General features: G+C 62.2%; 10 protein-coding genes across 16 annotated transcripts; 5 read left to right on the forward strand and 5 right to left on the reverse strand.

The window, feature by feature from the left end:
- Window positions 1-12,823: 12,823 nt before the first annotated feature.
- LOC306816550 (ferritin, higher subunit-like) lies at window positions 12,824-14,106 on the reverse strand. The gene is made up of 4 exons (XM_079332982.1): window positions 13,871-14,106; window positions 13,527-13,673; window positions 13,333-13,458; window positions 12,824-13,143 (listed from the first exon to the last, which is right to left on the reverse strand). Exons 1-4 carry the CDS (start codon window positions 13,970-13,972, stop codon window positions 12,967-12,969), a joined length of 552 nt encoding a protein of 183 aa, XP_079189108.1. The 5' UTR covers window positions 13,973-14,106; the 3' UTR covers window positions 12,824-12,966.
- A 1,582-nt stretch (window positions 14,107-15,688) lies between these two features.
- BAX (BCL2 associated X, apoptosis regulator) lies at window positions 15,689-17,758 on the reverse strand. Its single transcript, XM_079332981.1, has 6 exons — window positions 17,569-17,758; window positions 17,340-17,388; window positions 16,672-16,833; window positions 16,460-16,595; window positions 16,284-16,388; window positions 15,689-16,029 (listed from the first exon to the last, which is right to left on the reverse strand). The coding sequence occupies exons 1-6, from the start codon at window positions 17,699-17,701 to the stop codon at window positions 15,928-15,930; spliced, it is 687 nt and encodes a 228-aa protein (XP_079189107.1). The 5' UTR covers window positions 17,702-17,758; the 3' UTR covers window positions 15,689-15,927.
- A 115-nt stretch (window positions 17,759-17,873) lies between these two features.
- On the forward strand, window positions 17,874-20,037 carry CD37 (CD37 molecule). 4 transcript variants are annotated; one of them, XM_079332978.1, is made up of 8 exons: window positions 17,874-18,217; window positions 18,426-18,498; window positions 18,586-18,695; window positions 18,941-19,015; window positions 19,113-19,217; window positions 19,294-19,482; window positions 19,557-19,640; window positions 19,892-20,037. In XM_079332978.1, the coding sequence occupies exons 1-8, from the start codon at window positions 18,152-18,154 to the stop codon at window positions 19,967-19,969; spliced, it is 780 nt and encodes a 259-aa protein (XP_079189104.1). In that variant the 5' UTR covers window positions 17,874-18,151; the 3' UTR covers window positions 19,970-20,037. The 4 variants fall into 4 exon arrangements, with proteins under 4 accessions (XP_079189104.1, XP_079189106.1, XP_079189105.1 ...); XM_079332977.1 differs by having other exon boundaries at window positions 17,879-18,217; window positions 18,586-18,710; XM_079332980.1 differs by lacking the exon at window positions 18,941-19,015.
- Window positions 20,038-20,195: 158 nt separating this feature from the next.
- On the forward strand, window positions 20,196-22,500 carry KASH5 (KASH domain containing 5). 4 transcript variants are annotated; one of them, XM_079332985.1, is made up of 13 exons: window positions 20,196-20,335; window positions 20,411-20,485; window positions 20,602-20,782; window positions 20,862-20,914; window positions 20,995-21,061; window positions 21,139-21,282; window positions 21,360-21,477; window positions 21,559-21,609; window positions 21,684-21,761; window positions 21,860-21,916; window positions 22,001-22,060; window positions 22,183-22,247; window positions 22,333-22,500. In XM_079332985.1, exons 1-13 carry the CDS (start codon window positions 20,323-20,325, stop codon window positions 22,409-22,411), a joined length of 1,041 nt encoding a protein of 346 aa, XP_079189111.1. In that variant the 5' UTR covers window positions 20,196-20,322; the 3' UTR covers window positions 22,412-22,500. The 4 variants fall into 4 exon arrangements, with proteins under 4 accessions (XP_079189111.1, XP_079189109.1, XP_079189112.1 ...); XM_079332983.1 differs by having other exon boundaries at window positions 20,196-20,485; XM_079332986.1 differs by having other exon boundaries at window positions 20,196-20,485; window positions 21,363-21,477.
- Window positions 22,501-22,833: 333 nt separating this feature from the next.
- Window positions 22,834-25,211, reverse strand: FLT3LG (fms related receptor tyrosine kinase 3 ligand). The gene is made up of 8 exons (XM_079332987.1): window positions 24,893-25,211; window positions 24,697-24,798; window positions 24,380-24,433; window positions 24,133-24,276; window positions 23,645-23,777; window positions 23,394-23,557; window positions 23,076-23,148; window positions 22,834-22,982 (listed from the first exon to the last, which is right to left on the reverse strand). The coding sequence occupies exons 1-7, from the start codon at window positions 24,920-24,922 to the stop codon at window positions 23,107-23,109; spliced, it is 669 nt and encodes a 222-aa protein (XP_079189113.1). The 5' UTR covers window positions 24,923-25,211; the 3' UTR covers window positions 22,834-22,982; window positions 23,076-23,106.
- A 196-nt stretch (window positions 25,212-25,407) lies between these two features.
- On the reverse strand, window positions 25,408-31,105 carry ALDH16A1 (aldehyde dehydrogenase 16 family member A1; the record flags this gene model as incomplete). Its single annotated transcript, XM_079332972.1, has 16 exons — window positions 30,948-31,105; window positions 30,550-30,652; window positions 30,157-30,283; window positions 29,794-29,975; window positions 29,637-29,714; window positions 28,922-29,109; window positions 28,691-28,846; window positions 28,037-28,228; window positions 27,666-27,761; window positions 27,457-27,593; window positions 27,281-27,374; window positions 27,047-27,108; window positions 26,715-26,795; window positions 26,184-26,601; window positions 25,749-25,871; window positions 25,408-25,569 (listed from the first exon to the last, which is right to left on the reverse strand). Exons 1-16 carry the CDS (start codon window positions 31,041-31,043, stop codon window positions 25,408-25,410), a joined length of 2,295 nt encoding a protein of 764 aa, XP_079189098.1. The 5' UTR covers window positions 31,044-31,105.
- A 566-nt stretch (window positions 31,106-31,671) lies between these two features.
- PIH1D1 (PIH1 domain containing 1) lies at window positions 31,672-33,870 on the forward strand. The gene is made up of 10 exons (XM_079332988.1): window positions 31,672-31,676; window positions 31,723-31,807; window positions 31,879-31,942; window positions 32,023-32,211; window positions 32,294-32,355; window positions 32,763-32,847; window positions 32,930-33,023; window positions 33,315-33,405; window positions 33,545-33,721; window positions 33,802-33,870. The coding sequence occupies exons 2-10, from the start codon at window positions 31,727-31,729 to the stop codon at window positions 33,832-33,834; spliced, it is 876 nt and encodes a 291-aa protein (XP_079189114.1). The 5' UTR covers window positions 31,672-31,676; window positions 31,723-31,726; the 3' UTR covers window positions 33,835-33,870.
- Window positions 33,871-34,796: 926 nt separating this feature from the next.
- Window positions 34,797-41,694, forward strand: SLC17A7 (solute carrier family 17 member 7; the record flags this gene model as incomplete). The annotated part of the gene is made up of 12 exons (XM_079332975.1): window positions 34,797-34,858; window positions 35,638-35,860; window positions 36,335-36,453; window positions 37,190-37,304; window positions 37,645-37,732; window positions 38,100-38,186; window positions 38,662-38,801; window positions 39,349-39,495; window positions 39,702-39,834; window positions 40,436-40,546; window positions 40,627-40,754; window positions 41,393-41,694. The coding sequence occupies 12 exons, from the start codon at window positions 34,797-34,799 to the stop codon at window positions 41,678-41,680; spliced, it is 1,641 nt and encodes a 546-aa protein (XP_079189101.1). The 3' UTR covers window positions 41,681-41,694.
- Window positions 41,695-41,952: 258 nt separating this feature from the next.
- Window positions 41,953-45,537, forward strand: RPL13A (ribosomal protein L13a). The gene is made up of 8 exons (XM_079332989.1): window positions 41,953-42,044; window positions 42,257-42,329; window positions 42,601-42,666; window positions 43,068-43,169; window positions 43,656-43,741; window positions 44,238-44,297; window positions 44,729-44,851; window positions 45,419-45,537. Exons 1-8 carry the CDS (start codon window positions 42,030-42,032, stop codon window positions 45,503-45,505), a joined length of 612 nt encoding a protein of 203 aa, XP_079189115.1. The 5' UTR covers window positions 41,953-42,029; the 3' UTR covers window positions 45,506-45,537.
- Window positions 45,538-45,950: 413 nt separating this feature from the next.
- Window positions 45,951-50,780, reverse strand: DHDH (dihydrodiol dehydrogenase; the record flags this gene model as incomplete). The annotated part of the gene is made up of 7 exons (XM_079332976.1): window positions 45,951-46,138; window positions 46,548-46,698; window positions 47,504-47,628; window positions 47,994-48,243; window positions 48,839-49,002; window positions 49,629-49,740; window positions 50,547-50,780. The coding sequence occupies 7 exons, from the start codon at window positions 50,778-50,780 to the stop codon at window positions 45,951-45,953; spliced, it is 1,224 nt and encodes a 407-aa protein (XP_079189102.1).
- Between the last annotated feature and the right edge of the window lie 1,496 nt (window positions 50,781-52,276).

Genomic DNA, 52,276 nt, shown 5'->3' on the forward strand with positions numbered 1-52,276 from the left:
TCTCCCCTCAATTAAATTTCTTTTGTCCCCATAGCCCCCCTTTTTTTCCTGGGGGCACCAGGGAGGGATAGCCAAGAGAAAGCTGACTAGGGAAAAGAGACAAGTTCCCACTACAAAGCACACTGGCTCACCTGTTCAGCAGTTGCTTTGTCGCACAGAAGTGTCCCTCAGCACCTCGCTGAAGCAGTGCTCCACATCCCAGCATTTCCCAGATCCTGTGAGGTGCTCTCACCTCCGTTCCACGAGGTACCCCCGGGAACCCACCATAAACTGCTCTCCCCCAGCAGCTCCATACCGAAGAGAGCAGTAAAACCCTCCCCCTAAAACAGCCCCCAGCAGGACCTGCTCATCCTTCACTCTCATTGTGAACACCTGGGACTGCTCACCCTAAGTGCTCACACCTGGGGCTGCCCTGTTCTCTCATCACCTTAAGTGCTCACACTGGAGGAGAGGCCACACTCACCGGGGAGGGGCCACGCCCCCAGGAGAGGAGATCCCTTCCACCCCCAAGGAAGGTGGCCCCGCCCACCAGGGAATAGCCCCTTGCCTCAGGAAATGAGACCACGCCTACAAAGATGGCCATGCCTACGGAAGAACAGCCCTTGCCTTCCAGGAAAGTAGGCTGCAACCCACCAGGGAGGGGACATGTCCCATAGTCTGGGGGGCGGGGCTTCACCCCCAGGGGCAGGGCCTCCTCTGCTGGAGGTGGGGCCTCTGGCTCTTGGGGCGGGGCCTCTTTTCCTGGGAGCGGGGGGGGGTGGGGTCACTGAGAGACATAGAGAATTAGAAAAAGAAACACAGAGACAGAAAGAGTTAGGGTGAGAGAGAGAAAGCAAAATACTTAGGGGTTAAAGGAAAATAGTAATACACAGTTAGAGAAACAGAGAAGAAACAGACTTACAGGGAAAGAGTGGTAGAGGGAAATAAGGATATAGTGATAGACTTAGAGAACCAGAGAGACGCAGAGAGCTCAAAATAGAAAAGCAAAGCCAGAAATAGACTGAAAAGTAAAGTGAGAAGCAAAGCAAGAAAGACAGTGAAGAAAATGAATAAATCATACCAAATAAAGACAGGAGCCAGGGGAAGAGGGGGGAGAAGGACTGGGGTATCTTTATTATATTCAATTTTATTGAATGAATTTTTTTTTTTAATTTACACTTCATCAAACACAGCCAAACAATGTATACAATGGCAAGTACAGATACAAATTGAATTGTGACTGTGTGCCAGGGCAGGGCAGCTCTGGGTGTAAGCACATACAAGGCACATACAAGGCATGGCAAAGCAATCACCTTACAAGGCTTGGCAAAGTAAGCCCATATAATGAACCAGGGTTCATTCCCTCCTCTGGCTGATGGAACCTAAACCCAGGTGTTGTGGGATTCAAGGAGCAAAGCCCAGCTTTGCCACCTGCTGTTCCACTCTGTCCCATGTTTGCAAAGCAGGAATATTCCTGGCTTCCATATTACATCTCAAAGCAGCAGCCCTGGGAGTACTGCTCAGACTCCAACCTGACTAGTCAGCCTCACATTCCTCCAAGGGCAGAAAAAACCACAGACTGGTAGAAAATGGGTATTTTAGACCAAACAGGACCCATTTCAGAGGTCAAATATTCCATGCTGTGTTCCTGAGCATTCCCAAGGCTTTTTGACAGGGAAGTAAAACTCCACACGGGAAGGACCACTTCCCATGTAACAACTTCTTCAGTAAAACTTCCCACATAAAAGCCCAGGTGTCTGTAGCATCCTTGGTAACACATTCCACATACAGTATCAGGTCCCTTGGTACATGGGCCACAGCAGAACCTTCAGCATTAAGAGCCATTTCCCTTGGAACAACATCCTCAGTAAAACGTCCCAGATGAAGGACCAGGTCCTGTGTGGCACCAACCTCTGTGCAGCAGTAAGCTTTATCTGGAACTCACAGAATCAACGCCCGCAGCAGCCCCGGAATTTTAACACAGGATTTTGTGGAACCAAGGAATGGAGGAGCTGTCCTGTCCCAGTTCTGCCTCCTCTGCCAGCAGCAGGGGTGATGCAGCTCTCAGCCATGAGATCACTTCAGTTCAACCTCCCAAAGGGAGGGAACACTTACTATGAATCCCAAAGTTCCAGTGCATCATCTGTCTGCTATCTCAGAACTTCAGTTGGTCTTTGTGGGAAAAAAAAATCTGTGTTGGGTCCAAGAACTGACTCTAATCCCTGTTACCTGAACTGTCCATCTGCAGGATCAATGTTCAAAATAAACATTGGGTCCTTAAGGGCAGAGTCTGTCACCCTCTGTAAAACCCAAGGGAAGAACAAGGCTCAAAAGGCAGCCCCTGATGCCTCTAGCCCCTGCTGCTGGAAACACTGCCCAGGATTTTGTACAGACAGGACAGAGCCTTTGCACAGCTCTGTCCCGTGGGACCGAGGGTGGCAAACCTGAGAGACTGACAGAAATAGAACAAATGATTGATTCAAATGGACACTGGTGAGCCCCTCCCCAGAACTGTACCCTGCCCAGCTCAGGAGCTGGAACTGCTGTTGCAGGGCACAGCATCTGAAGGAACACTGCAGCCGTGGCATTAAAGCCAGCAAAAACAAGGACTAAAGAGAAAAAGATCCTTACCTGGTCCAATGTCCCAATCTCTGGCTCATCCTCACAGGGGGACATTGCTCCAGGAAGGAATCTCCACACAGCCCGTGAGACCGAGGCTAGGACGCTGCCCTGCCAGCAGAAGACAAGGGTTAGTGAAGCTTTTGGGACATACTCTGTCCTCAGAGTGGTTTGACAAAACACCCATCAATAATAAGGACAGCTTGCACCCAGGCTTGCAATAGACTTTCGTACGTTATTTCTTCAAAGTCTGTGCTTTAAAATATTTTGATATTGAAAGTGTTTAATCAAGATTTACCATGAGCTCTGCACCCTGCCATGCACCAAGCCCAAAGGAATAATTGGATATCCTCACACTCATCCAGCCTGAGGCAGCTCCCATGTAGGGAGAGTAGTTACAAAAGTATCCCAATTAAAATTTCATTTACTTCTAAATATCCTCACTGAAATTATTTTTATTATTGTTTACTGTATAATGTGTGCTTTATTAATGTATTAGTTATCATCAATAAAGTATAAAAATATATTATGCTAAAATATAGTTTGCACAGATACCTTTGCAAATTCTGAAAGAAGCTGGCCATTAGGTAATGCTGAACAATCAGCATCCATCTGGATAAAAACCCCAGGAGCAGAGCTGAAACTGGTTTTCATTGGCAGCTGTACCTTCCTGCAAGTTGTGTTATCGTACCTACGTAGCACACACAGAGATTTCACCCTGCTTATAAACCTTCATGTACTCCCCCCTGCCCCCCACTTGTGCTGCTGCAAAGATGGAAACTGCTAATGGAAGGTTTCAGAAATACAAACCAGCACCATCTGTATTTTTCACCAGGTATGAATGCAGGATGAGCATAACTTCATCACATATGACAGGTGCTAAAATTCCAGATGCTCCTTCAGCTTTCTGACTAATCTAAGATGCTCCTTGAGCTAGAAACCAACAATTTATGCTAGAAAAGGAAACCAGGTTCAGAAGAAATTATTTTCTTCTATTTTGCCCTAATGATAAACAGGAAGGTTACTGAAACACAGTAATGCACATCATGCTAAAACACTTTGCTCCTATTTTCCATCTCTTACTAGCTTAGCAAAAAGGGTGTCCACAAATAGAGCAAGATTGCTTAAAATGAAAAGGACAAAGAACTCAGATATTTTAAATGAAGAGGCTAAAACAAAAATTTACATGGTTCATGCAGAATGTTTTACGTGGAATAATTCTGTTCCATTACTTCAACTTCTTTGCACTTTGAGAGGACAAGGACTAACAGAATTTGGAATGTGGGAATCACCATGTAATTATTCAATTTTATTGAAATAAAACTGATTTTTTTCTCCAGTACTAGAGAATCTCAGCTGCTTATCAATGACAATCAATTCATACCAATAGTAAATATTTTTTTTACCTCTGAGAAGGTTACAAACCTTCACAATAGCTTCCCCACAGCTGGATCTCTGCAAACACTTTTGGAAAACATTTGTGTAGATTCAAAGTCCCAGAACACTGCCTGGATTCCTTCTCTACCACGCAGGAGAGGGTCCAGGCTGGGGCACCCCTGAGGTCCTGGGGCAAAAAGGAAAGTCCCAATCCTAGAAAAAATTCCCCTAAATGAATGCACCAAGAAAAGCCCAACCACAACTAAAAAACTTCCTGCCCCTAACCAAATAAAACAAAAAAAGAAACCTTTAAATACAGAAAACTTATACCTATTTCAATATTTAATTTCTGGTCCTATCCATATTTGACATTATATATACTACATATATTACTCAATAAATTTTATGGAATTTACATTATAACATATACTACACTTTTATTATTTATTATGTACATGTTTACATTACTAGATTTTTTTCTATTTTATGTATATATATCTTTACATATATTTGTATGTTTATATTTTTAATATTATTTATTGAAAAGCTCTGCCTCTAACCTAATAGAAACAGAAAAAACCCATTATTTTTAACTATATTTAAATGTATTTTTCTATTTATATATATCATACTCTTTGATATATATAAAGATTTGATTAAGTTGATACTTTATATATATTAAGTATATTATACACTATAACATATATTATTTATATTATATCCTACATATATACTTCTATTTGTTTATATTTTAATTTATATATATTTACACGTACATATATTCATAAGTGCAGATATATTTTTAGTTTTATGTTTGTATATATTGCATATTTGTGCATTTATATTTTTGTTTATATAAACTACATTTATATTATTGATTAAAAATCCTGCCTCTAACCAAATAAGACCAATAATAAATTTATTTAAGGTTTAGTTAGGTATTTTTTATATTTACATTTTTTCTGTCTTCTACACCCAGCCCACTCCGTCCCCCCCTCAGCTTTTTTACCTCCCAAAGAAGGCACAGAACGGCTGCAGCTGCCCCGGGCAGGAGCACGGGGTTTTATTCGAACCCTTCCCACGGTCCATCCCCCCAAAAAGGGACTGTGCTTACACTGGGAAGGGGGGCAGCCCACAGTTCCCCAGCCCCGCAGACACAGGCGGCGAGAGGCAGAGCGAGGGAGTGACAGCAGAGAGGACAAAGGAAGAAATCCCTCCCGCAGCTCTCACCTTGCTGGCTGAGAAAGCAGCTGCCTCCTCCTGCCGGCTGATCCCGGCTGCGGGCAGGGCGATGGCTCGGCAGCTCTGCAGAGTGTTCGTTCTTCCTCGATGTATTTGTGTTTCTCTCCATGTCCCCGGGGCCAGAGGGGAGCGGGCAGAGAGCGCGGAGCGGAGCCGGGACGGCTCGGGAAGGGCCCTTCCTGCAGAGGAGCCCCGCAGAGAAAGCCGCTCCCGCAGCTGCCTGCCGGTGCCCGCGGGGCTCCGGCGTGCCCGCGGTGCCGCTGAGCGCACGGCCCGTGTCCGCACGCCTGGCACTGCCGCGGAAAACGGCGCCGGGTGGGGGGGATCGGCACCGGGGCGCAGGCAGGAAGCCAAATAACCGAGCAGGGACCTCCATTTCCCACCCTTTCTGCTGCCACCTTTGGAAGGTCAGCGAAGAACGACCGAGGAGCCATCATGGGAGTGGCATGAAGCAACTTCCGCCCTTCCTCGCCGCCATCTTTGTGGTGGCCGATGCCACTTCCTGTCAGTCGCCATCTTTGTTGTGGCCGAAATTACTTCCGGTCGGCCGCCGTCTTTTTTGTGGCTCCCTTCAGGGCCCTAGCCCCTCACAAATGCATCATTCTTGTCACCTGCCTGATCCCGACGCGACTCTGACACCGGCCGACCGACCCTGCGCTCTCGGCGCGGTGTTCCGGCGCCATTCCGACGCTAGAAAGCGTTAGGGTCGTGATTCCGGTTGAATATGGCGGCATTCGGGCCCCGTACGTATTTTCCGTACAATATGGCGGCGCTCCTGCTCTTTACGTATTTCCGGTTTTAAATGGCGACGCCCATGAGCGTCACGTGCTTCCGGTTCAAAATGGCGGCGCCCACCATCGTCACGTGCTTCCGGTTCAAAAATGGCGGCGCCCATGCCCGCCACGTGGTTCCGGTTTAAAATGGCTGCGCCCATGATCGCCACGTATTTCCGGTTCAAAATGGCGTCGCCCATGATCGTCACGTGCTTCCGGTTCAAAATGGCGGCGCCCATGATTGCCACGTGCTTCCGGTTCAAAATGGCTGTGCCCATGCCCGCCACATGGTTCCGGTTTAAAATGGCTGTGCCCATGATCGCCACGTGTTTCCGGTTCAAAATGGCTGCGCCCATGCTTGCCACGTGCTTTCGGCTTAAAAAGACGGCGTTCATGCTCGCAACGTGCTTTCGGTTTAAAATGGCGGTACCCGTGCCGCCACGTGCTTTTGGTCAAATATGGCGGCTCCAACGCGGCCACTTGGTTCAGGACAAGTATGGCTGCGACTAAATAATCACGTGTTGCCGGAGATTATGGCGGCGGCCATTCGGCCTTGTGATTGGGGTCATTTCGTGCGGCGCCAATGAACGTGGTCGGGCCGACGGGGTGATGCGGGACGACGGCCTCACTCGATGACATGGAGGGCAGGCCGACCCCGTGACGCGCGGGAACGGTGACGGTGCCGGGCGGGCCGACCCTATAACCCGGGGGGCGGCGGGCCGTGCCGCGGGGGGCGGGCAGTCGCTGTGAGGCGAGGGGGCGGGGGCCGTTGCTGTGGCGCGGGGGGCGGGGCCGTTGCTGTGGCGCGGGGGGCGGGGCCGTTGCTGTGGCGCGGGGGGCGGGCAGTCGCAGTGAGGCGAGGGGCGGTGCCGTTGCTGTGGCGCGAGGGGCGGGGCCGTTGCTATGGGGCGGGGGGGCGGGCAGTCGCTGTGAGGCGAGGGGCGGGCCCGTTGCTGTGGCGCGGGGGGGCAGTCTGTCGCCGTGTCGCCGTGTCGTCGTGTCGCCGTGACCCGATGCCGTAGTGCCGTGGGCGGAGCCCGGGCCGCTGAGGTGGGTTCCCCAGTGGGACCGGGGTTCCATTCGGGTGCTGTCGGTGCCGGCCGGGGATCCCGTGCCGAGCGGTGCCGCCGCTCCCTCGGCGGGCGGAGCGCGGGGCTCGGGGACCGGGCGGCATCGGGACGCGCGCCGGGGCCGAGCGCGGCGGTGCCGCTGCCGCTCCGGGGTCCCGCCGGGGCTCTGGACTCGCTCCCGCCGCGGCGCGGGGACCCGGGGCCGTGTGCCCGCCGTGCGCGGGAGGGCGGCGGCCGCAATTGCCCCGCGCTGACCGGAACCGGCCGGGGCGCGGGGACCACCCGTGCCGGCCCCAGCACCTCCAAACCCGCCGCTCCCGGCGCTGCAGGGGAATTTGGTTCCAGCGTGGACAGAGAATTCTGTACACCTGTAAGTAATTTCTGATGTGATTGTGCCACTTTAACAGTATTTGAAATGCCTCTCCATGCCCTGGCAGCAGCATTTTTGAACTAAAATGGAAATTCAGCCCTTCTGCCGGGGTCTCTGCACAGAATCATGGAATCCCAGAATGGTTTGGGTGAGAGGGCTCCTTTAAGCTCCTCCAGTTCCACTCCCTGCCGTGAGCAGGGACACCTTTCAGTAGCTCGGGGTGCTCCAAGCCCCAGTGTCCAACCTGGATTTGGACACTTCCAGGATTCCAGAAGCAGCCGCAGCCTCTCCTTGCTGGACAGCAGCATTGAAAGGCAGAGGGAAGGTTCAGCTGTGATGCTTGTGTTGCATTTAACATTGTACTGTGTAACAAAGGTGCCTTTCATCTTTTTTTCTTTTTTTTTTATAAATTAAAAGGTTGCCTTGTATTCTTAGAGTGTTGCATTCTACCTCTGTTGTTTTTCCTGGTAGTCTGGATCCTCTGCTTAGTTTTTTTTCTTCATTTATTAGATGCCCTGTGTGTGGTGGATGTCCTGATTTAGGGCAGTGATGACTTTCATGAAGAAATCTTTAAATGAAGACATGATTATCCAAACATTTCCTTTCCTTGCTGTTGTCCATGCTGCATTAGAAGCTACTGCTTCAGTCTAAAGATGGAACAGGTACAAGTTTTTTGGTATTGTGTAATTCCTACCAGTGGAGTGAAAGGGGGATCATTTTTACCCATTTTTAATATTTTTTTACCATTTTTTTCCTTGAGCTGTTTTATTGTCTTCCCTGCAAGCAGAAGGGGGTGCCGATCCATGGTGTTTCCTCCTCAAGAGAGGCACTGAAGCTCTGTAGGTGCTTCTGCCCTTGTCCCCTGACCCTAAAGAGAAGAGACACTGTCCCTGCATGGACCGCCTGGCTCCTGTCACAGTGTTTTTAGGACAGTGAGGTGATCAGGAGAGGAAGGTGGTTTCCGTGGCTGTGGGCAGCTCTTCCCGAGATCAGGGAGAGAGGACTGTGCTGTTAAGTAGGAAATGGATGCATTTTCCAGAGAAAGCTTCTTCAGGAATGAAGCTCTGGTGGCAAATATTGCACAGTTCTACCAGCTCCTTGAGGAAAGTCACAGGGGAGTCACAGGGGCACCAGTTGAGCTTGGAGCAGGATTTGCCAAACCCCACAGAACCTCACTAAGTTCTCTGTGGGTATTTGGTGCTCAAGTAGCACCTGGGATGACTGAAAGAAAATTCTGTTTAACTTGTACGTGTTAACTGGGTTGTGCCCCCCAGTACAAATCAGTTCTTCTCTGGTGCTTGGCAGGGGGCTTTTCCCATTAAAATACAGGCATGCCTGGCACAGCACAGTGAGGATGGGTTATTTACTTCAGCAGGAACTAATGTGTGGAGGATTTTTCAGGTTCCTCAGTGGTCAGGAACTCTTGTCTAACACTTCTTGATCTTACTCAGTACTTTTCTGAATGATGCTCTGTGGGCTGCTGCCAAGGCCCAAGGTAAGGAGGGTTGCCCCAGTGTCTGCTCATGTCAATAGCTAAATTTGTTTTTGCTTTTCTAGGAGCACACATAGTGGAGTACCTTGTTGCTGTTTTCACTGAGCTCCTGCACTCTCAGAGAGAATCCTTTGCTCTCTGCTTGATGTTCCAGCTCTATGATAAAGATCTCGTGTCCCTGGAAACTGCTAAGTATCCTCAGCTCTACCAGTTTAACCAGTACTATAAACTCTGGATACCCAAGCAATCTCAGGAACCTGTGGTATGGAATACCTGAAGCCACTGAATTCCTATAAAACCCTCACAATTTATACAGGTCACATTTCCATCAGAAGGAGCATTTCTGTCGAGCTAATTCTATATTTCTTGTTGATCATGTTAGACACAGATTTGCTGCAGGGTTTTCTCTGATGACACAAGAGGTCTCTGTGGTGTTTGGGAGGTGGCTCAGGGCTCAGGGGTGGGTCATACACAGGCTCCTCACCGGGCACAGCAGAGCCTGCTGCATACAGTGGCCTCAGTTCAGAGTGCCTGGAGTTGCCCCTGGCTGGGTTGGGGATCACAGGCCCCCTTGGCTGGGTTTGGTGTTTTTCTCTAAGGCCAGCAGTGAACACTACAGATTCCCTGGCGGCACTGCTGGATGGCTCTGTTCTAGCAGGACTGCACACTTGTGCTCCTGGAGCTTCACTCTGGGTTCAGCCCACAGCTCATCTCAAAACATGGATAGCTGAGGAGATTTTTGTTTCATATTCATCATTGTTTTTCTCTTATGCTTTTTTTCCACTTTAAACAGTTTACAAATCACGAGGAGGTAAACGAGGAACCTGCTGTGCCCCTGGATTCTGTATTTACCACTTTGCTAAAGAGAGCCTATGAGAGAGGAAGCAATACCCTACTGGAAGGTGGTGTTCAGACAAAATTGGCTTCCTGGCTCCCACCTGGCCAGCTTTTGTTAGGAGTAAAGTACGTGCTGTTATACCTGAAATCCACAGTGGAGAACTTCAGCAGTGTAAGAGCAATACTGTAATAATATTGTGGCTATGTTTGGTTTATTTTCATGCAGAAGGTAGAAATTACTTAGCTGTTAAAATTTAGGTTCCAGTTTTGCAGCTCTTTTTTCTGTACTTGTCTCTGAGGCTGCACAGCACTGTACAAAACTGCATGTAATTTGTAAACAAATGTCAGTTCTTATTATTGAGGAGCTTTGGATTTACTTTGCATGGGTCACCTTGCTGATCAGTGTGAGTGCAAATAAACTCCAGATTTTAATCCAGGTCCTGGATCTCCCTAAGAAACCTTTGCAGAGAGTAAAATTCACTGGCCTGTGTACCTCCAAATGTCACAATATAAATAAAATTCTGTCACTATTTATTTGGCAACCTGAGACTTCTCCTAGAATCAGGTTTCTACATAGGGAAAAGTGGTTCCTTCCCCCAGAAGAGGTGGTAATCTAAGTAGTTCTTAATTAACTCCTATTCCTGTTGTATAATTACCCCTCTGATCCCATCATCCTCTTTTCTACACTTCCAAGATGTCTTTATTTTCATAGCTTGGTAAAACTTTGGGTCCTCAGCTTGCTGACCTCTGTGTGGACCTGCTGAGCATCCTGTTGTGCCAGGGCAACCAAATAAAGCTGGAGCAGCAGCAGGAACAGGAAGAGCGTCAGGCTGATGGGGTCTCTTTGTGGATGAGGAGCCTCTGATGGCAGAAGTGTCTTCAAATGACAAGGTACCAAATCTCTGCACACAGCGGTACCTGTTAGCAAACTTGGATTTGGCTGATTCTCTAGGGAATAGTTTGGCTGATCAGAGAGCTGTTGTTAAGCTCTTGGTGGAGAATTTAGGAATGTAGAGCGTGAGGTTGCTAAACTACTGTCTGGAGATGTGACCCAGCTGCATCACCCACACTCCCACCCTGAGCTGGAACATGTCAGGAGAAGTCCCAAATGAGATCACCTCTGCAGAAAAAAATGTATTCCCTCAGCCCTGTGTAAAGCCTTATTGAAAATTATGTACCTGAGGAGGGTATTTTTCCTTCTTTCATCTGTTCTGTGAATGTGTGGAGATTAGAGTGTGTAGATGAATGCCAGAATACTGAGTTTTCCTCTGCAGACGAGCTCAGAAATGTCCAGAGTGTTCAGTATAACAGCATAAATCCCCCAGCATAAATGTTGGGAAAATGATATTTATGTGCTTGTAATTCATCAATATTTTTTATCCTCTGGCAGCGAGTAGACAATTTCATGTTCGGTAATTGTAACTAAGAAACTGTGGAAAATAGGCAGATGACTGAGTTTATATTTTACCCTGCACCGTGATTATCCATTCAGTGATACTGTTACCTCTGTTTGTTGCAGACCCTGGAGGATACACTCACATTCGCCCAGAGCTGAGGAGGGACATTTTGGGGGGAAAAAGGGCAAAAAAAACCGGCCAAAACAAAAAAGGCCAAAAACAAAGAAAAAAAAGTAAAAACAAAGCAACCACACAAACCCAAAAACACCAGCAAAAACCCCAACCCCCCCCAAAAACCAAAACCTCCCAAAAACCCAACCTATCCAAACCCCCCAAAATACCCAAAAAATCCCCCCAAAAACAACTCCCCACAAAAACCCTCATAAAAAACCCAAAAAAATTCTCAAAATAAAAAAACCTAAAAAAATCCCAAAAAACTTTTCAAAATCTCTAAAAAAAACTGCTTTAAAAACTCTCCAATGCACCCCAAAACCCTTTAAGACCACAAAAAACCCAAAGTAAAAAACACCCAAAAGCCCCAAAATTACACTGCATAACCCCCCCAAAACCCATCAAAATCCCAAAAAAAATCCAAAAAAACCCAAAAATCAAAGAATTAAAAGTTCCTCCAAGCCCGCCCCAAAAATATTTTTTTGTGGGGATTTTTCTTGGTTTTGGGATCGGTTGGGGGTTTTTGGGAGGCTTTGGTTTTTGGGGAGGTTCAGAGTTTTTGCGGGTGTTTTTGGATTTATGTGGTTTCTCTGTTTTTCTCTTCTTGTTTTCGGACTTTTTTTTTTGTTGTTTTGGCGGGCTTTTTTCCACTGTTCCCCTCCCAAAATTTCCCTCCCCATATCTGTTTTTTCAAGTGTTGCTACAAGGAGATGCCGGATCGGGCTCGGGCGCCAGCAGGGACACAGCTCCCAGTTGTCCCAGTGCGGGTACTGGACACGCAGCAGAAGCGGCTCTGTCACTGCTTTGACCCTTTATTGCCACCATGGAGAGCCCGGGAGGGTCCCCGGCGTTTCCCAGGGAGGGTGGGGTGGGAGGTGGGGGGTCCCAGGGGAACCCCTCTGGGAGCTGGAAGTTCCAAATGGATTCTGGGAGGGGGACCAAGCGTCACATAGGGAGGGGTCCCCAGCGGGTCTGGGGTGGGGACCCAGGGACTTCCCGGGGTGACCTGGAGCCCACTGGCTGGCCCCAGGGAGCCCTTGGGTTCCTGGGGATTATTCAGGGGGTCCCAGAGGGTTCAAGGTGGGTCCCAGGGGTCAGGGAGGATTCCCAGTGAATACTTTGGGGGCAAAGGGGGAGTCCGTCAGGGGCTGGTGGGGGGAGGTGCGGCCTCTCCCCCGGTGACGGAGCCGGTGCAGGAGCGGGACAGGCGCGGTCACTGCGGGGACACGGCCGCTGACCTTAAACCGCGCCCCTTCCCCGCCCCATGCCCATTCTCAGCAAACCACGCCCCTTGCATCCAAACCCCGCCCATGCCTTAAACCACACTCTTTTGTGTAAACCACGCCCACTTCACCCAAACCACGCCTGTGTCTTCAGTGGTCAGTGAGGGGTCACTCGGGGTGGTCACTGGGAGGTCACTTGCGGGTCACTTGCCCAGAGTGGACTCCTGCCTGCTGAAACCTGAAGGGCGCAGCATTTACCCGAGCCCGACTCTCAGACAGACCCTTTATTGGGATCATGCTGGGACAGCCCAGCAGGCAGAGCCCCCTTGCGCGGGGCGGGGGGGTTACGAGGGTCTGGGGGCCACGACGACTGGGACGACGAGGGTCCCGCCGCTACTGCTGAGGGGGGGGGCGGCTCAGCTGCGCTCCTCCAGGCTCAGACGGTCGAACAGGTACTCGCCAAGGCCGGCCGAGGCCCCCCCGGGACCAGCAGCCCCCCCGGAGAGGCGCCGCAGGTTGGTGGCGTGATCCCCCAGCGCCTTGATGGCCTTCACCTGCTCATCCAGGTAGTGGGACTCCAGGAAGTCACAGAGCTGTGGGACAAAGGGAGATCAGGCAGGACTGAGGGTCGGGGGGAGGTGAGGGACCCCCAGGAGATTCCAAGGAGCCTGGGACAGGGAGCCCCGTGGTGGTGCCAGGGCACAGGGAAAGGCAGAATTTGGGAGCGTGCTGAGGGCTCAGAGCCCTGAGGGCCGGGGGGCGGACGTCAGAGCGACACTCACGTGCGGGTCCCCGTTCTGGGCAGCCAGCCCGTGCAGGTCCAGCAGCGCCTGGTTCACCGAGCGCTCCAGCTGCAGCGCCGCTTCCACCGCCTCCAGCGCCGAGCCCCAGGTGTCCCGCTCCGGCTTCTGCGGGGCACGAATCGTCAGTCACCCCCCGAGACCAGCCGCCCCCCCGAACCCGCCCCGCCGCGCACCTTGATGTCCTGCAGCAGGACGCGGCCCCCGCGGCGCGTCTGGAAGCGCAGCAGCCCCTGGGCGTGCTCCCGCTCCTCCCGCGACTGCTCCAGGAAAAACCGCGCCAGCCGCGGCAGCGCCACGTCGTCCCTCTCGAAGTAAAAGCCCTGCGGGAGGGAGGAGAGGTCAGGGGGAGGCACCCAGGACCCCCCCCTCCCACACCAAATTCCTGGGATTCCACCCTCCCGAGCGGCACCGCCCCCACCGGCAACGGGTGGGGACGGGAGCGGGTTTTGGGATGCGGGAAAGGCGGGGGGAATATCCCCCCAACCCCGGGGGGGGGGGGGGTCCCGAGCCCACCCACCATGGAGAGGTAGACGTAGGAGGCGTGGAGCTCCATGTTGGCCATGCGGTTGACGGCGGCTTCGCAGTCGCGGTGGTAGTTCTGGCGAATCTGGGAGTCCATAGCGGGACGGACGGACGGATAGACGGACAGATGGATGGACGGATAGACGGCCGGGATGGACAAAGGGCCGAGAGCAGCCGGTTCCGTTCAAGCACTGTTGAAGCGAGAACGCGGCTGTGGTCGCTGGAAGCCCGGCAGGGGCTTTTATAGCCCGGCCCCGCGGGGCGGGGAAAAGGGGCGACCCCCCTCTGTCCCCTCCGCAGGGCGCGGTGGCCTCGGCCTTTGTCCCTGGTTGTCACACGGCCCCGCAGTCAGCATGACGGGGCAGATCTCGGGGGGTGGGAGTCCGACCCCACCTTTGTGTCCCCCCCCACGAGGGGGCCCCCGAGTAGCGGGGGGCGCTGCTGGGGGAGACCCCCGCTTCGCCGCTGGGTTGGGGGGCACGGGAAGCCTGGCGGCGGTTGGGGGGGAGCTGGGGGGTGTTTTTTGAGTGTCCCGCCGGGTTCTGAGGTGCCGATGGCCCGTTAATCGGAGTTTAATGGGTTATGGGGTGCGGAAGGAGCTGACTCAGCGCCGTCACCGTAAAAGAGGAACTTGGCCCCGGGGAAGCGCTGACTCCGCGTTTCCGCCGCTCCGGGACTGGGAAGACTGGGTGGAACTGGGAGCCCCTCATCCCCTGGGGGGATCCGGTTCGGCTGGAGCTCAGACGAGATTCGGGGGGAGCAGCGGCCCCGGACCCCAGTGGAGATCACCCCAAAAACCCCCCCTGGCGCTGGGTCGAGCGGTCCCATGCAGGCGAGTCCGGATGTGCGACCCCCGCCCCAACACCCCCCCCGCGGCTGTTTAGTGAACCCCGCGATCGGGACCCCCCCACATACGTTTTCAAGCCCCACTGACCCCAAACACCCCCAGTCACTTGGGGGCGGGGGGGGCGAAAGGGGAGCACAGCCCCTCCCCACTTTTCCCCCCTTAACCAGGACCCCCAATCCCCGAGATGTGGGACAAAAGAAAGGAGGAGGGGCCCTGATCCCCCCAGAAGCGGCCGCCTCCAGCCACGTGGAAAAGCGAAAGCGAAAGCGGGGCTGCCCTGCAACCCCCCAATTCCTGTGGTGTCCCCACCCTTTCCCCGTGCGCACCCCGAGACCCCCGAGGGCTGCCCGAGGTTTCTGGGGGGGCCACGCCCATGAAGCATCACGTTTGTCTTTTATTTCCATCGAAATTCCCGAGATACAAAAACCAAGGTACAAAAAAAGAGAAGAAAAAACCACTACGGAGAAAAGCTGGTGGGGGGGGAAGGAAGGGCCCACCCATTTTTTTGGGAGGGCGGGCTCCCCGTGACGTCACCCCCGAGAGCACCATGGGGGTTGGGGGGAGGGGGTCACGTCCTCCCCCCCAGGAACACGGGGGACCTCCAAAACCGGGGGGTTGAGGGGGTGTGAACGGGGGGTGTGGCCCCCCCCACCCTGAGAGCCTCCACCCCGGGAGGGGGGTATTGCACCTGGGGGGGCCCTTTCTGGGGGGTGGGGACCCCCAATAAATACTCACCCTACAGCCATGGCTGTAACCCTCCCCCCCACCCCCCCCACCTCATTTTTGGGGAGGGGGGGTCACAGAGACACCCCACCCACCTCCATGTCGGGGGAAGGAACCACAGGACCCTCCCCCCCACTCAAAGCACCACAAGTCCTGGGGTCAAACCGAAGCCAAGCACCGGGACCGGGGGGCACGGGAGGGGAAAGGGGGGTGTCCCCACCCCGATCAGCCCCAACCCGCCCCCCAAATCCCAGCTGTGGGCTCCAGATACTTATGGGAAGAGCTGGAGGGGGCCTTGGGAAGGGAGGGGAGGGTCCCCCCAGCTCAAATGCCACCCCAAATTCCAGGTGAGCGAGTCCTGTTGCTAAAAACCCCCCCGGCCCTGGAAGGCACTGGGGGTCAGCACCATCCCTGCCGGCAGGGCCAGCCCGGGGAGGGGGCCCGGGGGCACGGGCACACAGAATGTGGCCCCTCCCGAGGCTCTAGGACATCTTCCAGATGGTCAGCGAGGCCGTGAGCACACCAGCGGCGAAGATGGTGATGGTCTGCCAGGTGGGGGTCCCAAAGTGGGACAGGAGCCCTTCCTGGGGGAGGGGACACAGCAGGGGGAGGTCACCGCCTCACAGGGGGCTCCCAAACCTCCCCCGGAGCATCCAGACTCAGGGGAGTTGGGACACAGGGGAGGGTAGGCAGGATTTGGGGTAAAAGGGGGTGTTGGGGAGGGGAAACTCCCAAAAAGGGGCTTGGCCCCCTGAGGAACTGGATTTGGGGTACAAGGGGGTCTTGGGGAGGGGTCAGGGGCTCGGCCCCCCAAAGAATGGGGGGTCTGGGGTCTCACCCATCCGCCCTGAGCCTGGATCCAGGCCAGCACGTGCTCCTGGAGATATTCCATGGTCCAGCGCAGGATGGTCTGCACCAGCTCGGGCACCTTGGTGCAGAGAGCCTGCAGGGGCAGGGAGGGCTCAGAGGGGGCTCGGGGGGGGCTGGGGGGGGCCCGGGGAGCTCCACACCCACCTTCAGCACCAGCTTGCAGGCAAAGTAGAACAGGGCGACCACACGGCCCCAGTTGAAGGTGCCGTCGGCGAACATCTCCTTGGCCACACGGAAGAACAGCTTTTTGGGGGCGTCACAGCCCACCTGCTCGATCATCCTGGGGCGGGGCAGGGTGGGGACGGTCAGGGCGGGCCCGGGGGCGCCGCGGGCTCCCCCCGAGCAGCGGCCCCCACCTCTGCAGCTCCATGTTGCTGTCCAGCTCGTCGCCGATGCGGCGCAGGCACTCGCTGAGGCGCTTGGTGTCGGGGCTGCTGGGCTGGGGCTCGCCCAGCTCGGCCACGCTCAGCGCCACGGCCTGCGGGTCCCCGCAGCGCTCCACCCGGTCCCGCACGAACCTGCGAGCCGCCGACCCAGCCCGAGTCCTCCCCTGTCCCCCCCGTCCCTCTCGAGTCCCCCCTGATGTCACACCCGCACCCCATGGACCCCCCCCCTGTACCCTGTGTCCCCCTGAGATCCTTACAAGTCCCCCCACGTCTCTCAATTCCCCTTTGCACCCCGTGTCCCCCCAGTTCTACGTCCTCTCAAGCCCCCCACCCAAGTTTTGAGTCCCCCCAGATCCCCCACAAGTCCCCCATGTACCCCCAAGTTCAGGATCCTCTCAAGTCCCCCCATGTCCCCTCTGCACCCCAGTTCCCCCCCGCACCCTGTGTCCCGCCTTGTCCCCCTGCAGACTGCCAGGTCCCCCAAATCCTCAGTCCCTGGGTTCCCCCATCTTTCTCTCCTGTCCCCGAGTCCTGTCCCAGCCCCAAGCTGTCCCCGCACCCTGTGACTCACAAGTCGCCCCTTGTCCCTTCCCAGCCCCGCCCGTTCTCCCGGCGGTCCCCGCCTCCCCCCTACTCACGCCCGCAGCAAGATCGCCCCTGTCTGCATGATCTGGTCCGAGGAGGCACCTGCGGAGAGCGGGATGCTTACCGGGGAGAGCCGGCCACCGACCGGCCAAAGAACGGCCACAGACCGGCCAAAGAACGGCCACTGACGGGCCATAGACCGAACACTGACCGATCGCCGCCGCCCTCTCCTGCCCGTACAGGTCGCGCCCCTCCGCGGGTCCCGCCAAGCCCTCCACTCACCACCGCCTCCCGGGGGCGGGGCGGGCTCGCCGGAGCCGCCACCAACCCCGGCCCCGGGATCGCCGTCGCTGCCCCCTCCGCCGCCGCCGCCGCTGCCCCCGCCCCGCTGGGCCGAAGCCGCCGCCGCCGCCATCGCGCCCGAACCACGTGGTCCCGCCCGGAGTCACGTGAGACCGGCGGCGGAGGCGGCGCGGCGCGCCCTGGTCACGTGATGGAACCGAGCGGTCTGTGGGAGAGGCCGCGCTCATCGCCACGCCCCGCGCGCGCCGGCCCCGCCCCTCCCCCGTCACTCATTCCTCGGTCACACCCCTGCCCGGCCAGACCCCGCCCCGCAGTCCCCCGGCGGTGACCCCGCAATCCCGGGGTCACACCGGGGGTCACACCGGGGGTCACCGCCCCCCCTGGCCATGAGAGTCCCGGGGCGACGCCCCCGCTGCGTTTCCACCGCCCCCGGCGCCTCCCGCGGGGCCCCGGACGGGGCGGGAGGAGCGGCAGCAGGTGCGCGGGGGGAACCGGGGGCCCGGGGGGCGGTTCGGACTTGGGGTGCGCTCTGAGGCCGTGTGTGTGTGAGCCCCGCGCAGACATGAGCCCCAAAAGCTGCCTCGGCTGCACCAAGTGCTTCCTCTTCCTCCTCAACCTCTTCTTCTTCGTGAGTGGGACTGTGGGAAGGATTTGGGGGGCAGTGGGGAGAGGGGGGAGGTAAAACTTGGGAGGGCGGGGAGGAAGCGGACATCCAGCTTGGGGGGGACTCGGGGAGATGGGGGAACCTGGGGCTGAGGGGGTGCAACAATCTCCCAGTGTGTACGGGCACCGGGAGCCCCCCATTTCCTGACCTGGGCTCCCCCCGGTCCCCGCAGTTCCTGGGCATCCTCCTCCTCGCCTTCAGCTTTTGGCTCCTCTTCGACCGGCAGAGCTTCGCCGCCGTGCTGGGTAAGGGACCCCCAAAGCCTGGGGTACCCCGAGACGGGCTGCACCCCGAGCTGAGAGGCTCCCTGACCCCCCCACCGTGTCCCCCAGGGTCACCGCTGGTCAGCCTGAGGCTCTGGTCTTACGGCTTTTCTGGGGTCGGCATCGTCACCATGCTCCTGGGATTCCTAGGGTGCCTGGGGGCCCTCAAGGAGGTCAAGGTCATGCTGGGGCTGGTGAGATGGGGAGCTGGGGGGGTCGGGAGGGGTCGCGGAACTGGGAGGGGGCTGGGGTGGCTGTGCTGCAACTTCCTGGGGCAACCGCGGGGCCACGTGGTGCCACCACATCCTGTGCCCGGGGAGCAGCAGCGGGGAGCGGGGGCACCCGCCTGAGCTGCCCCCAGTGCCCGGGAGGGGCTGAGGGGGGAGGTCGGGCTGACCCCCACCTTCTCTGTTTATCCCGAAAGTATTTTGGGCTCCTGCTGCTGGTCTTCGCTGCCCAGATCACAGTGGCCATCATCGTCTACACGCAGCGAGCCACTGTGAGTGCAGGGGCAAGCCCTGGGCTGAGGGGGAGGCCCCGGGGTCGGGGAGGACCCTGGGGTCGTGGGGCAATACTGTGCTGATCCCCCTCCCCAGCTGGCTACAAAGGTGGCCACCTACGCAGAGGAGCTGATCCGGGGGTACCCAGCCCAGGGACCACCTGGGGATCCCCACGAGAGCTGGGATGCTGTCCAGCAGCAGGTGAGACCCCCCCCAAAAGAACCCCAGAGCTACCCCATGGCCACCACACTGATCCCCCGCCTCCCTCCCCCCACAGCTCGGCTGCTGTGGCTGGAAAAGACCCCAGGACTGGGACCAGCACGATGACACCACCACAGATGGGGACAGTGGGGACAGGACCATCGCCTGCTCCTGCCTCAGGGCACCCAACAGCACCCACAAGAACCCATGGATGCTCCCCCACGGCCGCTGCCCCATGGGTGCCTCCGAGGACATCTTCCCCAGGGTGAGGCACGGGAGAATCAGGGGGTCCTGGAGCTCTAGGAGGGGCTCCAAAGTGACCCCCGTTTGTCACCCCAGGGCTGCAAGGAGAGCGTCCAGACCTGGCTGGCTGGAAACCTGGTCACCATCGTGGGGGTTTGCATAGGCATCGGCCTGGGCGAGGTAGGGGGGATGCTCTGGGGCTGGGGGTCTGAGCTGCGGGTCCTGGGGGTGATGGAAAGACTGTGGGACCATACGTTGGGTGGGCAGCAGCCGGGGGGAGGCAGGGAGGGTTCAGGGTATGGTCCGTGGGGAGCCGAGGCGTTGGTGATGCAGGGTGGCCAGAAGGGTCCGTGGTGGGCGTTCGGGGTGGCAGGGAGGCGACCAGGGATCCGGGAGAGGCCGGGAAGGCTGATCCTGCTCTCTGCTCCCAGCTCTGCCTGCTGATGCTGTCGATGTTCCTGGTACGGAACCTGGACTCCCACTACGAGAAGCTGCTGCGGGGGCTCTGAGGGGGCCAGGGGGCTGTGGGGGGAAGCGCGGAGGGCTTTGTCCTTCAATAAAAGCCGTTGGGAAGAAGCGGAACCGAGACCGGACCGGGAGGGTACCGGGAGCCACGCCCCTTTTCCCGTAGCCACGCCCCCTCCCCGCTGGGCGGGAACTACTCGCGCCAGGCCCCGCCCCTCCCCTCGCCGTGAGGCGATTTCCCCCCCCTCTCCCCCCCCACCGGTTCCCCCTCAGTCCCACGACGGTGCCGGGACCCCTCAGAAACCCCCGACCCCCGGCTCTGCCCGGGGGCAACGCCGGGACCGGAGCACCCCTGAACACGAGGGCTGCAGAGGGTCCCTGCGCCCCGGGCGCTGTCATGCCCCTGCCAGGTGCGGGGACCATGAGGGAGCGGGGCGGGGGAATGAGGCGCCGGGCCCCTCCATAACCCATGTCACTCCCCTCAGCCCCTGACGAGAGCGGCTGCTCGGACGAGTTTGCCCTGGACTGCACTTTCGCTGCCTGCGACCCCGAGCGAACAGGTAGCCAAACGCCCTGGGGTCGTGGTGGCCACAGCCAAATTCTGGGGGCCTTTATGGCCCACAGGCCAAACCCCCGGGATGGTGACCACCGTCCCCGGCCCCTCGGCCCGGCGCAGGGCTGGTGCAGCCGCAGCGAGTGGTCGAGTACGTGGCAGCGATGACGGGGCACAGCGGGCAGGACGGGCGGCTGCGGGCGCTGCGGCGGGCGCTGGACCCCGCGGCCGCGGGCACGGCGCTGGACTGGGCCCGGTTCCGCGCGGCCATGGGCGCCTGGATTGCTGCGTGCCGGCAGGACGGGTCAGTGCCGGCACACGGGGCGAAACCTGGGCCCGGCTGCGGCGGTCAGGGGTGCTGACCCACGGCTCCGTGCACGCAGGGCCACGGAGGAGCAGGACGTGGCGATCGGTGACACCGGAGCGGTGCTGACGGGTGGGTGTTGGCACAGGACAAGGCAGTCAGGGTGGCCCCAATGGGGACACAAGCACAGCCCGCTGTGTCCCGTCCCACAGAGGACGACAGGCACGCGTCCCCAGCGGCCGCCCAGCGCCAGGGTGACAGCACGGACGACACCACCCCGTAAGTGCCACTGCGGGGACACCCCGCCAGCCCCAGCCGTGCTCCCGGGAGCAGCCTGGGACTGTGGGACTCCCCAGCAGCGCCGAGGCCGCGGGACTGCGGAGCCGTGCCCGGCAACTGGCGGCCCAGAACAGCAAACTGCAGCGGGATGCGGAGCAGGCTGAGGAGCTCAACGCCCTCCTGGCCGAGGAGATTGCGCAGCTTCAGGCACAGCTGCGAAGGTGCTGCCGAGGGGCTCCCTGGCACGGGGGCTGGGCCAGCATCCCGGCAATGCTGAAACGCTGTTTGCCCCTGGCAGCAGCCGGCAGGCGCTGGAGCAGGCCAGGGTGGCCACCGAAGAGCTGGACGACATGAAGGCCGTGGTGAAGGGGCTGGAGGAGGAGAACACTGAACTCCGGCGGCAGGCACGGCAAGCGGTGAGAGGCTAAGCAGAGGTGCCAGGCGGTGGCACATCTGGTGGCACTTCTGGTGTCCCCTCACGGCCATGCCCTCCCCAGGAGAAGGAGCAGCACAGCCTGTGCTCGCAGGCCGAGGGTCTGCAGGAGGAGGTGAGCCCAGCGCTGGGGGCTGCCCCAGTGGGGCAGTGCCTTGGGGAGGCCCAGCCCTGTTTCACCCCCGGCAGAACCAGCGGCTCCTCGCCGAGGGCCAGGGACTGCGGGAGCATATCCAGGCGCAGGCAGCCCGGATGGCCAGCCTGGAGGTGAGCGGTGCCACGGTGGCCATGGTGGCCAGGGCGGGCGGTGCTGGGGGCCCGTCACACCGTGACCAGGGAGTCCCTGTCCCCATCCCTCTGCCCAGGCCCAGCTCTGCCGTGGCACTGCCCTGCTCTCTGCCCGGGACACAGCCCTAACCCAGGTGAGCGCTGCCCAGTGATGCTGCCACCACCTTGGCTGTCACCAAGGCCACCCCCAGCTCTCACGTGCAGGCTCTGTCCCACAGGCAGGGCAGCGGGCGCAGGAGCTGACAGCAGCACTGGAGGAGTACGAGCGGGTGGTGCAGGTACAACCTCGGTGTGAGCCCGGACAGCGGCCACAGAGCTCCTGGGCCACAGCAAAACCCACGGTAGCCACCCTCTATGCGGGGGTCAAGGCCAAAGGGTGACAAACCCTTTGTCTCTGCAGGAATTGCGTCTGGAGACGACGCGGCTGCGACAGCAGCTGGGCCAGCTGCGGGACGCCTGGGCCATGTACGGGGGACACGAGCACGGGGGACATCCCCAGGCTGCTCCAGGCTCTTCAGCTCAGCATCCCCCCCCTCCTCCCATCCCACAGGCGCCCGTGGTGCCCGCGTGGCCAGCTGGCCATCCAGGACACGGCGGCGGCGAGCCGGGTAAGGGAGGGGCAGGGCTGACCCTGCAGGGGCCCTCAGCCACTCACCCAGGGGTTCTACCCAGGAGCCCAGGGACATGGAGGAGGAGGAAGAGAAGGAGGAGGAGGAGCAGGAGGAGGAGGAGGACACGGGGACAGCGCTATTCGGAGGAGGCCCGGCAGGGAGCAGTGAGGAGGTGGCCGAGGCGGTGGCCCCACAGGCACCGCTGTCACCGTGGGCGCCACTGTCACCGTGGGTGCCGGTGTCGCCCGGGGCTGTGGCGCTGCTGGTGCTGCTGGCCCTGCTCTACCTCCTGCCCCGCCAGTGGCCCCAGCCCCAGCTTCGCTACCAGAGCCCCCCACCCCTGTGAGACCCCCTCAGTAAAGACCAGTTGGGCGCTGCTGTGCCCACCCCCAAACGCTCGTCCCAGTTTCTCCCGAGCAGGGCCAGGGTTGGGGTCAGAGTCAGGGTGTCAACATCAGCTTTATGGGCACTGCAGGGGGCCAGGCCCCCTCATCTCTCTGTGGCTCCGGGAGATCCCAGTGTAGCCCTCTGGGGGCTTCCAGCAGGGAACTGGGGGGGTCCCCGTCTCTCACCAGTGGCTCAGGCTAGCCTGGACAGGGACAGAGAGTGAGGACCTGGCAATGCAGGGCTCTCCCCTCAGGTTATCCCCAGTGATCCCAGTATCCAGCAGCCCTCCCAGTACCTGTGTCTGCTCCCAGGTGTCACTCAGCCATTCAGGTCCCATCGTGCTCCAGTGTCGGGGGTCCCTGTGAGGGCTGGGGGGGGGCCTGAGGGGAGTGACCTCCCAGTGCTCCCCAGTGCTCCTAGTGTTCTCACTCCTCCCAGTGACCCCGAGACAGCCACCAGTGCTCCCAGTGACCCCAAGACTCCCAGCACCCACACTGTTCCCAGTGTCCCCAACACACGCAGTACCCCCCGTGCCCCCACCACCCCCGGGGTCCCTGGTAACGCCATCCCCTCCAGTGTCCCCAGTGCCCTCCAGTGCCCCGAGCGTCCCCACCTGGGCACAGGGTCTCCTCCACAGCACCCAGGCCGCCGCCGCCAGGCCCAGGGCCCCCCCAACTCCCCCCAGCAGTACCAGCCCGTGCCCGGCAGGGCTGGGGGGTCCCTGCCTGGCCCTCAGGGTCCCCTCGTGCTGCATGGCCGGACTGGTCAGCGCCGCGCCTGGGGGGACACGGGGGTCAGCAGCTGCCCTGGGGGGGGGTGACAGGGGGCTCTTGGGGGTCCCGGGGGGGGTACCTGGGGGGGTACCTGGCTGGCAGCGCAAGCGGGCGCAGCCAGGGAAGTGGGGGGGTCTCCCTCGCAGCCCCCCCAGGTGCTGCGCCAGAGTCTCCAGCAGCTGCGACACATTCACCATCTCCAGCCGGACACAGCCCTGGGGGTCCTGGGGGGATGTCACAGGAGCCCCCCCAGGGGACCCCAGACCCCTTCTGAACCACCCTGGGAAAGCCCAGAAATGCCCCAGAAATCCTGCACCACCCCTAAGACCCCCCAGAGTTACCCTGGACACCCCAGGCAGCCCGCAGACCCCTGCAGGATCCCCAAAGCTCCCAAAGAGCCCCCAGAGTAACCCTGACACTTCAGGGTACCCCCAGACCCCTGCAGGGTCCCCAGAGGCGCCAGACTCACCTTGGCCTCCCAGGACCGCCCTGTAACTGCCCACCTGGAGCCTCCCAACTCCTCCCTCCCCCTTCCAGGACCCCCACCCCCTCGGAAGCACCCCAGGGACCCCCACCCACCTGGATGTGACAGTCGGCCACAAAGTGGAGCTGGGCCAGGAGGGTCCTGAGCAAGGGGGCCAAATCCTTCCCTGCCACTGCCAACATTCGCTGCAGAGCCAGCGCCCCGAAGTGCAGCCCCCAGAGATCGGAGCAGCCACTGTCCTGGGGGGTTCGGGATTTGGGGGGACAGGTTGGGGGTATCAGGGGTGAAGGAACAGGGCGGGATTTGGGGGGCACATGTGGGATTCATGGAGTTCATACTCACTGGCTCCAGGTTGCTGGGCATTGCCACGGGGTAGTCGTGGAGCAGCCAGGGGTTCTGTGGGAGGAGCCAGGGGGTCCCCAAAAACAGCCCAGGGGGCTGAAGGTGGCGTTCAGGGGGTCCCCAACGACCCTTTTGGGGTGACGGAGTGCAGGGGAGCCCAGGGTGGGGCCTTCCCTGGGGAATGAGGGAGTTGGGGGCGTGGGGCGTCCCAGGGGAATCCTTTGGGCCTGGGGCGGATCGGGGAGGTCCCCTGAGGATCCCGGAGATCAGGGCATCCCAGGGTGTGCGGGAGGGGGTCCTGGGGGCGGGGGTCTCACCAGCTTGTTGAAGTGGGCGCTGAAGGTGCTGCTGACGGGGTTAAAGCCGAAGGAGCAGCAGCTGCTGGGGGTGGGCGCGGCCAGGAGGAGCAGGAGCGGCACCTGGGGGGGCACCGGGGGGGGCTCTGGGCGTCCCGAGGGGCTCTCACGGGGGTCCCAGAGGGGCGCAATGTGAGGAGGGGGTGTCCCTTCTTACCAAAGCAGAGCTGGGGGGGCACACGTCCATGGCGGTGCCGAGCTGGGGGCGGCACACGGGGAACTCCGCGACCCGCCCCGGGACCCCTCGGCCCGCGGCGGAGCCGCCGCCGAAAGCGAAAGCGGGACCGAGCCGGGAGGGGGCCCAGGAAACCCGAGGGGGCAGCGGGACGTCCTGAGCCGCCTCCTCCGTCCCCAGGACCCCCGGCCGCCCCCTCCTCACCCCGCGCACTCCCTCCTGCCCCCGCGAGGGCTCCGCCGCTCGGGACCCCACGGCCGCCCCGCAGCGCTCTGGGTGCGGCTGCCCCGAGCGAGGGAGGGGGCCCGGCGCGTCCGGGCACGTGCGGGGGCGGGGCACCCCAAAATATCCCCCCCACTCCAGCCCGAGAGCCCCCCGGGCTCCCCACAAACAGAGACACGGCGGCGGCTGCGGCTCCGGGTCGGAGCGGTTTTATTGGGGTGGGGGCACAGTGCGAGGTCTGAAACCCCGCGGGTTTTCGGGGGTTCTGAGGGGTCTCAGGGTCCGCCCCCCGTCAGCCAAAGGCAGTGGGGGCGAGTGCAGCGCAGCTCCAGCTCCCGCTCGGCGCCGGGTGGTGGCTCCTGTCCCGGACCCCCCAGGATCCCCACCGGGACCCCCCAAACGCGGGGGACGCTCACGGCGGAGGCCCAGTCGCAATCCTGGGGAGGCGGACACAAGAGGGGACAGCTGGGGCGATGTCCCACCTCACCCCAAATCCCCACCTCAGCAGCCGTCCCATGGCTTGGGACCCCAAAAAGTTCACGACTATCGTCCCGGTGTCACTGCCCACCCTCCTCATGCCCCCACGTCCCATTTTCCCCGCGGCCCCTCCACTCACCGCGGGTCCCCCGCAGATCCAAAGCCCGTCCGGCTGCTGTCGCGCCAGGTGATATCCGGAGCCCCGGGAATCCCCGGAGAGCACCGTCAGGGCGCCCCCCGGGAGCCCCGCGGCCACCAGAGCCTGGGGGCACAGGGGAAGGGGGCAGTGTCACCGAGGGGGCGTCCTGGGGTGATGGGTGGGGACATGGGTGCGCTGGAGGGTTTCGTGGGGCACATGGGGATCCTGGGGGACACTCCCGCGGATCGCGGGGAGGCATTTAGGGGTTCAGGGGGGCTTCGTGGGTTGCAGCGGGGGGGGTGACACAGGAGGTGACACGGGGGGTTACGGGGGGCTCACAGGTGTCACCGGGGGGAGTCACAGGGGGGTTCCCGCGGTTCCGCACCTTCCGCAGCCGCCTGTGCGGGCCTGCCGCCGCCAGGGGCGCCACCCCACCACGCAGTTGCCGAGCGCGAGCGCCGGGAGGAGGAGCCGCGGCGCCAGGGGGCGGTGCCAGCCCCAGGCCACGCCCAGCACCCCGAGCGGCCGCCGCGTCACCAGCGCCCGGCCCCCGGGCACCTCCTGCAGCGGGACAGGCCACGCCCACTCAGAGGCAACGCCCACACGCCGAACCCCCGCCTTTTGTCCTGCCCCGCCCTCCCCCGCCGGCCCCGCCCACCTGCACGGCCCCTGCACGGCCCCGCCCCGCGCTCCACGTGCGCCGCCCAGCGCAGCAGCGCCCTCTGCAGGCTCCCGTCGCTGTCGCCGCTCCCGTCGCTGTCGCCGTTGTCCTCCGGGGTCCGTGTCCCCCCCCCAGAGCCGCCGACGCCTCCCGCAACACCCGGGCTCGCGACGCCCCCGCGGCAGCCGCCCCACCTGCGCGAATCGGGGGCGTTGGGGGCACCGACCCCCCCCCCCCCTCCTCGACGGGTCCCATCGTTGGGGACACCCCCGGTGGGGTCACCCCCCACCCCCCCGCCCGTCACTCACCGCGGGGCGGCCCCGCGGGCGGCAGCCACGGCCTGAGCCAGCTCGGGGTCAGCGGGGTCATCCGTGGTCACCGGGGGGCTGGGACAGGAGACGAGGGTCAGAGGGTATTGGGGGCACCGAGACCCCTCGGAGAGAAAGAATCAGGGTCCTGTGGGAGACATGGAACCCACTAGGGAGAGAGGATGGGACCACCCGTAGGGAGAAGAACGGGGTCCTGGGGGTGTTAAACTGGGCTCCCAGTGGAGTCCTGGTCTTGGAGTTTTCGTCCTGGGACCCCCTAATTCGGGGTGTTCATCCTGGGGAGGGATCCCTGCCCCATCAGGGGGTACCTGAGCGGCTCATCCACCTTGGGGGGCTGTTCCCAGGGGGGACACCCGAACTCTCGCAGCGCCTGGAGGGAGTGTGGGGTGGCAGAGCCCATCTGTAACGACACAGGACCCCCCACCACCCTGGGGACCCCCAAAACCTGCCCCACTCCCCCCTAACCCACACGGGATCCACCCCAGGAGACTCTCCAGGTCTCCCCCAAAACCCCCGGACCCCCAGCAGAGTCCCCCTGGCACCTCATCCAGGTCGGTGTCTGCAGCCCCCCCGGTGCAGCCCCCGCTGGGGTCCAGCAGGTCCAGGGCGTTGAGCCACACCAGCCCCTGGGGCAGCCTGCAGAGGGGGCAGCGCTCAGCGCCCGGCGCTCACTCCGGGCCCGGGGCTCGGGGGGGGCTCGGGGGGGGGCGGGGGTCACCTGTCCGCCGTGTCCAAGGCCACGGTGACGTCCTGAGCCCAGACGGCGGCGGCGGCGGTTCGGGGCAGCGCCGAGGCCACGGCCACGGCTTCGCCCGGGCTGCGCACGGGCAGCAGCACCAGCAACGGCCCCGGGGCCTGACGGGGCGGGGGAAACTCAGAGGAGGCGCCCGGGCAGCCCCTCCCCAGCCCAGCCCCCAGAGCACCCACCGGCTCCCGCAGGCAGCGCAAGGTCGGGGCCGCCCCCGAGATCAGCGTGGGGGGGTAGAAACGCCGCCCCCCCTCCGGCAGCGGGGCCTGGAAAACCTGGAGAGGGAAACGGGAGATCCCCGTCAGCGGGGACCCCTCAAAGTGCCACCCAAAGCACCCCAAACTGCCCCCCGGGGACCCCCCAAACCCTCCCCACGGAACCCTGCTGTCCGGGAACCCCCAAATTTCTCCTCAGGCTCTCCCGCAGGGGACGCCAATGCCCAGGAACTCTCAGACTTGACCCCGACATCTGCAAAGCCCCGAACGCCGCATTCCCCTCCCCGCCCTCCCCAGCCCTTTGTGCCACCCCAGCGTCCCCGCAGCCCCCTCACCTGAGCCCCCTCCTCCCGCGCCTCCTGCACCAGCTCCTCGGGCGAGGGGGTCCCGGGGGCCAGCGGCCCCACCTCCGTTTTGGGGTCCAGAGGGTCTCCGATCCGCAGCCCCCCGAGCCGGGCCCGGAGCCGCCGCTCCAGCGCCGCCAGCACCGAGTCCTGGGCCAGCACCACGCAGCCCCCAGCCGGGAGCTGGGGACAGGCAGCGGGGACACCAGGGGACATCAGGGGACACGGAGCAGGGACAGCAGGGGACGCTGCAGGGACTCCCCTGAAACACTCACAAACACACCCTCCCAAAATGCCCAAAAACCTCCTGCAAAACCCCCACGCAACCCCCTGAAACCCCTCCAAAAAAAACCCCCAAACCCCTCTGAAACACCCAAAAAACCTCTAACCCCCCAGAAACCCCCCCAAAAAAATACAAGCCTCCTTAAACCTCCCCCAAAAAAACCCCAAACCCTCCTGAAACCCCCAAAAAAGTTCCCTAAACCCCCAGAAACCTCCCCAAAAAATATCAAACCCCTCTGAAACTCCCCCCCTCCCCAAAAAAAAAAAAACCAAGTGAGAAACTGCAAACCCCCCCTCAAAACCCCCCTACCAAAACACCCCAAAAAAGCCCCCCCGGGCCCCCCCGAGCCCCCCGGGCCGCACCAGAGGCGGGGGCGCGGCGGCGCTGGCGGCGATGGCGGCGGCCGCGCTGTCCACATCGGCCGAGTCCAGCACGACGGCGACCGTGCGGCCCCCCCGGGGCAGCCCCAGGCGCGGCCCCCGGCACGGCGACCCCCACAGCAGCGCGGGCAGCTCCTCCTGGGGAAGGGGCAGCGCGTGGGGGCGCGGCCGGGACCCCCGAGCGGGGGTGTCCCCGGTGTCCCCCCCACGTACCTGGGGCGCTCCGAGCGCGGTGACCGCCGCCAGAGCGGGGTGGGCGCGCAGGGCGCGGCTCAGCCCCGGGGGTCCCGTCAGAACGTTGAGCACCCCGGGAGGCAGCGCCGCCCCCTCCCCGCTGAGCTCCGCCAGCAGCAGCAGCGGCGGCGCCGCGGCCGGGGGGCACAGGACGACAGCAGTGTTCCCTGCGGGGACACCCCAAAAACCGCTGGGACACTGGGGACACCCCCAGGGACACCCAAAAACCGCTGGGACACCCCAAAAACAGCTGGGACACTGGGGACACCCCAAAAACCGCTGGGACACCCCAAAAACAGCTGGGACACTGAGGACACCCCAAAAACCGCTGGGACACCCCAAAAACAGCTGGGACACTGGGGACACCCCAAAAACCGCTGGGACACTGGGGACACCCCCAGGGACACCCCAAAAACCGCTGGAACACCCTAAAAACAGCTGGGACACTGAGGACACCCCAAAAACCGCTGGGACACCCCAAAAACAGCTGGGACACTGAGGACACCCCAAAAACCGCTGGGACCCCCACAGGTACCCCACCTGGATGCACCTTTGTCCCTTGCTCCCTGGATCACCAGCTGTCCCCAGCTGTCCCAAACTGTCCCCAATTGTCCCCAGATGTCCCACACTGTCCCCAGCTGTCCCCAATTGTCCCCAGGTGTCCCCAGCTGTCCCCAATCCCCTCTGCACTCACCCATGGCCAGCAGCGGCCCCAGTTTCCAAAGCAGCGCCGGCAGCGAGCAGGAACCCCCCAGCACCACTGCCACCACCCCTGGGGGGACACGGGGGGTCAGGCGACAGCGGGAGGGCACAGGGGACACCGTGGGGACAGCGGCCACTCACTGACTCACCCAGGGGGGTCCAGGCCTCCAGGCCGGGGGGGCCGAGCTGGGCCCCCCCCGCGGGCGCCCGCAGCAGCCGCAGCCCCAGCTCCAGGTCAGGTCCGAGTGTCCGGCAGAGCGGCCGCCCCCCGGCCAGGGCCAGCAGCGTCCCCAGCGCCACCCCGCGGCCACCGGCCAGCACGGCGGCCAGCCTGGGCACGGGGACACGGGGACATGGGGGGACATGGGGGGACACGGGGACATGGGGGGGACATGGGGGACACGGGGGACACATCACAGGGGTCTGGGGTCACCTGGGGTCACTGGGGGTGACACTGCCACAGGAGACAGAGGGAGCAGGGCAGGTCAAAGGTCACCCCAGGGGTCACTCACCGGCTCAGGCGCTGCCCCCTCTGGGACGCCCCCAGCCCCGCCCAGCCCGCGGCTGCTGCTGCGGCCGCTGCCACGGCCACGGCCACGTCCGAGCTGTCCCCGGCCGGCACCACGGCCAGCGGCCGGCCTGGGGACACACGGGGCCAGTGACAGCCAGAGTGACCCAAACCCTGGCCCCAAATACTGATCCTTGAGCCCAATGCAGGACCCTGACCCCAATCCCTGACCCCAAACCCTGGCCCCGATCCCTGAACCCAACTCCTGACCCTTAACCCCAAACCCTGACCCCGGTCTGCACCAGTGACTCCAAATCTGTGACATTGACCCCTGACCTCAGTCCTGACCCTGTCTCTGACCCCAAACCCGGATCCCAGTCCCTGTCCCCTCCCGTACCCGTGCTGGCCTCCTGGCACTCCAGGCTCTCCCGTCCTGGCGGCTTCAGCCACGTTCCGTCCACGAAGTGTCCGAGACTGCGGCCGTGGGACTCCAGCCACGTCTGGGGGGGGCGAGGGTCACCCCCGGGACCCCCCGGCCTGGGCCGACCCCCCAGCACTGCCCCATATGACCTTGGGGCCGTGGGGGGACTTTGACCCCAACACACCCCAAAGGGCCCTGGGCCCCCGCAGGACCCCCCAGTGTCCCCCATTGTTCCCTCAGGGCTCCCCAGGACACGCCCATCCCCACGGGACCCCCAAACCCATTCCCATTCCCCCCAGGGGCCCCCCAGGACCCCCAGAGCTCACTCAGGAGCCCCAGGGGGTCCCAGGGGGAGCTCCCCGATCTCACATCACCTCTCCCAGGTTGGTCCCGCCGGGGATCGGCCCCTCTTCCATTGTGGCGAAAATTTTGGGGACCGGGGGAGACCCGAGTGCCGTCAGAGCTGCCATTGCCGAAGAGAGGCCACCGAGACGAGGCGGGATGGACGGAGCGGCCCAGGAACCACCGAGACGAGCCGGAAGTGGCCAGAGCGTCCCCGGAACCATCGAGACAGGACGGAAAAGGCCAGAGCGTCCTCGGAACCATCGAGATGAGCCGGAAGTAGCCTGAGAGTCGCCGGAACCACCGAGACGAGCCGGAAGTGGCCAGAGCGTCCCGGGAACCACCGAGACAGACCGGAAGTGGCCAGAGCGTCCCCGGAACCATCGAGACGGGCCGGAAGTGGCCAGAGCGTCGCCGGAACCACCGAGATGGGCCGGAAGTGGCCAGAGCGTCGCCGGAACCACCGAGACGAGCCGGAAGTGGCCAGAGCGTCCCCGGAACCACCGAGACGAGCCGGAAGTGGCCAGAGCGTCGCCGGAACCACCGAGACTAGCCGGAAGTGGCCAGAGCGTCCCCCAGAACCATCGAGACGGGCCGGAAGTGGCCAGAGCGTCCCCGGAACAACCGAGACGGGTCGGAAGTGGCAAGAGCGTCCCCGGAACCATCGAGACAGGCTGGAAAAGACCAGAGCGTTCCCGGAACAACCGAGGCGGGGCCCCGCCGGAAGCGGATGTGACACACCGCTAAGCGGCGGCGGCCGCGGTACGCGCGGACCGGGGGGTCCCTGAGGGATTTCGGGGTCCCTCTGGCCATGGCGGACCCGTCGCTGCTCTCGGCCGAGCTGGAGGCGGACGAGGAGGAGGAGGCGGCGCTGCGGCGGCTGCTGCTGCAGGTGGGTGTCGGGAGGGGCTCCCGGTCCCTCTCCCGGTCCCGGTTCTGAAGCCCCCTCCTCATTTCCCGCAGGTGACCCCGGACCGTGATGAGGCCCCGCGGGCCGGGCCCGCCCGCGCCGTCACCCCGCAGCCGGGTACGGGGGCCCGGGGGCGGGTCGGGGGCGGTGCGGGGCTCGGGGGTCCCCGGCGCCCCCTGAGCCCCCGCTCCCGCCAGGGCTGTGCGTGAAGACCCGCGCGGGCGGGGACAAGGTGTTCGTCAACGTGTGCCACTCGCCCGAGGTGCCGCCGCCGCCGCCCGTGTCGCCCCCGGCGCTGCAGCGGCTCCTGCGGGAGCCCCCCGGGCCCGACGGCGGCTTCCGCATCCCCATGAGCCTGGGGGAGCCCCACGCCGAGCTGGACCGAGGTCAGCGACCCCCGGAACCGCCCCCATTCCCCCCCGCCCCCCCCGCCCGCCGAGCTCGGCCGACCCCTCCCCGATCCCGCAGGCGGCCGCGGCTGCACCGCCTACGACGTGGTGGTGAACTCGGGCTTCTTCAGGACGCTGCAGGCGAGGGGCACGGGCCGGGGGCGAGGGGGCGCTGGGGGGACATTGCGGGAGTCTGGGGGCGAGGGGGCATTGGGGGGGGATTGGGGGAGTTTGGGGGGGAACTGGGGGAGTTTAGGGACATTGGGCGCTCAGGGGAGTTGGGAGGTTCAGGGTAATTTTGGGGGCTCGGGGGAATTTTGGGAACTCAGGGGAATTTGGGTCTCAGGGTATTTTTTGGGGTCTCAGGTTAATTTTGAGTCTCAGGGTAATTTTTGGGGTCCCGGGTGTTTTTGGTGTCCAGGGTGTTTTTGGGGCTCAGGGTGTTTTTGGGGCTCAGGGTGTTTTTGGGGTCCAGGATGTTTTTGGGGCTCAGGGTGTTTTTGGGGCTCAGGGTGTTTTTGGGGGCTCTGACCCCCCCTGCCCCCCAGGCTGATCCTCTCTATCTGGAGTTTTTCCTGACCGTGGCCATGGAGGGGCTGTCAGAGAAGTACGGGGTGGAGCTGGAGCTGACTGGTGAGACTGGGGGGAACTGGGAGGGTTCGGGGTGGGGGGCTGGGGGTGTCTGACCCCCCCGTGACCCCCCGTGACCCCCCAGGCTGGCGGGTGCTGCGGAACCGGAAATTCCTGGGCTCCATCTCGGCCCAGAACATCCGAGCCCGACCCCGGCCCCACATCCAGGAGCTGCCGGGGTGAGCGGGGACCCGGGACCCCTCCCCAAAACCCCCCGGGACCCCTCCCCAAACCCCCGGGACCCCTCCCCAAAACCCCCCGGGACCCCTCCCCAAACCCCCCGGGACCCCTCCCCAAAAACCCCAGGACCCCTCCCCAAAAATCCCGGGACCCCTCCCCAAAAACCTCGGGACCCCTCCCCAAAAATCCTGGGACCCCTCCCCAAACACCCCGGGACCCCTCCCCAAACACCCCGGGACCCCTCCCCAAAACCCCCGAGGCTCTCCCCGGCTGACCCGTGCCCCCCACAGCCCCCCGGAGCCCCCCCAGTTCGTGGTGGTGGCTGAGCCCTCCGCCCAGGAGCCGCAGGTGCTGCAGGCCCGGGTGCACCTGCCCCAGGTGGTGAGTGGGGAGAACTGGGAAAACTGGGCTTGAGCGATGGGGTTCCCCTGACTTTGGGGGGCTCCCCAAAAACCCGAGGAGGGTTTGGGGGTGCTGTGGGCGTGTCCTGACGCTGGTCCCGCCCCTTTGGCCCCGCCAGGAGGGGGCGGGGTCTCTGTGGCTGGGGCTGAGCGAGGAGCGGCTGCTGCTGTCCCGCCCGCCGCCAGGGGGCGCCGCCGCGGGTCCGCCCGCCCGCCAGGGGGCGCTGCTGGAGCTGGGGCTGCCCCTGCGCGCCGACCCCGCGCGGTGCCGCGCGCGCTTCCACCGCCGCTCCAAGGTAACCATGGCAACCGCGCGGCGGGGCGGGCCCGCTTCCGGGCGCGGGACACGCCCCGCTGAGCATGGCGCCCCCTGCAGGTTCTCACCGTGACGATGCCGCTGCGGGCCTGAGGGGCGCGGGACCCCCAAAAACACCGCGGGACCCCCCCAGAACACCGCGGGACCCCCCAAAACACCGCGGGACGCCCCCAGAACACCGCGGGACCCCCCAAAACACCGCGGGACCCCCGAGCACCGCGGGACCCCCCAAAACACTGCGGGACCCCCCCAGAACACCGCGGGACCCCCGAGCACCGCGGGACCCCCCAGAACACCGCGGGACCCCCCCAGAACACCGCGGGACCCCCCCAGAAACACCGCGGGACCCCCGAAAACACCGCGGGACCCCCGAAAACACCGCGGGACCCCCCCAGAACACCGCGGGACCCCCAAAACACCGCGGGACCCCCCCCAAAACACCGTGGGACCCCCGAGGACCCTCCTGGACTCCCCAGGATCCTCCTGAACCCCCCCAGGGCCCTCCTGAACCCCCCCAGGACTCTCTTGAACTTCCTCCAGGACTCCCCCTCAGGACTGTCCTGCCCTTTTCCTTGGGGGTTTCCCTCAGGATCCTCGGGGCTCTTTGGGGATTTTTTGGGATGGTCCTGAACAGCTCAGGGACCCTCCTCAGGACCCCCAACACCCCCCAGGATTGTTCTGTACCACCCGCCGGGACCTTCCTGAACCCCCCCAGGACCCCGCCGGACCCTTCTGTTGCCCCCCAGGCCCCTCCGGGCCCCTCTCCCCACCCCTTTGCGCCCCCCCGGCCCCGTTTCCTGGTTTTTTTGCCCCAATAAAAGTTAAACCCGGAGCCGCCGCCTGATTGGCGCGGCCCCCCCCGCCCCCCCGGCTCGGCCCACGCAGGGGGGGATTGAGGGGGATTTAGGGCTGAGCCGGGCGGGGGGGCCGGGGGAACCGCCAGAGCTCCCCGGGAGGAGCCGGGAGCCCCGGAGGGTCGGGGGGCTGCGGGACGGAGGGCGGGGGGTCACCCCCAGCTGCCCCGGGGGGGTCCCGGGGGTCCCCCCTGAGCCACCATGCAGTTCAACAAGGAGGAGTTCCGGCGGCAGGTGGGGGCGGGGCTGGGCCGCCTGCACAGGTGAGACCCCAAATTGGGGACATTCTGGGGGGGCGGGGGGGTTCTGGGGGTGTGGGACGTCGGTGGGAGGGTGGGTTTGGGGCTGGGGGCGCTCGTGGCTTTGCCGCTCCTCTTGTGACAGGATCGAGCCCGGGGGGTCTGGGGTCAGCTCGTTGTGAGGGTCGGGGGGATTTTGGGTAGGTTTGGGAGGTCCTGCACGCGCCGGTGTGTGAGTGTGCCCCCCCGTCCCCAAACCCGCCCGTGTCCGTGCCACGCGTGTCCCCGTCCCTGTCCCCGACCCCTCCCGGCGCCGCCACCGCCGCGGATTTACAGCGATAATCCGCTGCCAGCGCGGGGGGGACGCGGGGACACGGGGGAAGGGCGGGGGAACACCGGGGGGGGGGCGGCGCTGGGGTGACCCCGAGCCCGGGGGTGACAATGGAGTGTCCCCGAGCCCGGGGGGTGACACTGGGGTGACCCCGAGCCCTGGGGTGACAATGGAGTGACCCCGAGCCCGGGGGCGACAATGGAGTGACCCCGAGCCCGGGGGTGACACTGGAGTGTCCCCGAGCCCGGGGGGTGACACTGGGGTGACCCCGAGCCCGGGGGTGACAATGGAGTGACCCTGAGCCTGGGGGGCGACAATGGAGTGACCCCGAGCCCGGGGGGTGTCAATGGAGTGACCCCGAGCCCGGGGGGTGTCAATGGAGTGTCCCTGAGCCTGGGGGGCGGCGCTGGGGTGACCCTGAGCCCGGGGGGCGGCACTGGGGTGACCCGGGGGGGCTCTGGGGTGCCCCCAGGCTCCTGGAGCGGCGGCAGGATGACCCCGAGAGCCTGGAGCTGGGGGCGGGGGGCGGCTCCCCCACGGCGCGGCGCCCCCCCGTGCTGGACTGCACCTTCTGCGGGCTGCCCCGGCGCTACGGCATCGCCATCCTGTGCGGCATCGGCTTCTGCATCAGCTTCGGCATCCGCTGCAACCTGGGCGTGGCCGTGGTCAGCATGGTCAACCCCAGCCACGGGCAGGTGAGCGCAGGGACAGGTGAGGGGTCAGGGGGACAGGTGAGGAGCAGGGGGAGGGGTGAGGGGTCACTGGGATCAGGTGCAAGGTCACTGGCGTCAGCGGGTTTGGGACAGGTGTGGGGTCAGTGGGGGGACGCAGCTCTGGGACAACAGAGACACCCAGGTGTGAGGGACACTCACCTGCCCAGGGCGTGTCCAGGTGTGACACCCAGGTGTGAAGGACACTCACCTGCCCAGGGCGTGTCCAGGTGTGACACCAAGATGTGAGGGACAGTCACCTGCCCAGGGCGTGTCTGGGGCGTGTCCCCCAGGTCTCTGATCCCACTGACCCCACACCTGTTCCCACACCATCCCCACACCTGTCCCCACACCATCCCCACACCTGCCCCACACCTGTCCCCACACCTGCGCCACACCTGTCCCCACACCTGTCTGCACACCTGCCCCACACCTGTCCCCACACCTGGCTGTCCCCAGCGCGCCCAGTTCAGCTGGGACCCCGAGACCGTGGGGATGATCCACGGCTCCTTCTTCTGGGGCTACATCGTCACCCAGATCCCCGGCGGCTTCATCGCCCAGAAATTCGCTGCCAACAGGTGGGTGATGCCCGAGGGGTGACCCTGAGGGGGGGGTGGTGGCTCTGGGGGGGGGATGGTGGCCCAAGACAGGGTTGGTGGCCCCATGAGGGTGTGTGGTAGCCCCGGGGGTGTGACGGTCGCCCCGGGGGTGTGACCGTAGCCCCGGGGGTGTGACCGTAGCCCCGGGGGTGTGACCGTAGCCCCGGGGGTGTGATGGTCGCCCCGGGGGTGTGACCGTAGCCCCGGGGGTGTGACCGTAGCCCCGGGGGTGTGACCGTAGCCCCGGGGGTGTGATGGTCGCCCCGGGGGTGTGACCGTAGCCCCGGGGGTGTGACCGTAGCCCCGGGGGTGTGACCGTAGCCCCGGGGGTGTGATGGTCGCCCCGGGGGTGTGTCCGTAGCCCCGGGGGTGTGACAGTAGCCCCGGGGGTGTGACCGTAGCCCCGGGGGTGTGACGGTCGCCCCGGGGGTGTGACGGTGGCCCCGGGGGTGTGACGGTCGCCCCGGGGGTGTGACAGTAGCCCCGGGGGTGTGACGGTCGCCCCGGGGGTGTGACGGTCGCCCCGGGGGTGTGACAGTAGCCCCGGGGGTGTGACCGTAGCCCCGGGGGTGTGTCCGTAGCCCCGGGGGTGTGACGGTCGCCCCGGGGGTGTGACCGTAGCCCCGGGGGTGTGTCCGTAGCCCCGGGGGTGTGACGGTCGCCCCAGGGGCAGCCCGGTGGCCCCCCGAGCCTGTCCCTGACCCCGTGCCCGCAGGGTGTTCGGGCTGGCCATCGTGGCCACCTCGGTGCTGAACATGCTGATCCCGTCGGCCGCGCGCACCCACGTGGGCTGCGTGATCGCCGTGCGCGTCATGCAGGGGCTGGTGGAGGTGGGCGACTGGGGGGGTTCGGGGGGCTGGGGGTGTTTGGGAAGGGTTACATGGAGAGTTCTGGAGTGGTTGGGGTGGTTGGGGGGGTTTTGGGGGGTTTGGGGGGGTTTTGGGAAGGGTTACATGAAGAGTTTTGGGGTGGTTTGGGGCAGTTCTGGGGTTTGGGGCTGTTTGAGAAGGGTTACATGGAGAGTTCTGGGGCGGTTTTGGGGGGTTTGGGGTTTTTGGGGAGGGTTTTCTGGGGAGTTTTGGGGGGGTTAGGGGGGTTTGGGATGTTCTGGGGCGGTTTTGGGGGTTTGGGGTTTTTGGGGAGGGTTTTCTGGTGAAGTCCCTTCCTCAGGGCGTCACCTACCCCGCCTGTCACGGCATCTGGAGCAAATGGGCGCCGCCGCTGGAGCGGAGCCGCCTGGCGACCACCGCCTTCTGCGGTACGGGGGCTGCCGGGGCTACCGGGGGGGCTGCCGGGGGCTACCGGGAGGGCTGCCGGGGCTACCGGGGGGCTGGGGGCGATCACGACCTCGGGGGATGTGTCCCCAGGTGTTCCTGGGTGTCCCCAGGTGTCCCCGTGTGTCCCCAGAGCTGTCCCCAGTGTCACCGTGTCCCCTCAGGCTCGTACGCGGGGGCGGTGGTCGCCATTCCACTGTCCCCGGGTGTCCCCCAGTGTCCCCAGTGTCCCTGGGTGTCTCCAGTGTCCCTGTGTGTCCCCCAGTGTCCCCAGTGTCCCCGTGTGTCCCCCAGTGTCCCCGTGTGTCCCCAGTGTCCCTGGTTGTTCCCATTGTCACCGTGTTCCCGCAGGCTCGTACGCGGGGGCGGTGGTCGCCATGCCGCTGGCCGGGGTGCTGGTGCAGTACACGGGCTGGAGCTCCGTGTTCTACGTCTACGGTGAGACCCCCGCCCCACCCGGGACCCCCGGCCCCGACAGAACCCCCCCCAGGACCCCAGAGTCCCTCAGGGACCCCCACAGAACTGCCCCGGGACCCCAGAGCCCCTCAGGGACCCCCACAGAGCTGCGCCGGGACCCCCGCCCCACCACTGGGACCCCCGACCCCGACAGAACCCCCCGGGACCCCAGAGCCCCTCAGGGACCCCCACGGAACTGCCCCGGGGCCCTGCCCCACCACTGGGACCCCCTCAGGGACCCCAAACCCCACCCCCGGGACCCGCCCACTGCCCATCCCAGTGCCCCCAGTTCCCCCCAGTGACCCCAGTCCCCCCAGGCAGTTTCGGGGTGCTCTGGTACATGTTCTGGGTGCCCCCAGTTCCCCCCAGTGACCCCAGTCCCCCCAGGCAGTTTCGGGGTGCTCTGGTACATGTTCTGGGTGCCCCCAGTTCCCCCCAGTGACCCCAGTTCCCCCAGGCAGTTTCGGGGTGCTCTGGTACATGTTCTGGGTGCTGGTGTCCTACGAGAGCCCCGCCCAGCACCCCACGATCAGCCCCGAGGAGCGAAAATACATCGAGGAGAGCATCGGGGAGAGCGCGGGCAGCAACCCGCTGCTGGTCAGACTGGGCAAACTGGGAGCACTGGGAATGGGCAGGGGGGGCACTGTGAATGGGCAATGGGGGCAGCAACCCGCTGCTGGTCAGACTGGGCAAACTGGGAGCACTGGGAATGGGCAGGGGGGGCACTGGGAATGGGCAAGGGGGGCACTGGGAATGGGCAGGGGGGGCACTGGTAACGGGGGCAGCAACCCACTGATGGTCAGACTGGGAGCACTGGGAGCACTGGGAATGGGCAGTGAGATGGACACTGGGAGCACTGGGGTGGCCTGGAGGGGTCAGTCCCTCTGGCCAGCTCTCAGTAGTCACTGGAGGGGTCAGTCCCTCTGGCCAGCTCTCAGTGGCTGTTGGAGGGGTCAGTCCCTCTGGCCAGCTCTCAGTGGTCACTGGAGGGGTCAGTCCCTCTGGCCAGCTCTCAGTGGTCACTGGAGGGGTCAGTTCCTCTGGCCAGCTCTCAGTGGTCACTGGAGGGGTCAGTCCCTCTGGCCAGCTCTCAGTGGTCAGTGGTCAGTCCCTCTGGCCAGCGCTCAGTCCCGCTCGCCCGCAGCTGGCCACGCCCTGGCGCCAGTTCTTCACCTCCATGCCGGTCTACGCCATCATCGTGGCCAACTTCTGCCGCAGCTGGACCTTCTACCTGCTGCTCATCAGCCAGCCCGCCTACTTCGAGGAGGTGTTCGGCTTCGAGATCAGCAAGGTGGGGCCCAGCCCCAAAACAGCCCAAAATCCCCAAAAGAAACCCAAAAACACAACCCCAACGCCCCCACCAAACAACCCAGAAAACTCCACAAGAAACCCAAAAACACACCCCAAAAAAACCCGCACAAACCCCCAAAAAACCAACCCCAAAAAAACCCAAAAACCCCAAAAATCCCCCAAAACCCCCGAATTCCCCAAACCCAGGTGGGGCTGCTGTCGGCGCTGCCACACCTGGTGATGACCATCGTGGTGCCCATCGGGGGACAGATCGCCGACTTCCTGCGCTCCCGCGGCCTCATGTCCACCACCAACGTCCGCAAGATGATGAACTGCGGCGGTCAGCGGGCAGGGACAGGGGACGGGGGACACGGGGGGACTGGGGACTCTGAGGACAGCAGAGACGTTGGGGACGCTGGGGACATTGAGGACACTGGGGACAGAGGAGACATTGGGGGACATTGGAAACAGGGGAACATTGGGGACAGTGGGCACACGGGGGGATTGGGGACACTGGGGACATTGCGGGGACATTGTGGACATTAGGGACACTCTGGGGACAGTGGGGACATTGGGGTGACATTGGGGTGACATTGGGGACATTGGAAACAGGGGGACATTGGGGGGATTGGGGACACTGGGGACATGGGGACGCATTGGGGACAGCAGAGACATTGGGACCTTGGGGACATTGTGGACATTAGGGACATGCTGGGGACATTGGGGACATTGGGGACAGCAGAGGTATTGGGGACACTGGGGACAGCTGAGACATTGGGAACAGTGGAGGGACAGCGGGGACACTGGGGAGAGTATGGGGACAGTGGGGGGCATTGGGGACACGGGATCGCCCTGGGGACAGCAGAGACATTGGGGACACGGGGACACCTTGGGGACATTGGGGACAGTGGGGCCAGCGCGGGTGACAGCGCCCCCCGCAGGGTTCGGCATGGAGGCCACGCTGCTGCTGGTCGTGGGCTACTCGCACTCGCGGGCGGTCGCCATCTCCTTCCTGGTGCTGGCCGTGGGCTTCAGCGGCTTCGCCATCTCCGGTGGGGACAGCGCGGTGACACGGGGGTGGCGCGGGGGTGGGGACAGCGGGGACAGGCGGTGACAGCAGCGCCACCCGCAGGATTCAACGTGAACCACCTGGACATCGCGCCGCGCTACGCCAGCGTGCTGATGGGGCTGTCCAACGGCGTGGGGACACTGTCCGGCATGGTGTGTCCCCTCATCGTGGGGGCACTGACCCGCCACAAGGTCAGGGGGACAGGGGGGACACGGGGGGACACGGGGACAGTGGGATAGTGGGGACACTGGGGACACTGTCCGGCATGGTGCGTCCCCTCATCGTGGGGGCCGACACAAGGTCAGGGACATGCTGGGGGACACGGGGACAGTGAGGACGGTGGGGACACTGGGGGCATGGGGGACATTGGGGACACTGGAGGGACAGTGGGACATGGGGGGACACGGGGATAGTGGGGACATTGCGGGGATTGGGGACAGCAGGGACACTGGGGACATTGGAGGGACAGTGGGGACAATGAAGAGATAGTGGGACAGTGGAGACACGGGGACAGTGGGGACATTGGGGACACTGGGGACAGCAGGGACACTGGGGACACTGGAGGGACAGTGGGACATGGGGGAACTCAATGGGAGAAACACAGGAATTTTGGAGTTTCGGTATTTTGGAATTTTGGCATTTTGGGGCCCGTTCCGGCCCCACCCGTCACTCACGGCACGCTTGGCCCCGCCCACTCGCTTTGGCCCCTCCTCCTTCCCATTGACCGCGCCCCTTATTTCCCCGCCCGTCCCTTGGCCGCGCCCTCTCTCGCCCGCGCTCCCTCCCCATTGGCTGCTCCGGGCCCCGCCCCGCGCGCTGATTGGCGCAGACGCGCGAGGAGTGGCAGTGGGTGTTCCTGATCGCCGCGCTCGTGCACTACGCGGGCGTGGCTTTCTATGGCGCCTTCGCCTCGGGCGAGCCGCAGCCCTGGGCCGAGCCGCCCCGCGAGGAGGCGCAGCCGCTGGCGCCCGGCGGGCTGGGCAGCGACGACGAGGACGAGGAGGAAGGCGAGGAGGAAGGAGCGGGAGGAGCCGGCGGCGGGGGACCCCCGGGAGGACCCCCCGCCAGTTACGGGGCCACCGGCAGCACGCCGGCCCCCGGCCCCCCGCACGGGTGACGCTGGGATGTGCCGCGGATCCCCCAGAGACCCCCGGGAGCCCCCGCCCTCCTCCCGTGCGCCCCGAGACCCCCGAGAGCCGGGCCCCCCCTCCGCTGTACATATATAAATACAAGGAGCGGCCGCTGGAGAGTGTGGAGTGCGTTACTGGGGCGCGCTGGGAGCTCTGGGGGTGGCTCCGACACGCACTGGGGGGTTTCCGCCCTTCCGCCCTCAATGGCTTCACCGGCGCCGCTTCCGCCCTCTCTGCGCAGGGACGTCACTTCCGCCCCTGCCGCGGACCGCCCGCCGGAAGCGTCGACCCCGCGGCGCGCGGTGGGCGGGGCCTCTTTGCGAGCGGGCGGCGGCCATGGCGGAGCCGCGGGTGCGGAGCGCGCTGCGCCGGCGGCGCTTTGGGGGGATCGGGGGCGCCGGGCGGGCTCGGAGCGGCACCGGGGGAGGCGCTGGGCAGCGCGGGGGCCGCGGGGCAGCGCGCGCGGGCGGCGGGAGGAGCGCGGGGCGCGGCCACGTGGAGGCCGCGCGGTGCGGCCCGGCCCCGGCGCGGCCGCGCCTCACGCGGAGCTCCCGGTGCCGCAGGTTCTGGTGATCGACGGCCGTGGGCACCTCCTGGGCCGGCTGGCGGCGATCGTGGCCAAGCAGGTGCTGCTGGGTGAGTGCGGGACGCGTTCCCGGGAATGGCCGCCGCCCCCGCGCCGTGATGAGCGCTTGCGGCTGTTGAGTTTGGCGACAATGAGAGCCGCCTCCATGCACTACCAGCTGAGCGCGGGGGCCGGCGAAAGCGGCCGCTGCCGGCCCGCTTCGGCTCGGACGGGGTTCGGTGCCCACCCGGTTCGGTTCGGGCCCGGCCCGATCCGGTCCTTAGCCATCCGGCCCCGGTTCGGTTCTGACCCGCCCGGTCCCGGTTCGGTTCTGATCCCCAGGCCGCCGCGTGGTCGTGGTTCGCTGCGAGGGCATCAACATTTCTGGAAACTTCTACCGCAACAAACGTGAGTGGGGAGCCCAGAACCTCCCGGAACCTGCCTGGCCCGGTTCGGGTCCGCGGGCAGCTTGGGGGGTGTTTTTAACCCTTTCCCTCCCCCAGCCTGTTTTTGGGGGGGGGGTGTTTTTAACCCTTTCCCTCCCCCAGCCTGTTTTTTTGGGGGGTGTTTTTAACCCTTTCCCTCCCCCAGCCTGTTTTTTGGGGGGGTGTTTTTAACCCTTTCCTTCTCCAGCCTGTTTTTGGGGGTGTTTTTAACCCTTTCCCTCCCCCAGCCTGTTTTTTTGGGGGGGTGTTTTTAACCCTTTCCCTCCCCCAGGCTGTTTTTTTGGGGGGGTGTTTTTAACCCCTTCCCCCCACTGACACCTGCCCGTTTTTGGGGGGTCTCTCCCCGTTTCTGCCCCTCCCCAGTGAAGTTCCTGGCCTTCCTGAGGAAGAGGATGAACACCAACCCCTCCCGGGGCCCCTTCCACTTCCGAGCCCCCAGCAGGATCTTCTGGCGCACGGTGCGAGGTGAGGCAGGACCCCAGAATCACCCCAAAATCCAGCCCAGAATCACCCCAAAATCACCCAGAATCACCCCAAAATCCAGCCCAGAATCACCCCCAAAATCCAGCCCAGAATCACCCCAAAATCCAGCCCAGAATCACCCCAAAATGCCCCAGAATATCCCCAAAATCACCCAGAATCACCCCCAAAATCCAGCCCAGAATCACCCCCAAAATCCAGCCCAGAATCACCCCAAAATGCCCCAGAATCACCCCCAAAATCCAGCCCAAAATCCCTCAGAATCCAACCCAAAATCCAGACCAGAATCCAACCCAAAATCCCATGTGGTTACTCCCAAGTCTCCTGGAATTCCCACCACAATCCCTCAATATTCGCTAGAATTACCCCCAAAAATCCTCTGGAATCTTCCCCGAAATCCCCCCAAAATCCTCTGGAATTTCTCCAAATCTTCTGGAATTTCCCCAATCCTCTGGAATTTCCCCAACCCAGGGATGCTGCCCCACAAGACCAAGCGGGGCCAGGCGGCGCTGGAGCGGCTCAAGGTGTTCGACGGGATCCCCCCGCCCTACGACAAGGTAGGGGACCCCAAAATCACCCCAAATCCCACCCCAAAAATCACCCTAAAATCCCACCCAATCACACCCCAAATCCCACCTCAAAATCACCCCAAAAGCCCACCCAAAATCACCCCAAAAATCACCCAAAATCCCACCCAAAATCCCCCCAAATCCCACCCTAAGTCACCCCAAATCCCACCCTAAATCACGCCAAAAATCACCCAAAATCCCACCCAAAATCACCCCAAATCCCACCCCAAAATCCCACCCAAAATCACCCCAAAATCACCCCAAAATCCCACCCCAAAATCCCACCTCAAAATCCCACCCAAAATCTCCCCAAATCCCCCAAAATCCCCAAATGCCCCAACCCCGGTGTCAGTGATGTCCTTTTACCTACATTGTTTGACTCGTGCTGAGAAAAAAACCCAAATCTGAGACACCAAAATTCCCCAAATCCCATAAACCTCTTTGGGGAACCCCAAAAAACCCCAAAATTCCCTAAACTTCCCAGAGGAAGCGAATGGTGGTGCCAGCTGCCCTAAAGATCATCCGGCTCAAACCCACGCGCAAGGTTTGGGATTTTGGGGCATTTCAGGGATTTTGGGGTTTTAGGGGTTCAGATTTTAGGGGTTTATGGGGTTTTATTTAGGGCTATGGGGTTTTAGGGGGATTTTAGCAAATTCCAGGGATTGTGGGATTTTATTTGGGCTTATAGGATTTAAGGGGGGATTTTAGCAGATTTTAGGGGTTGTGGGGTTGGTTATGGGATGTTTATGGGATTGTTTATGGGGTTTTTGGGTTTTGGGGTGTTTTGGGGTGTTTTTGGGGTGGGTCTGAGCTCCCAGTCCCCCCAGTTTGCCGTGCTGGGGCGCCTGGCACACGAGGTGGGCTGGAAGTACCGGGATGGTTTTGGGGTTGGTTATGGGGTGTTTATGGGGTTTTTGGGTTTTGGGGTGTTTTTGGGGTGTTTTTGGGGTGGGTCTGAGCTCCCAGTGCCCCCAGTTTGCCGTGCTGGGGCGCCTGGCCCACGAGGTGGGCTGGAAGTACCGGGATGTGACGGAGGCTCTGGAGGAGAAGAGGAAGGAGAAGGCAAAGCTCCGGTACAACAAGAAGAGGAAGATGATGGTGAGGAAATGGGAAAAACCCCAAATCCACCCCAAAACAGGGAGGGGAGCAAAGGGAAAAAAAACAGGATTGGGAATCTACAAAAAACGGGGCGAGGAGGCTCCAAAAGCAGGAATAAACTTCAGTAAATAAATTTAAAAATCAATTTAGGAATTAATTCCTTAAAGGCAGAAATGGATACCTCAAGAGGAGGAATAAATTCCTAAAGAGCAGAAAATACTTCTTAAAAGTGAGGAGTAAATCCCTTAAAGCCAAAAATAAATCTCTAAAGCCAGGAATAAATTCCTTAGAACCAAGAATAAATCCCTAAATCCAGGTTAAAGCCCCAGAGGGGGGTGGGGGTAATTAGAGACCCCAATTCCCACGGGAATTCAGGGTGGGGGCATTTGGGGACCTGCTAGTGCCCCCATTAATTCTCTGTTCTTATCCCATTTCTGCCCATTTTTCCCATTTTCCCCATTTTTCCCCATTCTCTCCCCATTTTCCCATTCCCCATTTTTCCCATTTTTCCCGTTCTCTCCCCATTTTCCCATTTTCCCGTTTTTCCCCGTTTTTGCCCCGTTCCAGAGTCTGCGCCGCCGGGCCGAGCGCAGCGCCGAGAAGAAAACGGCGCCGTTCACGGCAGTGCTGAGACAGCACGGGCTGCTGCTGTGAGAATAAACCCAGAAATGATCCAAACTGGGACAGACTGGGAGTGTCTGTGTGTCACTGGGACAGACTGGGACAGACTGGGAGTGTGTGTGATACTGGGACAGACTGGGACAGACTGGGAGTGTTTGGGATACTGGGACAAACTGGGACAGGACCAGCTCGGGTTTTCGGGGCTGTTCCCGAGGTTTTATTGATTCCCAATAATAATAATTATCGCTGGTTAATGATTGTTAAATGGTGTTGCTGGTGGGTGGGCAATGCTAGAGCAGCGTGTGGTCATACTGGGAGTTGGTCAGTGGTCATTCCACAGGGGTCAGTGCTCATTCAGGCCGGTCAGTGGTCACTCCACAGGGCCGGTGAGTGGTCACTCCACAGGGGTCAGTGGTCGCTCCACAGGGGTCAGTGGTCACTCCACAGGGGTCAGTGGTCACTCCACAGGGGTCAGTGCTCATTCAGGTTGGTCAGTGGTCACTCCACAGGGCCGGTGAGTGGTCACTCCACAGGGGTCAGTGGTCACTCCACAGGGGTCAGTGGCCCCCGGGCAGGGCCCCACCCCCAGCTGGGCCCGGGCCTGGTCCAGCAGCCGGGCGATGGCCACGCTCTCGGCCAGCGGCATCTCGGGGCTCTCGGTCAGCCCTGGGGGGCAGGGGGGTCAGCGAAACCCCAAAACCCTGAACTGCACCCCAAAACCCTGAACTGCACCCCAAAATCCCTGAACTGTGCCCCAAACCCCTGAACTGCACCCCAAACCCCTGAACTGCACCCCAAAACCCTGAACTGCACCCCAAAACCCCTGAACTGCACCCCAAAACCCTGAACTGCACCCCAAAACCCCTGAACTGTGCCCCAAACCCCTGAACTGCACCCCAAAAACCTGAACTGCACCCCAAAACCCCCAAAATCTCTGAGTTTCACCCCAAATTCTCACCCTTGAGCAGGCACTGCTGCCACCCCGGAACCCCAAATTCCCTGGATTTAACCCCGATTTCCCCCCAAATTCCCCGGATTTCCCCCCAAATTCCCCGATTTCCCCCCGAATTCCCACCTTTGAGCAGACACTCCCGCACGTGCTGAGCCTCGAAGCGCAGCCCGGTGCTGTGGGGGAAGTTTTGGGGTCCCGGTGGGGGCGGCAGCGGGAACTGCTCGCGGTGCCCCCCCCAGATCAGCTCGGTGGGGCAGTTCATGTGGGTGGGCAGCTGCGGGGGGCAGAACCCCAAAAACACAGAACCAAAGTGAAAAAACAGCCATGTGGGGGTCAAAACCCCAAAAAAACCAAACCCCCCCCCAAAAAACCCAAAAAACAACCCCTCTCCCCCCAAAAAAAAACCCCAAAAAATAAAAACCGAAGTGAAAAAACAGCGATGTGGGGGTCAAAACTCAAAAAAAAAAAACCACACCCCCCCCCCCCCCCCTCCAAAAAAAACCCCAAAAACCAAACGCCCGAGTTAGGAAATAGGAATTAAAAAATGGGGGTCAAAAAAAATTTAAACTCCCCCCACAAAAAAACCCTTGAAAGTGAAAAGCCTCAGAAAAAACAAAAACAAAACAAAATAAATTTAAAAAAAAGAAAAAAAAAAAAAAAAAAAAAAAAAAAAAAAAAAAAAAAGATCCACCCCAAGAAAACCAGAACTCAACTCAAAATAATCCCAAAAAACCCCAAAAATCAAACCCCCCCAAAACCAAGAAAACTCCCCAAAAATTCCCAAAACTTAAATCCACCCCAAGCCAAGGAAACCCTAAAACAATTCCCCCCCAAAAAAGCAAAAACAACAAGAAGAAAAAACAAAAATTAACGCTAAAAAAAAAAAAAAAAAAAAATAAAAAAAAAGGAAAAATCCCAAACAAAAAAACCAAAACTCCCCCCTCGTCCCTCCCTAAAATCGGGATTTTCCCCCCCAAACCTCCCCAAATCTGGGATTTTTGCCCCCTTTGGTTCTTCCAACCCCCCTCCCGATTTTGGGGTCGGTTTTTTTTTTGGGGGTCCCCGGATTTTGGGGTCACCTCAGCCCATCCTTTGGGCCCCCCCAGCGCCGCCCCCCCCGGCAGCTCCGAGACCATGGAGAAAGTGAGAGCGGCGAGAGAACGGTCGGGAAAGGTGAGGGACAGCGAGACGGATTCATCCACCCCTGAAATGGGGAAAAAAACGGGGAAAATGGGAAAAAAACGGGAAATGAAATGGGAGAAATGAGGGGAAGGTGAGGGACAGCGAGACGGATTCATCCACCCCTGAAATGGGGAAAAAAACGGGGAAATGGGAAAAACGGGGAAATGGGAAATGAAATGGGAAATAAAACAGGGAAACTGGAAAAATGGGGGAAATAAAATGGGGAGAAGAGTGACCCCAGCCCCTCCCAGTCCCCCCCAGTCCCTCCCAGTCCCTCCCAGTGCCCCTCACTCCCTCCCCAGTGCCCCCAGTTCCCCCAGTTCCCATTCCCAGTTTCCATTCCCATTCCCTGTTCCCATTCCCATTCCCAGTCTCCCCAGTCCGTACCAGTGGGGTGCAGCACGCCGTGGGCTCTCAGCTGGGCGGGGGTCTCGCCCAGCAGGGCCAGCGCCATCTGCAGCCCGTAGCCCCCCAGGTCCAGCAGGACGCCCCCCCCCAGCGCGGGCTCGCGCAGCCGCGGGACCCCCCCCAGGGCGAAGCCGAGCGACCCCCGCAGCACCAGCGGGGACCCCAAAACCCCCCGGGCGGCCAGAGAGCGCAGGCGGCGCCAGGCGGGGAAAAAGCGCGTCCAGAAACCCTGCGGGGAGAGAAACTGGGGATACTGGGGGAACTGGGAGCACTGGGAGTACTGGGAATGGGAAAGAACGGGACCAGAAACCCTGCGGGGAGAGAAACTGGGGATACTGGGGGAACTGGGAACACTGGGGGGAGAGAAACTGGGGATACTGGGAGCACCGGGAGCACTGGGAATGGGTCACTGGCCATACTGGGAGCACCGGGAATGGGTCACTGGCCATACTGGGAGCACCGGGAGCACCGGGAATGGGTCACTGGCCGTACTGGGAGCACCGGGAGCACCGGGAATGGGTCACTGGGAGCACTGGGAGCACCGGGAGCACCGGGAATGGGTCACTGGCCGTACTGGGAACACCGGGAATGGGTCACTGGGAGCACCGGGAGCACCGGGAATGTGTCACTGGGAGCACCGGGAGCACTGGGAATGGGTCACTGGGAGCACTGGGAGCACTGGGAACACCGGGAATGGGTCACTGGGAGCACCGGGAGCACTGGGAGCACTGGGAATGGGTCACTGGCCGTACTGGGAGCACTGGGAATGGGTCACTGGGAGCACCGGGAGCACCGGGAGCACCGGGAGCACCGGGAGCCCGCACCTCCATCAGGAACACGCCGCGCTCCCGGGCCGTGGCCACCAGCGTGGCGACCTCGCGCGCGTCCGTGGCCAGCGGCTTCTCCATCAGCACCGCGCGGCCGCGCCGCAGGAACAGCAGCCCCGCGGGCAGGTGCGCGGGGTTCACCGCGCCCACGTACACCACGTCTGGGCGGGGACCCCAAAATCAGAGCGGGGAACCCCAAAAACCCGGCCCAAAAATCCCCAAAAGCCCCGACCCCAAAAAAACCCCAATAAACCCAAAAAACCACAACATAAAGCCCAGAAAACACACCCCGTTCACCGCGCCCACGTACACCACGTCTGGGGGGGGGACCCCAAAATCTGAGCGGGGAACCCCAAAAACCCGGCTCCAAAAATCCCCAAAAGCCCCGACCCCAAAAAAACCCCAATAAACCCAAAAAACCACAACATAAATCCCATAAAATACCCCACGTTCACCGCGCCCACGTACACCACGTCTGGGGGGGGGACCCCAAAATCAGAGCGGGGAACCCCAAAAACCCGGCCCAAAAAATCCCTATCCTGAAAAACCAAAAGACCCCCCCCAAAACAAAACAAAAAAAAAACCTCCAAAAAACAACAAGACCCCCATAAAACAGGACACCCCAAAAATCCCTCAGGACCCCCCGAACCCTTTTAGAACCTCCCAGGCCCTTTTGGGACCCCCCCGAACCCTTTTAGGACCCACCGAACCCTTTTAGAACCCCCCGAACCCTTTTAGGACCCCCCGAACCCCTTTGGGGCCCCCAGCCCCTTTTTTGGGGTCTCACCCATCTCGGGGTCCTCCGCCAGCTCCTCGTAGGATCCGTACGCCCGGGGGATCCCAAATCGCCGAGCGAAATCCCGGGCGCGCCCCAAATCCCGGGCGGCCACGGCCACCACCTGCGGGGGGGCAGCGAGGGTCACCCCAAAATCCCCGGGGACACCCCAAAAACTTTGGGGATTGAGAGAAAAAAGGAAAAAAAAAAAAAAAAATCCGGATATTCGGGACATCAGGTCTACCCGGGCGGTGAGGTCACGGACGCGCCCGGGTTTTGGGGGGCACGCCCGAACTTTTTTGGGGGGTTCCCAGGATTTTTTTTTGGGTCTCTCCCAGGTTTTTGGGGTTTGCAGGATTTTTCGGGGGTTCCCAGGATTTTTGGGGGGGTCACCAGAATTTTTTTTGGGGTTCCCGGGAGTTTTTGGGGGTTCCAGGTATTTCTTTTGAGTTTCCGAGATTTTTCGGGGTCTCTCCGGGATCTTTTGGGTTCCCAGGATTTTTCGGGGTCTCTCCCGGGATTTTTCGGGGTCTCTCCCGGGTGTTTCGGGGTCTCTCCCGGGTGTTTCGGGGTCCCTCCCGGGATGTTTCGGGGTCTCTCCCGGGTGTTTCGGGGTACATCCCGGGATGTTTCGGGGTCTCTCCCGGGATGTTTCGGGGTCTCTCCCGGGATTTTTCTGGGGGTCTCTCCCGGGATGTTTCGGGGTCTCTCCCGGGTGTTTCGGGGTCTCTCCCGGGTGTTTCGGGGTCCCTCCCGGGATGTTTCGGGGTCTCTCCCGGGTGTTTCGGGGTCTCTCCCGGGATGTTTCGGGGTCTCTCCCGGGTGTTTCGGGGTCCCTCCCGGGATGTTTCGGGGTCTCTCCCGGGTGTTTCGGGGTCTCTCCCGGGTGTTTCGGGGTCTCTCCCGGGTGTTTCGGGGTCCCGCGGTCACCGTGTGCTCCGAGCGGGGCAGGGTCTGCAGCGCCATCGCGAAGTCGTGGCTGATCTTCCCGGCCGAGCAGATGCCCCAGCGGGTGGGCCCGGGGGGCGGCTCCGAACCGGGACCGGGGGGCTCCGGGCCGGGGCACGGCTCCGGGACCCGCTCCCGAGCCCGGTTCCGATCCATGTCGCGGTCCATGTCACGATCCAAGTCGCGATCAGCGTCCCGGTTCTGATCCCGATCCATGTCACGGTCCGTGTCCCTGTCCCGGTCCCGATCCCGACCCGATTCCCGGTTCTGATCCCGATCCCTGTACCGATTCTAGTCCCGAACCCGGTCCCGATTCCTGTCCGGTTCTATTCTCGATCCCGATCCCTGTCCCGGTTCTTGTCCCGGTTCTGATCCCGGACCCGATTCCTGTCCCGGTTCTAGTCTTGATCTCGGTTCCCGGTTCTGATCCCGGTCCCGATTCCTGTCCCGGTTCTAGTCCCGATCCCGGTCCCGATTCCTGTCCCGGTTCTTGTCCCGATCCAGATCCCGACCCCGATACCGATTCTAGTCCCGATCCCGGTCCCGGTCCCGGTTCTGGTCCTGGTCCGTGTCCCGTGTCCCGAACCCGCCGGGACACGAACGGAGCCACGCCCGCCCCTCCCCCACGCGTGGGAAACTCCCCGTGCCCCTCCCCCACCCACACGAGGGCGGGGGGGGCACACCCAAAAAATGGGGGGGGCACACCCCAAAAATGGGGGCGGCACACCCAAAAAATGGGGGAAGGGGCGGGCGGTGCCCCTGAGACCCCTGGGAAGGGCGCGGGGAATTTGGGGGATCCCGGGATTTGGGGGATTTTGGGAGGATTTCGGGGGTCTCCGGATTTGGGGGGATTTTGGGAAAACTTCGGGGATTTGGGGGGGGGGGTTCGGGATCTCCGGATTTCCGGGATTTGGAGGATTTTTGGGGGATTTCGAGGATTACTGGGGTAATTTCGGGGGTCTCCGGATTTCGGGGATTTTGGGGGAATTTCGGAGGTCTCTGGATTTTAGGGATTTCAGGGATTTCTGGGGGAAATTCGGGGATTTCGGGGGTCCCTGGATCTCGGGTTGTTCAGGGACATTTCGGTTTTTTTGGGTAATTTCGGGGTTTTTTGGAACAATTTCGGGTTTTTTGAGGGGAATTTCGGGTTTTTTTGGGTAATTTCGGTTTTTTCGGGGGGGTTATTTGGGGTATTTTGGGGCGATTTCGGGGTTTTTGGGGTAATTTCGGGGATTTTGGGTCAATCCCGAGCTGACAGCCGGGGCGTGGCTCCGCCCCTGCACGTGCAGATGCCCGCCCCTCGCGCGGCGCCGCGCTCCCATTGGTCAAAACCCACGCGGGGCGTGGCGTGTATGCAAATGAGCAGCGGATTAACGAATTATTTTATTGGCGGTTGGGGGCGTGGCTTGAGGGGCGGGGTGCGATTTGCCCTCGCTGATTGGCCTCTGAGTTAACGCGCGGTGATTGGCTGTCGACGGGGGCGGGGTGGGAGGGTAAGATATGATTGGCTGGGAGCGAGGGCGGGGCAGAACGGCGCGCTCCCATTGGTCAGAGCCGGCGGGGGGCGGGGCCTGGAGCGATGGCGGCGGCGGCGCTGCGGTGCCGGGGCGGCGGAGCGGTGAGAGGGGGAGCGGAGCCCCAGTGCCACCAGTGACCCCTCCCAGTAACCCCAGTGACCCCTCAGGGCTCCCAGTGCCACCAGTGACCCCTCC

The sequence above is a fragment of the Erithacus rubecula genome (genome assembly GCF_903797595.1).
Source record: "Erithacus rubecula genome assembly, contig: scaffold_663_arrow_ctg1, whole genome shotgun sequence".
NCBI classification, from domain to species: Eukaryota; Metazoa; Chordata; class Aves; order Passeriformes; family Muscicapidae; genus Erithacus; species Erithacus rubecula.

Coding starts and splice junctions, on each gene's coding strand:
- RPL13A (XM_079332989.1), top strand. Junction 43,742..44,237: donor TCCCCCCGCCCTACGACAAG/GTAGGGGACCCC, acceptor TAAACTTCCCAG/AGGAAGCGAATGGTGGTGCC. Junction 44,852..45,418: donor ACAAGAAGAGGAAGATGATG/GTGAGGAAATGG, acceptor GCCCCGTTCCAG/AGTCTGCGCCGCCGGGCCGA.
- PIH1D1 (XM_079332988.1), top strand. CDS start 31,727: ATGGCGGACCCGTCGCTGCTCTCGGCCGAGCTGGAGGCGGACGAGGAG. Junction 31,808..31,878: donor TGCGGCGGCTGCTGCTGCAG/GTGGGTGTCGGG, acceptor CATTTCCCGCAG/GTGACCCCGGACCGTGATGA. Junction 33,406..33,544: donor GGGTGCACCTGCCCCAGGTG/GTGAGTGGGGAG, acceptor TGGCCCCGCCAG/GAGGGGGCGGGGTCTCTGTG.
- BAX (XM_079332981.1), bottom strand. CDS start 17,701: ATGGCGGCGGCGGCGGCTTCGGCCCAGCGGGGCGGGGGCAGCGGCGGC. Junction 17,389..17,568: donor CCCGCCCCCGGGAGGCGGTG/GTGAGTGGAGGG, acceptor CGCTCTCCGCAG/GTGCCTCCTCGGACCAGATC. Junction 16,596..16,671: donor AGCAACATGGAGCTGCAGAG/GTGGGGGCCGCT, acceptor GCCCCGCCCCAG/GATGATCGAGCAGGTGGGCT.
- LOC306816550 (XM_079332982.1), bottom strand. CDS start 13,972: ATGGACTCCCAGATTCGCCAGAACTACCACCGCGACTGCGAAGCCGCC. Junction 13,674..13,870: donor CCTACGTCTACCTCTCCATG/GTGGGTGGGCTC, acceptor TCCCTCCCGCAG/GGCTTTTACTTCGAGAGGGA. Junction 13,459..13,526: donor TCCTGCTGCAGGACATCAAG/GTGCGCGGCGGG, acceptor CGTGCCCCGCAG/AAGCCGGAGCGGGACACCTG.
- FLT3LG (XM_079332987.1), bottom strand. CDS start 24,922: ATGGACGTGTGCCCCCCCAGCTCTGCTTTG. Junction 24,277..24,379: donor TGCCCAGCAACCTGGAGCCA/GTGAGTATGAAC, acceptor CGAACCCCCCAG/GACAGTGGCTGCTCCGATCT. Junction 23,558..23,644: donor CCGCTTGCGCTGCCAGCCAG/GTACCCCCCCAG, acceptor GTGTCCCCCCAG/GCGCGGCGCTGACCAGTCCG.
- CD37 (XM_079332977.1), top strand. CDS start 18,152: ATGAGCCCCAAAAGCTGCCTCGGCTGCACCAAGTGCTTCCTCTTCCTC. Junction 18,499..18,585: donor GAGCTTCGCCGCCGTGCTGG/GTAAGGGACCCC, acceptor CGTGTCCCCCAG/GGTCACCGCTGGTCAGCCTG. Junction 19,218..19,293: donor GGGATGCTGTCCAGCAGCAG/GTGAGACCCCCC, acceptor CTCCCCCCACAG/CTCGGCTGCTGTGGCTGGAA.
- KASH5 (XM_079332983.1), top strand. CDS start 20,395: ATGTCACTCCCCTCAGCCCCTGACGAGAGCGGCTGCTCGGACGAGTTT. Junction 21,478..21,558: donor GGCGGCAGGCACGGCAAGCG/GTGAGAGGCTAA, acceptor TGCCCTCCCCAG/GAGAAGGAGCAGCACAGCCT. Junction 21,762..21,859: donor CCCGGATGGCCAGCCTGGAG/GTGAGCGGTGCC, acceptor CCCTCTGCCCAG/GCCCAGCTCTGCCGTGGCAC.